General features: G+C 40.5%; 1 protein-coding gene and 2 long non-coding RNA genes across 3 annotated transcripts; 2 read left to right on the forward strand and 1 right to left on the reverse strand.

Moving 5' to 3' along the window:
• Positions 1-34259: 34259 nt before the first annotated feature.
• On the reverse strand, positions 34260-51508 carry LOC127415194 (uncharacterized). The gene is made up of 4 exons (XR_007892914.1): positions 51463-51508; positions 47202-47274; positions 46691-46942; positions 34260-34401 (listed from the first exon to the last, which is right to left on the reverse strand). It is a non-coding gene; the product is annotated as an uncharacterized LOC127415194 (long non-coding RNA).
• On the forward strand, positions 34386-46826 carry LOC127415193 (uncharacterized). The gene is made up of 4 exons (XR_007892913.1): positions 34386-36239; positions 36696-36772; positions 39768-39871; positions 46720-46826. It is a non-coding gene; the product is annotated as an uncharacterized LOC127415193 (long non-coding RNA).
• A 7907-nt stretch (positions 51509-59415) lies between the features above and the next one.
• LOC127415184 (doublesex- and mab-3-related transcription factor A1-like) lies at positions 59416-62452 on the forward strand. Its single transcript, XM_051653816.1, has 2 exons — positions 59416-59791; positions 60321-62452. Exons 1-2 carry the CDS (start codon positions 59416-59418, stop codon positions 61040-61042), a joined length of 1098 nt encoding a protein of 365 aa, XP_051509776.1. The 3' UTR covers positions 61043-62452.
• The last annotated feature ends 9637 nt before the right edge of the window (positions 62453-72089 follow it).

Genomic DNA, 72089 nt, shown 5'->3' on the forward strand with positions numbered 1-72089 from the left:
CAGGCTAGGGCACCCTTTACGAAGTGCCTGTATGCCTGCATGCCCCCAGAGATGCGCAGTCGGATCTGTGATTTCCTTCCTGCAGGAGAGGTTGGAAGGTCGGCTGTCCCCTTCCACCTTGAAGGTGTACGTTGCTGCTATAGCAGCACACCACGACATGGTGGACGGTAAGTCCTTAGGGAAGCACGACCTGATCATCAGGTTCCTGAGAGCTGCCAGGTGGCTGAACCCCTCCAGATCACACCTTGTTCCCTCACGGGACCTCTCTGTAGTTCTTCAGGGTCTACAGAGAGCCCCCTTTGAGCCTTTGCAGTCAGCTGAGCTTAAGGCACTCTCTTTGAAGACTGCCCTCCTGACTGCGCTCACTTCCACCAAGATGGTAGGAGAACTGCAAGCGTTCTCTATCAGCGAAACGTGCCTGGAGTTCGGTCCGGGCTACTCTCATGTGATCTTGAGACCCCGACCGGGCTATGTGCCCAAGGTTCCCACGACCCCTTTTAGGGATCAGGTGGTGAACCTGCGAGCGCTGCCCCAGGAGGAGGCAGACCCAGCCCTGTCGTTGCTGTGTCCGGTGCATGCTTTACGCATCTATTTGGATCACACGCAGAGCTTTAGTATCTCTGAGCAGCTCTTTGTCTGCTTAGGTGCACAGCGGAAAGGAAGCGCTGTCTCCAAGCAGAGGATCGCCCACTGGCTCATTGATGCCATAACTATGGCATATGATGCCCAGGACGTGCCGCCCCCAGTAGGGCTATGAGTCCATTCTACCAGGGGTGTAGCAGCCTCCTGGGCCCTGGCCAGGGGTGCCTCTCTAACAGACATTTGCAGAGCAGTGGGCTGGGCAACACCCAACACCTTTGCAAGGTTCTATAACCTCCGGGTGGAACCAGTTTCATCCCAGGTAGTGGCACGCAATACAAGCGGATAAGCCCGGGATAGCTGGCCGGGTTAATTGCTTGCACATAGCGCCTTTCACTTCCTCTGAGCTGAAGACGTGCGCCATTAATTCCTAGTAGTGTTCACAAACTATGTTCCCTGGTTGACTTCCTCTGAGCCCTGTGGCAGTCGAGTTTTTGGACAGACTCGCTGCCAGCACAGTACACGTGCTAACTAAGAGCCCTGTTCTGGGGTAGGTGCTCCATATGTGGCGGTTCCCTGTAAAGTAACCCCATGCGATGTATATCTTCTGCTAATTCATTTCCCTGTTGGCAAACTACATCTTCCTTGGGCAGAGCCCCCTCTGCCACAATCTCCATGTTTGTAGTAACCCCTCCCCCGTTGGGTAGGATCGACCATGAGACTTCTCCACATGGTCGGCAAGACCATGTGATGTATTTTCCACTTAAATATCCCCCCCTCTCTTTGGGCGAGGTGTGGCCTCCGTGGTGTCCTCCCCTTGGGAGGGACACCCCCCGACTAGACCTGGCGGCCCAGTCGGATAATCCCCCTTGTTTTTTAGGGACTGGAAAAAAAGAAAGGGAAAAGAGGCCATGACTGGGTTAGCCTGTCTCTATCTTTTGGGTAGTCGACTTGTCCCCAAAGGGCCGTTCAACACTCATAACTATGTTGGGGGAGGTTACGTGTAAGCCTGGTGCGCTGGCTACGAGGCACACAATTGTCTGCCCGTCACACACCGCCAGTTCACGTAACACAGTTCAGCCAGTTGCGGCGTTTTGTATAGGGACCCCTAGTGTCACTATATCGACACATCGTCGAGTGAATGACGGATAGGGAATGTCCTGGTTACTTGCGTAACCTCCATTCCCTGATGGAGGGAATGAGACGTTGTGTCCCTCCTGCCACAGCGCTGAACTACCCGCTGAAATGGCCAGACCTTGTCTCGGCTCCTCAGCATAAAACCTGAATGAGTGGTTGCATACCAGCTCCTTATACACCCGTATGTCCAGGGGAGTGGCATGCAAATACCACTCGCCAATTTTCATTGGCCTTTTATCAAAGACCAGAGGTGTCTCGGGCTCCCAAGAGTGACCCCTAGTGTCACTACATCGACACAACATCTCATTCCCTCCATCAGGGAACGGAGGTTACGCAAGTAACCAGGATGTTTTATCCTCCTCAACAGCTCAGCTGACATGTTTCAAATGTCTGCTCATTATATACAGAGAGTTCTGCACCTGAGTGTAACAGCCATGATTACAGTATCTCTATAAAACAAGAGGTTTATTCCAACACTGAATTCCTCAACAGCTGCAAAAACGACTCTTAACATGGAAGATTAAAGTTTTATTACATCAGTCAAAAAGCATCATAGAATTATGACTCATGTGCTATATGATGTCTTCTGAAATTAGAAGATACTTTTGTGAACAGAACAAATTTAATTACAAGAACATACTGTATACATTTCTTTGAAAATTGTATCCTTTTATTTTTTAGGGTTAGTTAGCACTTCTTTTATTTTTATTTTCTTCTAATCCTCTTTACAGCTCACAGAACACAGATATTTCAGTAGTTCACAAGTTAACTTTCCTGACACCCCCACTTTGGTGGAGGAATGGGGTAAATAACATAACCAAAATAAAAGGTTTACTGCTCATGAGTCCCTCTGACTACACACATAATCAAGGTATCTTTAGAAAGCTAACACTTGAGATTTTACTATGAAATCTTCAAAATTACTCAATCTGTTACTATAACATAGAGATAAAGAAGTGCAAACACAAAAGAAAAAAATCATATTTCACACTTATGACATAAATACACAATACTGTGGTATAGGCACCTAAAACACAACAGGCTAAAGCCCTAAGTCTTACCAAGCTAAGTTTAAAATTTGAAGGTGATACTAGTAAAACTGAGCTTTCTGGAAGCCTTTATCTAAGTGCTTGTCTGGGTGCCTTTCTGAAAAGGCCAGCATTGTCAAGGAGACTGAGCACGCGCGTTTGAATCTTCCAATGAGAAGTGCCCTCACTTATGAAATGACACGATAATTTATGCAAACTATCAACACCCACATATTGTTATATTCGTAATTTCATTGGTTGCATGTCCTCATAAATTACAACCCTGTAGAGTGCTATTGGTAAGTTTAGTCGCATGGCCTGAAAGACACCATAGATGTGGCACCTGGATAGCACATTGTGCTGCTTAGGGAGTGTAGCCAATAGTAAGCGTGATTAGATGTTAAACGTGGCGTCTGTGGATGCCTGTACATGATTGTTTGCTAGATTACATATCGGGAATATGTGAAGCAATGTCAGGAAACATGCTTGCGTGTGCATACATATGACATCATTTGAAGTTGGTTTGTCATGAAATTAGGAGGCACCTGAAACTAAGAACCCAGATAAATACCGTAGTCTGATGTTTATTTGGCTTAAGCATAATTTTGAAATCATTTGGAGTTTGTGCCTGAGAGTTGGATTTAATATATACCATATTGGTGCCATCTGCAGTAGTGTGATGAATAAAACAACTTGTTTATATTGATGACCTGTAATAGATTCTACAGAAAAACTACAATATTGGAGTATGAAGCAAAGTACAAAGCCAAATCATCCAGCTTCAATTTAAACCCGTTATTTTAAACTTGGGTGGAGCGTAAGATTATGACAGATTATTGAACGCTTTTAAAGTCATGCAGCAATTAGGTTCTATGGTCGAGCCTGTTAAGAGTTAGTAATCCAATCTAATGCACCTTGTACTGTATTCATAGACATTTGCATTGAGCTGGTCTCTGCTTCTCTACCTTATAACTTTGCACTCCATATATATATATATATATAAACAGTTGTGCTCAAAAGTTTGCATACCCTGGCAGAAATTGTGAAATTTTGGCATTGATTTTGAAAATATGACTGATCATGCAAATAACTGTCTTTTATTTAAGGATAGTGATCATAAGAAATCATAAGATTTATTATCACATAGTTGTTTGGCACATTTTTAAATCATAATGAAAACAGAAATCACCCAAATGGCCCTGATCAAAAGTTTACATACACTTGAATGTTTGGCCTTGTTACAGACACACAAGGTGACACACACAGGTTTAAATGGCAATTAAATGTTAATTTCCCACACCTGTTGCTTTTTAAATTACAATTAGTGTCTGTGTATAAATAGTCAATGAGTTTGTTAGCTTTCGTGTGGATGCACTGAGCAGGCAAGATACTGAGCCATGGGGAGCAGAAAAGAACTGTCAAAAGACCTGCGTAACAAGGTAATGGAACTTTTTAAAGATGGAAAAGGATATAAAAAGATATCCAAAGCCTTGAAAATGCCAGTCAGTTCTGTTTTTTCCAGAGCAGCCTGTATTTCTCCTGAGGTTACCTGTGGGTTTTTATTTGTATCCAGAACAATTCTTCTGGCAGTTGTGGCTGAAATCTTTCTAGGTCTACCTGACCTTGGCTTGGTATCAAGAGATCCCCACATTTTCCACTTCTTAAGTGATTGAACAGTACTGACTGGCATTTTCAAGGCTTTGGATATCTTTTTATATCCTTTTCCAATGCATTTCATGATTATTGGTGTTAGTGCAACTGGTCGGAAGTGGTTGGGTCCCGAGTAACGAGGGTTCTTAGGTACTGGTATAATGATAGATGTTTTGCAGAGTGTAGGTATTGAGGCTGTTCTGTATGATTCCGGGAAGATGGAGTAAAAAATGTGAGAGAGCTCCAACGCACAGAGCTTGAGCACTCTTGCTGGAATGCCATCTGGTCCTGGTGCCTTTCCAGATTTACACCGGCCCAGCTGTTGTCGGACATCCTCCAGTGTGAAGAAGGGGGGTTTGGGTTCTTGACAGGGGCAGGATCTCAGCAGATATTTACAGGCAGCAGAGTAGTCAAACCATGTAAAATAACTATTCAGGGAGTTAGCAAATGTGGCTAGGTCTGCTATTGAGGAGTGATCTTGTCTTGATTCATGTCCAGTGAGTATTTTTACTTTATTGAAGGCTTGTTTCATGTTCATGTTGCTAAACTCCTGTTCCAGTTTGTCCTTGTATCTTAGTTTGGCTGAAATAATGTCATTCTTAATCTGTTTATTGAGTGTTTTAAGGGAAGCCCAGTCCTTATGCCGGAATGCCTTGTGCTTCTCTTTCAGACTGTACTTAATGTGGGAGGTGATCCAAGGTTTGGAGTTTATGTATTTTATAAAAGACCTTGTGGGAATGGTGGTGTTAATGCAGAACTTGATATAGTCAGTGATTAGTGAAACTCTCTCATCCAGATCGCCTTGGAAGATGTCCCAATCAGTGCATGCCAGTGAGCCCTGTAGCCATGTGATGGCGTCCTCCAACCATTGGGTGGTGCAGTTGGTTTGCGGCTTGATGTGTTTCAATTTCGGTTTGTAGTATGGGAGCAGGAAAACAACATTGTGATCAGAGAAGCCAAGTGGAGGATGAGCCTGAGTGCTGAATGCCTCAGTTACGTTACCATAACATAAGTCCAGGGTGTTCTCTTTCCTTGTGGGGATGTCCACATACTGATAGAAAGAGGGTAGAACATCATCGAGTCTGCAGTTGTTGAAATCACCTAGAATAAATGCCGGGGCTTCTGTATATTTAGCCAGCATGGAATTAGCGCACTCAGCTACTAGCTCTGCTGCTAACTTGGTGTTAGCACTGGGTGGGATGTAAATACAGCTGATTATCACAGTAGGGAATTCCCTTGGGATGTAGAAAGGATGCAGAGACAGGGTCAGTATCTCCATGTCTGGTGTACAGACTCTGCTGTGGTTTTTGATGTTATTACACCACCTGTTGTTAATGTAGATGCAGACACCACTGCCACTCTCCTTGCCCGACTGGCTAGTCCTATCGGTCCTTATGATATAAAAATGTTCAAGACTGACCTCAGTGTCTGGGACGTCCTCGTTGAGCCAGATTTCAGTCAGGGTGATGACACAGGCGTCTTTGAAGGCCCTCTCCACTAGGCACTTGGAAAGCAATAAATCAACTTTATTCCGGAGGGAGTGGACATTCGGCAGTATAATGGAGGGAAGAGAGGGTCTAAAGGAACTCTTTCACAATCTGGTGCGTACACCTCCTCACCTACCTCTGTTCCTCGGTCAGATCTCTAATGGGAGTATAACTGCTGGCTTCTGACTGCAGAGGATAGAGGACTGTAGCTGTAGAAGATCCTCCCAGCTATAGGTAAGTGGTCTGTAGCCGCTAGCCTTTGGTTCAAGTGCCGAGCTGTTATCAATAATCCATAAGACTGTGAATGTGATCCCATGCACTTTGTATAGGTCAAGTCATTTTTATTTGTATAGTGCCTTTCACAACACACATCATTTCAAAGCAGCTTTACAGAAGATCATGCATTAAAAGAAAATGAAACTGTAATATCTATAATGTCTTAGAGTCATCATTGTGTAATTTGATAAAATACGATTGTGAATTGTGTTTAAAAATAAGTAATTAAATAATTGTATTTATAACCCCAGTGAGCAAGCCGAAGGCAACTGTGGCAAGGAACACAAAACTCCATAAGATATTGGTTAATGGAGAAAAATAACATTGGGAGAAACCAGGTTCACTGTGAGGGCCAGTTCCCCTTTGGCTAACATCATGAATATAATGCCAGTATTACTTATGTTTAGTGCAATTCATGGTTTAAAATTATTAAACTAAGTAAGTGTTAAGGGTCTGTGTTTAAACAAAGATTTTGTAAGAACTGTAAGATTAATGAATAATGTCTTTGAAGTCCATCCTGGATTAACTGCAGAAGTTCACATAGATGCAATTGTCCTTGTTAGTTGGCTGATGAAGGGTTTTGTTGTTTGTCTATGTATTCCATCTCAAGAGTGTAGTCCATCATTAGACCGAGGTGATGCAGACAGAGATCAATTAGGTGCATTGCAGTTCAACTGGCCAGTAATTTCGATGAGGTCTATCCTAAGTCCAAGGTTCAGGCAATATGAAGTATCCCATGTCTTATGGTTGGAGTTGGCATCAGTTCATCCTCTGAAGTCAATCTTAATAGACTGAAGTGATGTTTGGCTGGCACCGGCTGCTATTAGTCATCATCACTCAGCGACACGTAGCAGTGGAGTCCAACACAAAGCAGGAATGGAGCTGGATCCAGACGGTTCTGGTGACCTCAGGATAAGAGTCCCGAGGTTGAGACAGGGAAACAAATAGAATAATATTAGCATAGATGCTATTCAATTTATTGCAGAGTTATAGATCACGATCAAAGTTTCTGGTTTCTGGTTCCGGCAGACCTAACTAAAGCAGCCTAATTGTGAGTTGAAGGATAAATTAGGTGTATGCCTGGCTAAATAGATGAGTCTTTAGTCTAGACTTAAACTGAGTGAGTGTGTCTGCATCTCGAACAGTGTTAGGGAGACTATTCCATAGTTTAGGAGCCAAATATGAAAAGGATCTACCTCCTTTTGTGGATTTTGTTATTCTAGGATTATTATTAACTATTAACTATTAACAGGCCAAAATTTTGCGATCGTAATGAACGTGATGGAATATAGCATGGTAGAAGGTCACTTAAGTACTGTGGAGTTAGACCATTCAACGCTTTGTACATAGTTAACAGAATTTTTAAATTAATACGAAATATAACAGGTAGCTAATGTAACGATGATAAAATGGGGCTAATATGATCATATTTCTTGGTTCTAGTCAGCACTCTGGCTGCTGCATTTTGAACCAATTGAAGTTTATTTATTGATCTTGCTGGACATCCTCCCAGTAATGCATTACAATAATCTAGTCTTGTGGTCATGAACACAAGAATTAGCTTTTCGGCATCAGCAACAGAGAGCATGTGTCGTAATTTAGCAATATTTCTTAGGTGGAAGAATGCTGTTCTACAAACATTGGTAATTTGATTTTCAAAGGTATCAAATATAACACCTAAGTTCTTTGCTGTTGAAGATGATGTAACAGTACATTCATTGAGAATCAAATTAAATTTTAGCAGCTTGTTTTTAGAGGTTTTTGTCCAATAATTAGTTCCTCTGTTTTGACGGAATTGAGTAGAAGGACATTTCTGGCCATCCAATCTATTTATTTCATTGATACACTCTACTAATTTGGAGAATTGTGAAATCTCATCAGGTTTTGAAGAAATATAAAGTTGGGTATCGTCGGCATAACAATGGAAACTTATTCCACGATTCCTGATAATATCTCCCAGGGGAAGAATATACAAGGAGAAAAGCAAAGGCCATAAAACTGATCCCTGTGGCACTCCATACTTTTGTTTGGTTTGACAATTCCTCATTTACATAGACAAAGTGGTAGCGGTCTGCTAAATAGGACCTAAACCATACTAATACAACTCCACAAATGCCAACATAATTCTCTAGCCTTTTCAAGAGAATGTTGTGATCTATCGTGTCAAATGCAGCACTAAGATCTAAAAGTACTAGAAGTGAAATGCAGCCGCGATCAGATGATAAGATTATAAGAACAAGAAGTAATTTGTAACTCTGATAAGTGCAGTCTCTGTACTGTGATGGGGCCTAAATCCTGACTGAATTTGTTCATATATACTATTTCTCTGTAGAAATGAACAAATTTAGGAGGATACTACCTTTTCTAGTATTTTCGACATAAGTAGGAGATTTGAAATCGGTCTTTAATTAGCCAGTTCTCCAGGATCAAGTTGTGGCTTCTTAAGCAGTTTGATAACTGCCATTTTAAAGTTTCTTGGTACATGTCCTAAGGATAGGGAGGAGTTAATAATATTAAGAGGAGGTTCTGAGATTACAGGGAATACCACTTTTCAGCACATTGCACATGAGCAAAATTATGAGACACTGTTTTCTGAGGTACTGTGACAGATGATTGCATAATTCTGTAGGGCTTTACTGGTTGTTTAGATCAGTGTTACTATCAGAAATAATTAATAATTATTTCTTTAGTTATTAATTAATATTTAAATTAAATAATAGAATCTAACTCATTAAAACCTCATATGGGGCTCCAGTAAATGTAGTGCGCTATGTTCAGGAGTGGGTTTGGTTATTAGCAATAATTAACAATTATCAAATATAATTATTAATTATTAAAATCAATAGAACATTGTTTTGAATCAATGTTAGCTTTTTAAAATCCTTTAAATCAACAATTATCAAAGATAATTGTTAATTATTAACATCAATGAAACATTGATTAAAATTAACACTAGCTTATTGATCCTTCAAATTCAACAATCATCAAAGATCCGAGCACTGACATCCTGTCAGCATTTAACACAGGTGTACATGAGGTGACTTACAACTACAAACTAAACAGTGATATGATTAGATATGGTAACCAGAATAATCCTATAACACATGAGGAAGGTGTGTGTGTGTGTGTGTGTGTGTGTGTGTGTGTGTGTGTGTGTGTGTGAGAGAGAGAGAGAGAGAGAGAGAGAGAGAGAGAGAATGTGTGTGTGAGAGACAGAAAGTGTGTGTGTGTGTGTGTAAAGAGGGACGCGCACAAAATGGCGGACGTTACTCTTGTGGAGAGTATGTCACGCGAGATTTCCGGCCAGAGAATATGGCCGCGAATGTGGGCGGAGAGAAACTGGTCAATGGCGTCTGCCCGTTTACCGTGTCTCCGCTTGTACGATAACTTAGGGACAAAGCTGAGCTTTATCACGAAGTTATCTACTAGCCAAAAGTGTGTGCGAGAATGTTTGTGAGGGGTTGTGTGTGTGTGTGTGTGTGTGTGTGGTTAGTACGAGAGAGAGAGAGAATTAAGGGACGGCCCCAAAGCCGGTTTCCCGATCGTGGGAGAGAAAGCAGCTGTTAGTTTATCACTCAGAGATGCAGTGGACGGCTCATAAACCGTCCCGCAGTCTTTGATTCTTTAATGGATACTCGGTGTGCCGGACTCACCTGCGATGGCGGAAATACACAACAGACCAATGTGGTTGGACTACAACACAGCAGATCTCATTCGTGATAACAGTACATTACAGTAATACCTTGAGTATTATTAGCAGCAATGAGTGGACTCGGCGGTCCGTAAATTGTACAAGCAATATAATATTCTATCTCTGCCCAGACGTAACCCTCTAACTTGAATCGCATAAGGATGCAGCTAGAGTGTGTGTTCATCCGTCGTTTGACTCCGACTTGGTTCCTCGAGACTCGGGTGATGACGGGAGGCCGTTTCCTCACTCTGTCGGCAGGCGGTACGGCTGCTGATTCTCAGCGGGCTGGTGGAGAAATCAGCGACGTCAACTTGATTGATTTTTTTTTTCTCTTCACTTCTGCAGGCAAAGAAATGAAGATGCAGATTGCTCTGCGATATCCTTCGGATCCGTTAGAGTGTTCAGTGGAACACAGAGTAATCTCAACTCATCCAGCGAGATGGAGATTGTATGGCCACAGTTTCAAGTTGTACGTTACTTCCTTGTGCCACGAGGCTACACCTGAGAGCAGCGATGAGCTGCGTCTACGCACGGCGAGCAAAGTTGCTGGAAGCAAATCCTGGAAGGATTTCAGAGATATTTCTACTCCCGATGATGTCATGGTTGAGGGGCGTTCTGTTGTGTGCCTCATCCAATAGGATTTGAGAGTTCGATCCTTTAGTGAGCAAGGCTTCATGGGATTTGTAGTCTGTTTTGGACTCCCTTTGTTTGATTTTGAAGCGGTTTTTATCAGTAAGATTTATGACTTTGTATGTGGGCCTCAGTTAGGTTTTACGACTGTGTTAGGCCTGCCTTTGTCTTCTATCTGAATATATGAGGCCCAACAATTCCAATTTTATTTCTGATTATTTCAATTTTATCATTAAAGAAATTCATGAAGTCATTACCCTTGTGCGGTGACGGAATATCTGGTTCTGTTGAGGCTTTATTCCTAACCAATTTAGCTACAGTACTGAATAAACACCTAGGGTTGTTGTGGTTATTTTCTATGAGTTTGCTAAAATATGCTGACCTGGCAGCTTTTAGTGCCTGTCTGTAAATACAGACACCATCCTTCCATGCAACGCAAAATACCTCTAATTTTGCATTCTTCCACTTGCACTCCATTTTCCGAGCTGCTCTCTTGAGATCATGAGTGTGATCATTGTACCATGGTGCAGGGCTTTTTTCTTTAATTTTCTTTCATCAAAGGGGGGCGACACTCTCAAGAGAGCTAGAGAAGACTGTATTTATATTTTCTATTATTTCATCAAGTTCTTCTAGACTTTGGGGTTTACTGAGTGTATGAGATAGATCTGGAAGATTATTAGTGAAGCTATCTTTAGTGGTTGAAAGAATAGTTCTACCTGAATGATAGCTTGGTGTAGATTGAGTAACATTAGCTGATCGCAGCATACAAGAGACGAGGTAATGATCCAAGACGTCATCGCTCTGCGGCAGAATTTCTATAGTATCAACATCAACTCCATATGAAAGAATTAAATCTAGCGTATGATTATGGTGATGAGTTGGTCCTGTTACATCTTGTCTGACTCCAAGAGAGTTGAGAATGTCGATAAATGCTAATCCCAATGTGTCATTTTCATTATCTATGTGAATGTTGAAGTCAACAACAATTAAAGCTCTATCTACAGTAACTACAAGATCTGATAAAAAATTTGCAAATTCACCAAGGAAATCAGAATAAGGTCTGGGTGATCTGTATACTGTAGCAAGGGTAAAAGTTGACAGAGTTTCTTTTATTTATATCTGACGGTATCACATTAAGCATTATTAGTTCAAAAGACTTAAATTTATATCCTGAAACTTCACTGTAAATTGTAGCAACACCTCCTCCTCAACCCTTCAGACAAGGCTCATGTTTATAACAATAACCTGGGAGAGTAGATTCATTTAAACTAATATATTCATCCGGATTAAGCCAGGTTTCAGTCAAACAGAGTGCATCCAAACTATGATCTGTAATAATTTCATTTACAATTAGTGCTTTGGCAGAAAGAGATCTAATGTTTAGTAGCCCTACCTTCATATGATGTTTATCTTAAATGTTTTTTTTGTTTTGTTCAAGTTTGAACCTTAATCAAATTTTTTCTAAATTATTTAGTGAGTTTTGTGTTTGGTGGTTCGGGGAACAGACACAGTCTCTATGTGACATCTAGGTGATATAGTCTCTATGTGTTGTAGTTTATGTGACCTGTGTGACATCTCAAGGCATCAAGCAGACGTTTGGATTAACCAGTTTGTCTGCTTCCTGAGCCAAGTGTTTAAAATCAGATCACATGCCACAAAATCTATATTAGGGACGGAACCATTGGCTAATATGTAACTGAAATGTGTGCAAACCAAATAATCAGTAGGACAAAAGATATATGCAGGTGGTAAGTATAATTCAGAAAAAAAGAAATATAAAGACTATTTACATAAATTCATGAGGTGAATTTCAAAACACCATAAATATATACAAAAACCAGAGTCAATGAATTGCCAAAAAAAAAAAAAACCAAACAAACAAAAAAAAGATGAGATGGAAGGTTCAAATATACCACAGAAATAATCATAGTTCATTGAAATGAGTATAAAATGTCTTATCTAGTTTAGTTCACAGTGGAGATATAAAGTCCTGGTAACTGTAGATGAATGAAGATAAATCCTTAGATGGGGTAAACTGATGCAAGGTGAAATACTCCAACCAATATCCCACAAACATTGATTCCTAATCCTTGTGTTGGTACCTGAAGGTCACAGTCTTCAAGGGGTCCTTAGATTAAATAACTCTTTTCTTGGGAATCACCCTCTTTGGCATTAATTGTAAGAACAAAAAGAGTCCTTCTACAAACAAAAAAAACATAACCTAACATCGGTATACATAAGAATAAACATAAGCAATAAACAAACACCCATGAAACAAAGAAAAGAAACAGCATCTTACATTGATTGAGCATAAATCACCACGATTTCCAATCTGGACTCTGAGAGTGGCATGCAAATACCATGAACCATGCTGTTAGCAACAAACACATCTAATTTCTTCTATCACTCCCATGCTTATATACTGGAGCCAACAGAGTAATACTCTCCCTAGTGTAAGGTAGTAGCATTATATAAAAAAAAAAATACTGTGACAGGCCAAGACTGTTACAAAATACTATCATTATTAAGACTATGATCCAAATTACTAGAGAGGAGAGTGGCACCTTCCCTAGAGGGATGGAGTCTGTCTCTCTTTAGCAGGTCAGATCTACCCCAAAAACTCTTCCAATTGTCTATAAATCGTATTCTATTCTCCAGACACCACTCAGAAATCCAGCCATTCAGTGACGCTAATCTACTATAAACTGACTTCAGATTCAATGAACTGCTGCTTGTCTACAGATACTTTATATGGGCGTTTCCTGACTGGAACTTCATCAGTGGTAAGAACTCTGTGTTTGGAATGTTCTGTTTCATGGGTGCATACTGTGGGCCATTGCAACATTAACTTCTCCAATTTGGTTTTGAACTGAGCACTAGTATTAGCCTGTTGAGCCAGTTGTTGAATGGATAGACACATCTCGTTGGATACAGGAGGCATGGGTAAGGCTATATAGAAATGTACTGTTGGCAGAGTTCCATTTGGCAGGAAAGGAAAGGTTTCTTCAGTTCTTCCTTCTCTGACAGGTATGTTGTATTGAGATCTTTGGAAGTCTAAAGTCAACCCAGAATCCATCAGAAAATCTATTCCTAAGATGATTGGCATGGTCAAATCAGCATTACACAGTATGTATAACGTTAGCCCCATCTGACGTCCCTGGATCTCACAATTCCAAGTCACTCTTCCTATTGCAGTCTGTTGTTATCCATTGTTGAGGAGAAATACTTTACCACCACTGGGCTGATATGGCTCAATCTTGTTGATCTGTTTCTATAATGATTTTTGAATGAGAGAGAGTGGAGACTACCAGTGTCTACCATTGCTGAACAATATTGGTCTTGTAAGATAATGGGGATGGTGACAGTCTTGACTCCAGTCAGTGCGGAGTTATGGAAAGGCATGGCATTGGCATGAGGGGGTCTTGCTTGGAGATTATATGTCGACTGAAGATCCTTCTTCTGGTCAGCAGCACTAACCTGACTCCAATATTTCTTAGACTCCTCAAAATCCCTTTCGATTTGTGTGCCGATCCTTACTAGTTCCCCGACATCCTTCACTGTTCCTTTTAACAAACTTGCCAAACGAGGGTTGCAGTTTCTCAGGATAGCCTGGACAATGTCTCTCTCACTCATCTCACTCTTCCACTTCATACACGGAGCTCAATACTGGTAAGCAAAGTCCCAAATACATTCCTTCACTCCTTGTTTCCTTTCTTGCAATCTTCTAATCACTACGTCCTCGTAGTCTTCACTTAAGAAGGACTTCAAGAAGACTTCTCAAAACTGCTTCCAGCTCCTCAAATGTAGACGTTCTGCCAGCCACCAGTCCTTAGCGGTCCCTTTGAACACAGCAGTCAGAGCAGCCATAACTTCACTGTCACTGAGGGGCTGAACTGCAAAGTACTTTTTCACATCGCTCAATGAATTTTACAGGGGAACTCCAGTTTTACTGGAGGATTGTATTGTAAGGAAGAATGGCTTTCTGGAGACACTGAGGGACCATTGTAAGTTTGGTTTTGAGAAGATAAATATGGTGTGGAGAATTTGGGAGTAGTCTGTTTGGGATTAGATAAGCGAACACTGATAGATTTGAATTTTTGTTCAAGTTGGGCATCGCGACATTTCAAACAGTCTATCATGGATTGTCCTAAGTCCCTAATTGCTAGCTCCAACTGTTCCTTCATTCTCTCTCTCTCACGGTCAAAACGATAATTCATTTTTACTTCCAAGGGTTGGACCTTGGCTTCAAACGTCTTTGGAGAAACACACTCACTCACCCTCGGATTACTCTCTTCACAGCAGCCTTCAAGTAAAGTTAACCATTCCGATAGTTGCTCTACTGAGGTTGTTAGGAGTGTATCTGAGTTGTGATCGGTTTCAAGTTCAAGTGGTGGTGGTGGTAGTGGAAATTCTTCGTGCCCGTCATCCAAGCTCCTTTCATAATCTTCTCCTGAGTCAATATATAAGTCGCTGAAAGTGTTGATCATCTCTCCAAACAGGTCTCTATGAGTGGTGATGTTTCAGATGAGAAATCCAGTTCAGGTCCAGATCCATCCTCTCCCAGAACCACCTCACTTGCCATACTGAAATCTGAAATATACACTGAACACACAAATACAGATGCCTACGGTCCCGGTTTGGGCGCCAATATGTAACAGTGCCTAGTGTTTAAAACCAGATCACATGCCACAAAATCTATATTAGGGAGGGAACCACTGGCTAATATGTAACTGAAATGTGTGCAAACCAAATAATCAGTAGGACCAAAGTTCTCCATGCACCGAGCGGACAGAGTGAAAGACCTCTCAGATTAATGCAGAGGTGGTAGTGTATGTTTTATGATCAACAAATCCTGGTGTGATCAGAGGAACGTACATTCTAACAAGTCTTTCTGCTCTCCTGATCTGGAATTTCTCATGCTTCTGTGTCGACCATTCTGGCTACCAAGGGAATTCACAACAGTCATTATCACAGCTGTGTACATCCCCCCACAAGCCGACACACACTGGGCACTCAAGGAACTGTACGGGATTATAAGCAAGCAGGAAGCCGCGCACCCTGAGGACACGTTCATTGTGACCGGGGACTTTAAAAAAGCAAATTTTAAATCAATTGCACCAAAATACCACAAACACATCAGTTTTAACACACGAGGGGACCAGGTTTTGGACCATTGCTACTCTTCCTTCCGGGATGGCTACAAATCCCTCCTCCGCCCACCATTTGGCAAATCGGACCACTCTTCCATTCTGCTTCTGCCTGCTTACAGGCAGAAACTGAAACAGGAAGCACCCACCCTCAGAAAGATCCAGTGTTGGTTGGACCAGTCAGACTCTATGCTACAAGACTGTTTTGATCATGCAGACTGGGAGATGTTCCGGTCCGCCTCTGATGACGACATCGAGGTGTACGCTGATAGCATAACGTGTTTCATCAGAAAGTGCTTAGAGGATGTTGTTCCATCCAAAACAATACGGATCTGCCCGAACCAGAAACCTTGGATTAATAGCGATGTTCGCTCGGCACTTAATGCGCGGACCTCCGCTTTTAATTTCGGGAATGCGGAGGAGCATAAACAAGCCAGTTATGCACTCCAAAAAACTATCAGAGCACTAAAACGCCAGTACAGGAACAAGATTGAAGGAAAGTTTAACACCACCAACTCTAGAAGCATGTGGCAGGGAATTAATATCATCACGGACTTTAAAGGGAATAAAAACTCCACCGTGAACACCGCTGCCTCTCTCCCGGATGAGCTAAATACTTTTTATGCACGGTTCGAGGGAAATAACACAGCCCTCGCAGAAAGAGCTCTCGCGGCCGAACCTACAGAGGTTAGTTCACTCTCCGTCTCTGTAGCGGATGTAACCCGATCCTTCCGACGGGTGAATATCCGTAAAGCCGCGGGTCCAGACGGCATTCCGGGCCACGTCATCAGAGCATGCGCAAACCAACTGGCTGGTGTTTTTGCGGACATTTTCAACCTTTCCCTCTCTTTGTTTGTAGTCCCCACATGCTTTAAAATGTCCACCATTGTGCCTGTAACAAAGCAATCCAAAATCACTTGCTTAAATGACTGGCGCCCTGTTGCTCTGACCCCCATCATCAGCAAATGCTTTGAGAGACTAATCAGAGATTACATCTGCTCTGTGCTGCCTCCATCACTGGACCCATTGCAGTTTGCTTACCGCAACAACTGCTCCACTGATGATGCCATTGCATCTACAATATACACTGCTCTCTCCCACCTGGAAAAAAGGAACACTTATGTGAGAATTCTTTTTGTAGACTACAGCTCAGCATTCAACACCATAGTGCCCTCCAAGCTTGATGAGAATCTCCAGGCTCTGGGCTTAAACAGCTCGCTGTGCAGCTGGATCCTGGACTTCCTGTCTAGCAGACGCCAAGTGGTTAGAATGGGCAGTAACATTTCCTCATCACTGACCCTCAACACTGGAGCCCCACAGGGCTGTGTTCTTAGCCCACTCCTGTATTCCCTGAACACACATGACTGTGTGGCAACACATAGCTCCAATGCCATCATTAAGTTTACTGATGATACGATGGTGGTAGGTCTGATCACTGACAATGATGAAACAGCCTACAGAGAGGAGGTGCACACTCTGACACGCTGGTGTCAGGAGCACAACCTCTCCCTCAATGTCAGTAAGACAAAGGAGCTTGTGGTGGACTTCAGGAGAAGAGAAAGAGAACACAGCCCCATCACCATAAATGGAGCACCAGTGGAGAGAGTCAGCAGCTTCAAGTTCCTGGGTGTCCACATCACTGAGGAACTCATATGGTCCGTCCACACTGAGGCCGTTGTGAAGAAGGCTCATCAGCGCCTCTTCTTCCTGAGACAGCTGAGGAAGTTTGGAATGAACTGCCACATCCTCACACGGTTCTACACCTGCACTGTAGAGAGCATCCTGACTGGCTGCATCTCCACCTGGTATGGCAATAGCACCGCCCACAGCCACAAAGCCCTGTAAAGGGTGGTACGAACTGCCAGACACATCATCGGAGGTGAGCTTCCCTTCCTCCAGGACATATACACCAGGCGGTGTGTGAAAAAAGCTCGGAGGATCATCAGAGACTCCAGCCACCCGAGCCATGGGCTGCTCTCACTGCTACCATCAGGCAGGCGTTATCTCAGCATCAGGACCCGCACCAGCCAACTTCATGACAGCTTCTTCCCCCAAGCAACTCTTGAACTCTTGATCTCTCACGGTCAATATACATCAGCACTGCACTTTATTAATCTTATATTCTCATACTGGACTGTCATAAATTATATTCTCTTAACAACACACTGGCAACTGACTATCAACCGACAGCCTGAATGTCAATACAGTACCTACTGTACATTCTATATATACTATATATACTGTTTTTTATTGTATAATGTGTATTCTATATTGTGTGTATTGTATACTGTACATTGTATGTTATTATTTGTATATTGTGTTGTGTGTAATTATGTGTATATTAGATTTTAAATTGTGTTGTGTAAATTTGATGTTTATTGTAGATTGGTATATGTCTCATCACTGTCACAACTGCTATGTTGCTCGGAACTGCACCCAAGAATTTCAAACACTATTGCACTTGTGTTTATGGTTGTGTGACAATAAAAGTGATTTGATTTGATTTTTATTTGATTTGAATTGTCTATAAATCCTATTCTATTCTCCAGACACCACTCAGAAATCCAGCCATTCAGTGACACTAATCTACTACGAACCTCATCACCACGACAAGCAGGGAGGGGGCCAGAGCATATTACAGTGTCTGACATAGTTTTGCAAATTCACAAGCCTCTTTAACATTATCTCTAGTGATTTACGACTGGCAAAGCCAGACATCATTAGTGCCTACATGAATAACAATTTTAGAAAATCTACGTTTAGCATTAGCCAGCACTTGTAAATTTTATCTGATGTCAAATGCTCTGGCACCCAAAATACACTTAACAATATTGGCTGGAGTATCTATTTCCATGTTCCTTACAATAGAATCACCAATTATTAGGGCTCTTTCAACATGATTCTCAGTGGGTGCATCACTGAGTGGGGAGAATCGATTGCAAACCCTAACAGGAACGGGAGAGTAGTGTCGCTTTGCTGAGTGAGTATGCCGCCGAGACGTCACCCAAACGCCCTGCTGCGGGGGCTCTAGAGCCTGAACCAAAGTGTGTGTGTTGCTCTCTGTACTGCCCGCATCCGAAACAGTATCTACCGGCTTCTCTTTCTCAATGACCTCCACTAGCATTCGGATGCGTGTCTCTGACTCATTAACCTTCTCCGTTAGCCTGACTAATTCCTTACATTTATCACATGTGAATCCCTCACTGCTGACAGAAGAAGCTATTGTAAACATGTGACATGCACTGCAGGAAGAAATAACATGAGCGGATGCCATGACTTACTGCAGTTGATTGTTGTTGTTTTTGTTTGTTGTTCTTGAACGGTGAGGGTTTGAGATCGATGTGAATCCCTCACACAATTGTTTGTTGTTATGGTTGTTCTTGATAAGCAGTGCTTTTAGATTGATGCAATAATCCGTGTAACACAGAGGTGAAAAATGGGTGCGTGCTATAAAATGCACGCAGTTTAATTGAGATAAAAATAGAAAGCGGATGCACATGGAAAATGCACGCAGTTGAATCGCGATAAGAGAATAATGCGGGGGAAAACCCAATGCGCGCTGAAAAATGGCAGATATTAAGGATTAAAAGCTGAAAACATATAGATAAGCGATGCTAAAAAAGCCAGCAGGCTACAAACACAGACTCAAGCTAGACGCCAGCAGCAACAGGTAAAATACACATAGATGAAACAGTAGAAAAGTGGAAAAACCCAAAACGCGGTAAAATGACAAAGGATAAAACGACGAACATTTGAGAATAAAAATAAGCAATGCTAAGCAGGCTAGCAGGCCTGACGTCCAGCATTGTAGACATGAAGCTAAACAGTGGAATTGATAACAGACGATAAGAGACTCACATCAACTTACAAATATACTAAAAAGACAAACAGACAGGACGCTGACATTGACAGACTATGTTATTGCAGCAGAGCGTGCGGCGGAAATGCCCACAGAGTACTCAGAGGAGATCGCTGAGATAGAGGCTGCGTATAGCTGTACTGAGCTGTAGCCATACAGTCTATGGCTGTAGCATGGTCAGAGCGGGTGCTGCACAGCAGCGAGCTCACGCTAAAATGTCTGCATTGACTTGAAAAGATGTTGTAATTAGAGTAGCAGTCATTTGGAAGGAGTTTGGTTGTTGCATGATTGCCCCCGTGTTCTGATTGGATTAAATCACACTCCGAAAAGCGCTTTGAAGTGAGAACAATCGTGATAGTCATGTTGGAAGAAACAGAATTGTTGAATGGAGCACGCCCTAAACGAGCTGCACGGTGATGTAATGAGGCTGCCAGGAATCAGCTGTGTGGGAGAACCAGATTGAAATGCTGGGAAGCGTTGGAATGATGATTGAATTAAATTATTAATCTTTGTTTCCCTCACGTTCGAATAAAGCTGTAATAGAGCTCAAGTGGCATGAAGCTGGAGCAGCGGCGTTCGCGGAAGCAGCTTCATGTAACGGACCACTCTGGGTGGAAAGTTTGGATAAGAGAACATACGAACAGTCATAGGGAGCTGTTTCACATGTATACAGAATACGGAAGCAGCTTCGCGCAATAATCTGCTTCGGCGAATAGAGATTAGGAAGACAGACAGTAAAAGTAACACTTAAAGTGGTAGCCGTCAATGCTGTAAAAAACGAATGAGCAGCTGCGGCAGCTTCTATTGAAAAACGAGATGATTTAGACGGAAGAGCTGTTCTGACAAAGTTGAATGCTTTGCAGTGAAGTCACATTGGATGATCTGAGTCATGTGCATGGGTCTGTTCGTGAGCAATGGGCAGGGTTGAATGCCGGAATTATCGTCGCTGCCATGGGGGTAAGCAGCTGTTTATATATGCTTACTCTGGCGATGAGATTGGGCGGATTAAATTAACAAGCTCCTCCCGAACTTTGTTATGAAACCCCATTTTATTTTTTACCTCTACAGAATGAGATTAGATGTGAATATGAGGGTTTGAACCTGCATCATCTGGTGTGACTGATGTTCCAGTCATACTGCAGAAACGTCTTTATCTGTGATGGCTTGAAATATAAAGAGATGTTGAGAAAAGATGTTGAGATACTGCAGGAACGAAAGATGCGCCTTCTGCCAACAGATTGTGAGAGATATGACAGCAGAACTCTTAGTCTGTACTAGTCTTTAACTAGTGACCACAGAAGAGATAGTTAGTCTCACCGAGGGCAATTTTTAATCTAATGATAGATTAACAGATATATAACTCAAACACATTCACAGATATATCAAACTCCAGATATGAAACAGGATGTTAAGTTTTAGGACACTATTTGTAATTTAACCTAATATGCATCATTATGCCTAAACAAACAGAATGGTTTGCAAAAAATATATAATCTCGAACAAATTTACTCTAGAAGAACAAAAAATATTCCTAGAACTGTCAGTTATGTGTATTTCACATACACATATGTATTACATACATAAAATATGTTAAGTTTAACTTTATCTTCTTATATAGGATGTAAACGGGTAACTGGTTGATTCAAGCCAGGTTTAAATTGATGTAACGATTTGGGGATTAACTGTGTAAAACCTGACTCTCATCTAAAGAGCCTTAAAACACGCAGGGAGAAGGTGATTACATGGTAAATCATGATAAATCCACACTTCCACATCTTAATGAGCCATTATTGTTTAACTGCACCTCCTGTGGTCAGATTAAGATATAACACACAAGCAATCTTTCTTTAAAAGTGTGACCAGTGTAAACCACATGACTTTACCCCATCTGTGATAATATTATATGATCTTTGACTCTTTTGAGTTTTAAAGGAGCACTCAGTAATTTTTTCCTCATTAAAAAAGTGTAACTCCTAAAGACATGAATTGTAATTTTGCAATATATGTAGGAAATCATGAGCACTCACATATCAGTCACATAACACTCTAGTCATATCAGTAACCTTATAAAAGCTGTTTATTCTACATGGAGTAGGTCTGCACATGGGAGCTGCCATGTTGCAATCATATTACCAGCCGAATACTACTCACTTAATCTCAGTAATTGCCCTGTTTTTGGACACTTTAACAAGTGGATTAAATAAATTATGGATAACTGAGAGTACCACATTTCTATAATACAACTAACTGAAAACTATTGATTTTGAATGATGCTTCGTACACTTCGCCAGGTGTCAGTGAGTCCAAAACTATATAAACACAAAAATTACTGAGTGCACCTTTAAAAGTGCGTTCATGTCTTTGTGCACATATTTGAATGGGATTTGTGATTTCAATCAGAGCAACACATAGGGGCCTTTTTATTAACAATATTAAACAAACTGTGTGCATTGATGTTGTGATGAGCTCGGTTAGATGTGTAAAATACAACAGTAAGTAGAGATAAAGTTACTGTCAGAGGTCAAAGAGAAAAAAGCATGTTTCACACAATCTTTCAAGCATTTCACAGACTTAGAACAGGAAGATTTCTGATGCTGACTGGAAATCTCTGTTTATCTGAAATAATAACATGAATCATAAACTAATATTCACTAGGATCAATGTTTCCAACAACAGATAAAATGTAAGAATGCAGAGATTATTATTTTCATGTAAAATACATTAAATATTTCCATGATAATTTTCCTCAAAAGTTTCCAATAATTGTGTTTCCAGGCCTGGAAAAATCACAGAAAGGAATAAGATCTTAGAAAGTCACAGAAATGACATGCTACATTTACTTAGATATAATGTTGTTTGATTAAACATTTATAAATGAGATATTACTTGCTTTTAGGAAGATAAACAACACTCTCTTTTACATAATATGATTATTCATCTGTTTTATCCATTGCACGTTAATATTTGTACTGTACTACATATATCCCAAATTCAAGAGAAGGAACTTTTGTAACAAAGTGAGTTTTAAAGCTTTCTACTCCCAGACCAGCTGAATGAAGACACATGTGTGAATGAACGGCCCCTCCTGCAGCGAAGAGCTCAACACGGCTTTATTTACACGCTACACCTTCATTCATGAAAGAACTGAAGAAACTTCACTGTAACTGTGATTCAGATAATCATTAGTTGTGTTTAAGTCAAGCATAACTATTATTGTGATGTGATTTGATCAAACCTCTAACAGTACAGTGGCAAGAAAAAGTATGTGAACCTTTTAGAATTACCTGCATTTATGTATAAATTTGTCTTTGGTTTGATCTGGTTTGATCTTCATCTAAGTTACAATAATGAACACACACAATCAGTTTAAACCAATAACACACAAATGACTGTATTGTTCATATTCATATTGAATACATCAGGCTAATGATGTCAACAAAAGCTAATTAGAGTCAGGAGTTGGCAAACCTGGCATTCAGTTAATGAAATGTGATTGGAGGTGTGGGTTAGAGCTACTTTGACTTATAAAAAGCACTCAAACGTTTTGAGTTTGCTCATTTACAAGAAGCATCTGCTGAAGTGGACCATGCCTCGCAAAAAAAAGAGATTTCAAAAGACCTACGATCAAGAATTGTTGCTTTGCATAAAACTGGAAAGGGTTACAAAGTTATCTTAAAGAGCTTAGATATTCATCTATCTATAGTTAAACACATTTTCTATAAATGGAGATGATTTAGTACTGTGGGTACTCTCCCTAGAAGTGGCCATCCAGCCAAGATGCCTCAAAGGGCACACCGCAGAATGCTCAATGAGGTAAAAAAGAACTCTAGAGTGAAAGCTAAAGACTTGAAGGAATCATTGGAACTGGTTAACATCTCTGTTCATGAGTCTTCTATACAGAAAACATTAAACAGGCATGGTTTCCATGGCAGGACACCACGAAGGAAGCCGCTGCTTTCCAACAAAAACATTGCTGTGTGCCTGAAGTTTGTCAAAGATCACCTTGACACTCCATAACGGTACTGGGAAAATGTTTTGTGGACTGATGAAACTAATGTTGAATTGTTTGGAAAGAACAGGCAGCACTACATACGGCGTAAAAAGGGAAACATATACCAACATGAAATCATCATCCCAACAGTAAAACTATAAAAGTTAATATTTATTGTATCCAATATTACCTATATAGGACTCAATAACATGGCTTTAAAAATAACAACATGAATGGGTCGCATCTGATAAGATGAACAGATTTGAATTTGCAGTACATTTACTTTTTGATACTTAAGTATTTTTAAAACCAGGTACTTTTTACTTTTACTTAAGTAGTATTTTAATGGATAGCTTTTACATTGTCTTAAGTAATACATTTGTGTGGTATCTGTACTTTTACTTAAAGGTGCAGTATGTAAGATTCAGAAACCCTTGATATTAATGACACCTGTGGCAGTTAAGTGAACTGCAGCCAGCTACCTGCTGCTCGTGCTAGTGCTCGCGCACTCACTCCACAGGGACGTGAGCGAGCGAGCGTCGGCCAAAACAATGACGTAACATACAAAGACACTGAACGTGATTCACTGGCATCATGCTGACAGATGAGGTAGCATAATTAAAATTACACAGTTATTATTGTTTTACTACAAACTTTGAGACTAAATTAAAACTACTTATTGGCTAACATAGCATACTGATGCACGCATACAACTACGTACTACCGAACTATACCAGACACTTTACTGTTGCACTGCACTGTTATGTTGCACTATTGTATGTTTTATATGTCATATGTTGTACTACAATCAAGAAACCAGCGTACTTGCTTAAATTTATCCTGTATACCTGACTTTTAGTATAAAGAGAAGATCGCTGAAATTATTTGAAAGTTACGAAGCAAGGTAGCTTGCAATTCGTCAGCATTAGCAGGCAAGATCAAGTTAGCTAAAATTACACAGATCAATCCTTATGGCACTATTTTTCACATGCTTTGCAGTTATGTAAGCTTACCTGTCCATTAAGAAGAACGCCAATTCAGGGTCGGTTTTGATCCCCAAAACCAAACGAAGGTCCCACCACGAATCAAATGCCCTGCCGATGTTCACTCTAGTTTTTGCTCGATCATGATCACGTTCCTGTTTAGCCAGACGGGATTCAGTAGATGTTTTTTTTTTTTTTTTGGGTTACTCTGAGTTTGTGTAGGAGTCTGTGTTGTGCTGGGAGCTGGACGTTTGCTGGATTCCATCTCTAAGATAATGTTACCTAGTGTTGCAGACTGTCTGTTGACACAGAAGAGAAGCTATTACTGAGGCAAGGCTCTCAGGAGCGTGCATAAACGTCACATCCTTTGGATTTTCCCGGCAAAACTGACCCACTCCCTTCACATGAAAATCAGTCTACAGGCTTTAATAGGCAACCTAGGAAGTCAGGGAAGGGCTCATTTTTTAAGTAGTGTTACAAGCCGTTCACACATTGGCAAAAAATAAATAAATAAAAAGGTACATGTTGCACCTTTAAGTATGGAAATTGAGTACTTTATACACCACTGCACAGTAATGAGAAAATTGTCAGGCCATCTCAACATCATGGCAGAGAGTTTTTCACAAGTAATTATTTTTTGATCAAAGTAAAATCTAGTTTCTCTGTGTAATCTCTATAGAAATACAAAATACTGAGATATAATCATCCTGTCAGTTAACTAGCACAACTCTGATCACCGTGTCTATTTAGATTCATGTGGCCATTGATAACATCACAAACACTGAGTGATAAACTCATAAATTTGACTGTTAATGTTCAGATGAAGAGTTTAGATTAGAAACTTTAGTTACATCAGAGCTTTTAAGTGTCTGTTCACTCAAGTGTGTTAAACAAATGTTCATCAAACCTGTTTAATCCCGACAATTAAAGGAAACAAAAGCCACAGCAGCAGATATTCACCAAACCAAAGACAATAACAGAAAAAGTTATCTCGCTGTAATCTTGTCTTTTGTTCAGATACACATTTGTACTCTGTCATTATCTTTTAACCTTTCACCTCTCGCTGACCCTGCTGTGACCTGAGACAGTGTTAATAAGAGTCTAATAAAGCTAATGTGACTCTTTTGATTGAGACGTCTGATATTTCCTGAGTGATTCAGACTCGAGTTACAGTGACACTCACATACTTCAACACAAACCTGACAGTGTGTGTGTGTGTGTGTGTATTGAGTTTTTCCCTCTGAAAGCAAATGAAAACAAAAGGTGTTTAACACCTTGTGATTCTGCCCTGAGGACAGACACACACACACGCACACACACACGCACGTATGTTTTATGAGGACTCTCCATAGACATAATGGTTTTTATACTGTACAAACTTTACATTCTATCCCCTAACCCTACTCCTAAACCTAACCCTCACAGAAAACTGTTCTGCATTTTTACATTTTCAAAAAACATAATTTAGTATGATTTATAATCTGTTTTCCTCATGGGGACTGACTGATTGTCCCCACAATGTCAAAAAGTTCAGGTTTTACTATCCTTGTGGGGACATTTGGTCCCCACAATGTAGGGAATACCTGGGCACGCACACACATGCACACACACACACGCACACCTGGGCACACACACGCATGCACATGCAGGACCGTTTCTAGGCAAAGGCGAACTAGGCAGTCTCCTAAGGTGCCACCTACTGGGAGGGCGCCAAAGAGGAGGCCTATGCCTTACCTCTGCCAAGGCTGAATATCGCATGATTTTAGGAATATCGAATGCAAGAATTTTGCACAAGAGATTGATAAACTCTGTGCTTTTCCCCAATGGAAAAAGAAATTTAGCAGAAAAAGAGAAAGATAATTCTAAAGTGTGCCAGTTTAAATCTGTTTGGTGAATTACATCTCTTGATTTCTGTTAACCCTAAATTTGTTGTTGCAAGAGTAGATCTGGTGCAACTTTACCCACTCACAGGTACATGGATTAAAAAACAGGAATGAAGCAGACAAATCCTGCAACACTTGTGATTAAAAACTTTATGATAGGAGAAAATTCCAATTGCAAGTGATCATCCCTATGCCCTACTCACTCTGAATGACTAAGCTTTTGATTTGGGCACTCTGAAGGGAGCATGTCATGTACCCTTCACTAACAGTGTTTTGTTAAGGCCCTACATGAAAAAAAAAATCATTATCTTACTTTCGTTTGGAATGACATTCCTGCAGTGTCCTTCAAGAGTGCAAAAATGCAGTTTGGAAAACATCCTGGTTACTTTCGTAACCTCCGTTCCCTGATGGAGGGAACGAGACGTTGTGTCTATTTTGAGTATAAATATATCAAATGGTCTTACTGAGTCTTGTCGGAAGTATGTCATGTGGAGAAGTCCCATGGTAGGTCCTACCCAAAAGGGGGAGGAGCTCTACAATCACAGAAGAACATCTGGGCAGAGGAACATCTGCCCAAGGAAGATGCAGTTTACCGACAGGGAAACGATTTTGCGGAAGATATATCACATGGGGTCACCTATGGGGAACCAGTGCATGTGGAGCACCTACCCCAGTATAGGGCTTAATTAGCACATGTACTGGGTCGGCAGCAAGTTCCTCCGCAAACTCGTCTGCCACAGGGCTGAGGAGGAAAGTCATCCAGGGATCACAACTTGTGAACACGACTGGGAGTCAAAAGCACATGTCTTCACCTCAGGGGAGGTGAAAGGCGCTATGTGCAAGCGGTACACCCGGCCAGCTGTCCCAGAACTTACCTGCTCGTACCTAACAATACACGGGATGAGACCGGCTCTTCCCAGAGATTGTAAAACCTCGCAAAGGTGTTGGGTGTTGCCCAGCCCGCTGCTCTGCAGATGTCTGCCAAAGAGGCGCCATTGGTCAGGGCCCAGGTGGCCGCCACACTCCTAGTAGAGTGGGCTTGTAGCCCCACAGGGGGCGGCACATCCTGAGCGTGATATGCCATCACGATGGTATCAATGACCCAATGGGAGATCCTCTGTTTGGAGACAGTGCTCCCTTTCCGCTGTCCGCCAAAGCAGACAAAGAGCTGCTCGGAACTTCTAAAGCTCTGCGTGCGATCCAAATAGATGCGCTAAGCACACACCGGACACGTCAACACCAAGGCTGGGTCTGCCTCCTCCTGGGAAGCGCTTGCAGGTTCACCACCTGATCCCTAAACGGGGTCGTGGGAACCTTGGGCCCATAGTCCGGTCGAGGTCTCAGGATCATGTGAGAGTAGCCCAGACCGAACTCCAGGCACGTTTCGCTGACAGAGAATGCCTGCAGGTCCCCTACCCTCTTGATGGAAGTGAGCGCAGTCAGGAGGGCAGTCTTCAAAGAGAGTGCCTTAAGCTCAACTGACTCTAGGAGCTCGAAGAGAGCTCCCCATAGACCCTGAAGGACTACAGAGAGGTCCCATGAGGAGATGAGGCACGTTCTGGAGGGATTCAACCTCCTAGCGCCTCTCAGGAACCTGATGATCAAGTCGTGCTTCCCCAAATACTTACCATCTACTGTATCGTGATGTGCCGAAGTTGCGGCTACATACACCTTCAAGGTGGAGGGGGATAGCCGCCCCTCCAGCCTCTCCTGCAGGAAGAAAAGCACTAGATCCGACTGCGCATCTCTGGGGGTCTTCGCGTCGGGAAGAACACCACTTAGCGAACAGATGCCACTTCAAGGCATACAAGCGCCTCGTAGTGGGAGCCCTAGCCTGAGTGATCATGTCTACCACCACAGGTTCCAGAGATTCCAGAGGTCTGGTCATGGGTGCCACATGGTGCCCTGTCCCTGAGAAAGAAGTTCCTTTTTCAGGTGAATTCAATGGGGGGGGGCTGTCGCAAGGAGCGTGAGGTCCGAGAACCACGTCTGGGTGGGCCAGTAGGGTGCTACTAGGGCGACCTGCTCCTCGTCCTCCCTGACCTTGCACAGGGTCTGTGCAAGTAAGCTCACTGAGGGAAACGTGTATTTGCGTAGTCCCGGGGGCCAGCTGTGTGCCAGCACGTATATACTGAGGGGTGCCTCAGTCAGGGCATACCATAGAGGGCAGTGGGAAGATTCCCGGGAAGCAAACAGGTCTACCTGTGCTCGACTGAATCGACTCCAATCAGCTGGACCACCTGGGGGTGGAGACTCCACTCTCTCCTGAGTGTAACCTGTCATGACAGCGCGTCCACTGCGGTGTTGAGGTCACCCAGGATGTGAGTGACTCGCAGCTACTTAAGGCACTGCTGACTCCAGAGGAGACGGCGGGCGAGTTGTGACATGCAACAGGAGCATAAACTGCCTTGGTGGTTGATGTATGCTACCGTCCATTCGGACCAACACATGTTTGCCCTGGATCAACGGCCAGAGCCTCTGCAGGGCGAGCAGTACCTGTACCAACTGCAGCCATGGGCCAGTCCAAGAGCCGGCGACTGCGTGCCCGTTGCATACGGTGCCCCAGCCCGTCTTGGAGGTGTCCATCATAACCACGACGCACCTGGAGACCTGCTCTAGGGGAACCCCTGCCCGTAGAAATGCTAGGTCGGTCCAAGGGCTGAAGAGGCGGCAACAGATCGGCGTGACAACCACGCGATGTGTCCCGCGGCACAATGCCCATCTCAGGACTTGAGTCTGAAGCCAGTGCTGAAGTGGTCTCATATGCATCAACCCAAGCGGTGTGGCCACCACTAAGAATGCCATATGCCCCAGGAGTCTCTGAAAAAGTTTCAGTGGAACCACTGTCCTCCATCTGAACGCCTTCAGACAGTTCAGCACCGACCGTGTGCACTCGTTTGTGAGGCGTGCCGTCATCGAGACTGAGTCCAACTCCAAGCCAAGAAAAGAGATGTTCTGAACCGGGTAGAGCTTGCTCTTTTCCCAGTTGACCTGAAGCCCCAGCCGGCTGAGGTGCGTGAGCACCAGGTCCCTGTGCGCACACAACATATCCTGAGAGTTAGCTAGGATTAGCCAGTCGTCGAGATAGTTGAGGATGCGGATGCCCAATTTCTTTAGCGGGGTTGCCTCTGCAACCTTCGTGAAGACGCGAGGGGACAAGGACAGGCCGAAGGGGAGGACCTTGTACTGGTACGCCTGGCCCTCAAATGCAAACCGCAGGAAGGGTCTGTGTCAAGGTAAAACCGAGACGTGGAAGTACGCGTCCTTCAGGTCTACTGCCGTGAACCAATCTTGATGCCGGACGCTCGCTAGAATGTGTTTTTGCGTCAGCATCTTGAACGGGAGTCTATGCAAAGCCCGGTTTAGTACTCGCAGGTCCAAGATTGGCCACAACCCACCACCTTTCTTCGGTACAATGAAGTACGGGCTGTAAAACCCCTTCTTCACCTCAGCCGGAGGGACAAGCTCTATTGCACCCTACCGTAGAAGGGTAGCGATCTCCGCACGCAAGGTAGCGGCATTCTCTCCCTTCACCAAAGTGAAGTGGATGCTGCTGAACCTGGGCAGATGCCTGGCGAACTGAATCACGTAGCCGAGTCGGACGGTCCGGGTCAGCCATGGCGACGGGTTGGAGAGCGCAAGCCACGCATCCAAACTCCGGGCGAGGGGGACCAAGTGGACAATCACGTCAGACGTACCGGTGGGTGGGGCTTCATGGCGGGGTGGAGCCTGAGGTGCCATGTCGAGGGGGCTTGAGCTCAGTGGCTGTGCTGAGTCCAGGGACATCGAAGCACTTACCTGGCTCACCACTACAGTGGACAGCGGTCATGACGACCGCTCTTTTGTTTAACTTTTGGGTACCGCAGCCTCTTGGGCATGTGGCGAAATAAAATGAAAATGAAACAAAAGATTCTCCTCCCGGCCCTCCACCGGGGGATGGAGTGGTCTGTCCACCAGCTCCAGAATAGCGGGTCTCCTTGTCCCTGGGTCGCCCATCTCAGGGGCACTTCGAAGCCTTCCTCTGATTCTTGGCAGCTGGCCGTGAGACGGGTGACGTCTGCTTCCTGCGGTGGGCTCCACGCCGGGGCCGGGCTGCGGGGGCGGGCTGCGGCAGAGCCGGTGTTGTTGCTGCAGCAGGATGCCCTTGGCAACGAGCAGATGGGGTGTGGGGTCTTGAGCCGCACCGAGGTAGGATTTGTTGAATAGCCTCTATCTGCTGCTTCACCGCCGAGAACTGTGTCGCCGAACAGGTCAACCTGGGAAATGGGGGCGTCAAGTCAGCCTCTCTCATCTCGACCAGGTTGAGCCAAAGTTGGTGCTCCTGGACCACCAGGGTGGACATCGCCTGCCCGAGAGACCGCACCGTGACCTTCGTCACCCGGAGAGCGAGGTCGGTCGCCGAGCACAGTTCCTGCATCAATCCCGGGTCAGAACTACCCTCGTGCAGCTCTTTTAGTGCCTTGGCTTGGTGTACCTGCAGGAGAGCCATGGCGTGCAGGGCAGAGGCGGCTTGTCCAGCGGCACCGTAGGCCTTAGCTGTCAGAGATGATGTAAACCTACAGGCCCTGGACGGGAGCTTAGGGCGCCCGCACCAGGTGGGGGCGCTCTGCGGGCACAAGTGCCGCGAGCGCCTTATCCACCTGGGAGATCACCGAATACCCTCTGGCCGACCCACCATCGAGGGTAGTGAGAGCAGGAGAGCTGAAAGATGGGATTGGGTAGTAAAAGGTTCCCCCCAAGATCTCGTCAGCTCCTCATGCACCTTCGGGAAGAAAGGGACCGAGGCGGGGCGTGGCCGTGAGCGGCGCTCTGGGCCCAGGAACCAATCATCGAGCCGCGAGGCCAGCGGTCTCATCCGAGAGCGTGATCGAGGCAAGCGAGCGTGCTGAGAAATGGGAGGTCCGTGGGGGGTTACCCGGCAGAGGTGCTCCCAGTGAAGTCCCCAAATCGCCCCCAGTGCTAACTGATGCGGCCTCATACCCGTAGGTAGAAGGACCAAGGTGGGGAGCCGCTGGGGTGGCTTGCCCTCTTACGAAGGAAAGCCACGACCGCAACGTTGCCATAGTCATGTTCTCGCAATGAGGACATGACCCATCCACATACGACGTCTCCGCGTGGGCAGCGCCCAGACACGTAAGACAGCGATCATGGCCGTCAGAAGTGGAGAGATAATGACTGCAACCAGGAATAACACACAAACAGAAGGGCATCTTTTAAAATACATTCCATGAGTGCCACTCTTTTTAGAAAATATACTCTTTTTGTTCTGCCGAAGAGCCCAGGGGCGTTCTCTGCACTCCACTGGCGAAGAGGGGGAGAAGCCGCTGAAATGCGCCGTAGATCCAGCAGTTTGAGGTAAGTAGTAGCAAAGTTGAATTCAGTGCACTGAACGCAACTGCTCGGCTCCGAAGAGAAAATCTGAATGAGTGGTTGCGAGCCAGCTCCTTTTATTCCTGTATGTCTGGGGGGAGTGGCATTCAAATTCCACTCGCCAATTCCCAATGGCCTTTTTTCAAAATCAGAGGTGTTTGGGGCTCCCCAGAGTGACCCCTAGTGTCACTACATCGACACAACGTTGAGTGAGTGACAGATAGGGAACAGTCCTGATTTGAAATGTCCTAAATCAAGGTTACTTTCTGAATTTCTTTTGTCCTCTTGTTGTACACAACACTTTACAACCTGAACACAACATTCAACTTTGTGCAATAATATATGTTCTCTCTTTCTGTCTGTTTTTGTAAATGTACTTTTTAAATAAAGTAACGCGTTTCTTTTGTACACTTCTACAGTCCCCGTATTGCAAGAAATCAGGAGTAAAATTTTGCAAACTTCAGGGAGGAGATGTAGTGCATGATGGGCATTGTAATTCCACAGAGTGTGAGGCCAGAGACTATTTAGCAGAGACGAGTCACTTCTATTTAAATGAATGGGAGAAATTGGGACGCCCAATCAAGAAGCTCTAGCACCCAACAGTCAATGGATGTAGAAAGGAAGTCCCGCCTTGCAGGTAAAAGAGCCAATCACCTTTTAGATACAGACATCACCTGTCAATCAACTCGCTAACACGCATTTCATGTTTTTAGCGTGATATGAGGTCAACATTCGGTTGAGTGAAACGTGATTGATTCATGTGTTAATACACACTCCATTAAAAAAAATCAGTAAACATGTTTAGGCAGAGTGATTATAAGACTAGTCTTCCACTGGCCATGACATGATACACAGGGTGAAATAGTCGCTCAATTCACTAACGTATGCAGCTGAACTGCTCCGTGTTACAGCTCCCTGTAACTAGGAGAATGAGATGAGAATAGCTGACCTTGGATCAGTGACTCCGAGCAACGTTCTACATCGATTGTGTATGCAGAGAAAATGTCTTAGTTTCTAAAAATATTCTAAATTTTTGTTTTATAATAAACAAGTAGCTTGATTCATGAAACAAACCATTTGTATGACATTTTGGTAGCATTAAAAACGATTCCATTCAGGTTTAATCAAAATGTGCCTTTGAAGTTGTGGCGTCTGTACACACCGTGGATCAACTCAAAAAAACTGTGCACTGAGATGACAAGTGAAAAATGTTAATTTCTTCATCAAACTTATTCACTGAGCATGTTAGTCTGGCATTACTCACTGAATTTTATCCTGACTTCTGAAAACATCTTAAGTTGACTCTGACATTGGCACAGCACATGATGACATATATGATGCAGGTTCAAATGTTGGACTTTGCTGCTTTAGGTAAGACAGTTGTTATTCTTCATTATTCATTTTGGCTGCCATATTGATGGAAAAACAAATAATGCATATTCATGTTATTGAGTCTTTATTATAAATATGAAGTGAAGACTTACTTTCTAAATATCTGTTTGTTTACTATGTTGTTTTGACATGAGTGTTGTACAGTAGCTAGCATGACCTGTAATGTCACTTGTATGCAATGCATGGCTTATTTGTATGTAATGCATAGCATAGCAGAAGAGAAAGTGGCTGTGAGAAAAAAGGAACACAAAAGTAACACTTTACTTTCCATAAAAAATAACTTATTAATTAAGTTACTTTTTTAAGGAGTTATGCAATATTCTAACGAGTTACTTTTAAAAGTAACGATACCCAACACTGCTCATGATAAATTTTCATACCTTTTACATGTTATTTTCATGAAAAATAGGCTACATGCTGCAAAATTGTCAATAAAATAAGTGTTGAAGAAAAAACTTAAATGTTTAAAAAATGTTAGAAAATAGCAATAAATTAATTTATTTTTATAAATTAATTTTTGAGTTACAGTACTGTGCAAAAGTCTTAGGCACATAAGATGTTTCCCAAAAACATCTGTCTTAAGATGGTTATTTATATCTGCTACTTTAGTGTGTCCATAGGAAATATACATTTTATACTCCCAAACATTCCTTTTGCAAATAGAATAGAATAGAAGAACAGGGAGCCCTGCAACAGATGTCATGGCCCTCACAGAGCCCCCCACTGCACATCGGGTCAGTCTGGGATTACATGAAGAGACAGAAGTAATTGAGACAGCCTAAATAAATAAAAGAACTGTGGCGAATTCTCCAAGAAGCTTGGAACATCCTATCTGCCAACAACCAAGAAAAACTGTGTCCAGGTGTAAGTAGGAAAATTTGTGCTGTTTTGAAGGCAAAAGTGTTCACACCAAATATTGATTTAGCTTTTTGTTATGTTTACTCATCTTTGTATGATGTTAATTGATTAATTAAAACTATTTATGTCATTATTTTTTTAAGAAATCCTCACTTTGAAAGTTTTTCACAAGTGCCTAAACTTTTGCACAGTACTGTATTTTTATGTTCTTGCCCTTTTAAGGGTTAATGATCAGCATGCTTACCAAATATTTTATAAATACTTTTTCTGGAGTAATTAATGTGCATCAGTAAGAGAACAGGCAACATTTATTTCCATTGACATCTGTTTTTTGGTCTGCACCATGTAAGATTGCAAAGGTGTAAAATTGTGATCAATGATGAGAAAGACTTTATCATTCAGTGATGTGCTGTGATGTGGCTCTGTTGAGGAGTTCCTCCCTAAAGGTAAAAGAAAAGACATCAATCACAGTGAAACTGCATTTCAACAGTGGGTCATTCCATCATAAACTCAAGTCTTATGAATGTAAATTCTAGAATTATAAAGAAATAACAGGTTATTCTATTTTAACTTCATCCTACAGTATATCAAATATTATATTGAGATATTTGGCTCTACAATACAATATTCAAAAAGAATACCACTGTCTTCTGTATTTGAGCCTCTTTGGGGTGGATTTACTGCAAAGACAATCCCTTTCAACAATGCTTCAACAATGCAACACATTTTATTGTTTTATTGTCTAAAAAACTGGATGTCTCTCTGAAATAGAGAAATACATACACATGACATTATTAAACAGTATTATGGTAACACTTTACAATAAGGTTCTATTCGTTAACATTAGTTAATGAATAAGGTATCATGAACAAACAATTAACAATATGTTTGTTACATAATTTATTAATCTTTGTTAATATTAGTTAATAAAAATACTATTGTTCATTGTTAGTTCATGTTAGTTCATAGTGCATTAACTAGTGTTAACAAACAACTTTTGATTTAAAAAATCTATTACTGTTAGTGCTGTCGAAAGATTCGTTTAAAGCCACACATTTTCTTAACGCCAATGCGTAATATGGCCCTTTTAATAAACTGTAGTTTACGAGAAGCTAATCAGTTCACGCAAATGCCGCTAATGTCACATGCACTGACCGTTGGGAAAACAGATGGCAGGAGACATTATGCTGATACCTGCTTGAAGAATTTTATCAATGTAGCACAGCAGTAGAACATGCCTGCAAAGCACAGATAGAGCTCAGAACTTTGCAACATGATTGCAGTGGCAAGACAGCTGCCATTTGAACACCAGCCTTGCACTGCGAGGCACGTTCAGAAAGTTGCGAGCGCGAAGTGAAAGTGTGAGCGTGAGGCGATAGTCTGTGTACAGCAACTGCTACCGGGTCGTTAAATAACGTATAATGTGCCAGTAAAGGCAGCCGGTGGAGTTTCTGGTGCCCCCCTAGGGAGATGGTGCGCTACACAGACTGCGTAACGTGTATAGGGAGTGTAGGTACTGATTACCGGCTAACGGAAACACTGCTGCTGTCTCCAAGGTTCTGTCACATTGTCTCTGTTTGATAGTGCACTAGCCAATGCAGAAGTTGGAGACATTGCTGGAACCCTGCAGGTAATCAACTCATTTAATCCCACCAGTTACAATTGTGACTGGGGTCTAAAATTAGTTTTAATGTATTAATGTATATTGTAAATGACAGTGCAGACTTTTTTTGCATGTGTCAAAACAACATAAAAGAAGAAAATAAATCCTGTCATAATACACTTACAACTACCATATATATGATCATTTTCTGTTGTTCTAATCTGTTGGTGGGGTAGGTTTTGTGTGGATGACTGAAAAATATATCTGGATGAAGCATATTTTGTCCACTCATGTTTATAAAGATATTGCGATTAATCATGATTACAGTTGAAGTCAGAAGTTTACATACACCTTAGTCAAATACATTTAAACTCAGTTTTTCACAATTCCTGATATTTAATCATAGAAAACATTCCCTGTCTTAGGTCAGTTAGAATCACTACTTTATTTTAAGAATGTGAAATGTCAGAATAATGGTAGAGTGTAGAGATTGAACGATAATAGGTTTACGATATTTTTACAGATATTCACACCTTATTACATAATCGGTTATCGGTTTTGTAATATCGGTTTCATGGATCAATGGCGCCATCTTGTGGATCCCTTGTGAACAGCATGCAAGAGTGTCATTACAGCACTGCCAGCATTGGGAGACAGATACAATGTTGTTTAAAGGTAAAGTAATTGGCTTATGTAATTATTTATTGTTTGAGTAAATTATTAAATGTTATTCAATGTTACAAATATTCGTGCTCAAGTGAGATGTATTACGAATTGCTTGTGTTGTGAGAAATAGCTGAAGAGTAACTCGCATTGTGGCAAGCAAATTGTGCAAAGTCCACAAGCTATAACATTTTACTTTAATCAAAGACTGTTGGCTGAGTGTATGATGACAATAAAATGGGCTAATTTAATTATTCGTTGCCTATGCGCCTTGTTAATCTCGTAAACATCACATTCGGGCATGTTCAAACTAGCCACCGTACATAGCCCAGCCAGAGAAGTTTTGTTAAGCTTTGAAACTTAACAAGATCCTTTTGTTAAGATTCAACTCCCTAAATTGTATTTACAAACATTTCTTCACTGTTAATCATCGCATCCATGTATATTACTGTGTGTCTATTCTGTTAGGTGACACTAAGAGCGGAGATGTGTGTGTCATTTGCTACTGGACAGGTTGCAGACGTGCTGCTCATTGTAATAACATGGTAAATACTGCTCCGTCAGTAGGCTAGGTGTTGGCAGAAATATGATTAATTATTCCTATGCCATTTCAGATGAAATTTTTATATTTTGTTGTTTTAGAAGAAAAAGTTGTTTTGTTTAATAGTATGGGAGTAGTGAGTGAAAAAAATTAAAAATGTTTTTAATAAAGTAGTTTAAGTTCCAAGTTCCAAGTTTGTTATCACTGTGTAAAAAAAAAAAAAAAAAAAACAATCTGATAAAATTAAAAAAAAAAAAAAATGGTTCTACATATCGGTTCTCGGACACTTCAACAGAAAATATAATTGGTTTCGGTCTTGAAAAAACAAAATCGGTCAATCTCTAGTAGAGAGAATTATTTATTTCAGTTTTAATTTCTTTCATCACATTCCCAGTAGGTCAGAAGTTTACATACACTTTGTTAGTATTTGGTAGCATTGCCTTTAAATTGTTTAACTTGGGTAAAATGTTTTGGGTAGACTTCCACAAGCTTCTCACAATAAGTTGCTGGAATTTTGGCCCATTCCTCCAGACAGAACTGGTGTAACTGAGTCAGGTTTGTAGGCCACCTTTTTTATGGTGGTTTTGGAGCAGTGGCTTCTTCCTTGCTGAGCAGCCTTTCAGGTTAAGTCGATATAGGACTCGTATTACTGTGGATATAAATAATTGTCTATCTGTTTCCTCCAGAATTTTCACAAGGTCCTTTTGTTGATCCTGTTGTTCTGGGATTGATTTGCACTTTTCACACTAAACTACGTTCATCTCTAGAAGACAGAATGCGTCTCCTTCCTGAGCGGTATGATGGCTGTGTGATCCCATGGTGTTTATACTTGCATACTATTGTTTGTACAGATGAACGTGGTACCTTCAGGCATTTAGAAATTGCTCCCAAGGATGAACCAGACTTGTGGAGGTCCACCGTTATTTATTAATTTATTTATACATTTTTTAGGTCTTTCTTTTGATTTTTCCATGGTGTCAAGCAAAGAGGCACTGAGTTTGAAGGTAGGCCTTAAAATACATCCACAGGTACACCTCCAATTGACTCCAATTAGCCAATTAGCTTCTGATAGATTAATTGGCTAATTGGAGTTTAAGCCAGGCTAAAGGCTTGACATCATTTTCTGGAATTTTCCAAGCTGCTTAAAGGCACAGTTATCTGTGTATTTAAACTTCTGATCCACTGGAATTGTGATATAGTCAATTAAAAGTGAAACAATCTGTCTGTAAACAATTGTGGGAACAATTACTTGCGCCATGCACAAAGCAGATGTCCTAAACGACTTGCGAAAACTAGTTTGTTAATATGAAATCTGTGGAGTGGTTAAAAAAGGAGTTCTAATGACTTCATCCTAAGTGTACGTAAACTTCTGACTTCAACTGTAACTATAAAAATGTATGCAATTAATCGCGATTAAATATTTTAATCGTTTGACAGCCCTAATTACTATATGTTGAAATTAACATTAACTAAGATTAATAAATGCTTAATAAGTATTGTACACTGTTAGTTCATGTTAACTAATGTTGTTAACTAATGTTAACAAATGGAACCTTATTGTAAAGTGTTACCAGTATTATTAACAGTCCTACAACTAATCATCATCATAAAATCAGCATATTTAATCCTTTAGGTAAAACACAGATCACACCAACTGTTTCCCAGCACAATATATAGGTACAGCAGATGAAAATATATTTAAATGTATGTTATATTCTTTTGAAACACAATTTTAATATTATAAAGATAACTTGAGATGCTCATTTGGACCTCTATGAACATTAGTGCAGAAAATGCCACAAGGTTTGTCCCTAAAATTAAAAAACAGTCTTTGAGAAAGTAATACACCTTGTGTATTATTGACTCAGTATGACGTGGCTGAAGGCTTACGCGTGTCGAAGGACATTCACGAGCTTAAGACAGATAAATGAATAAACTAAAGTTAAAGTTTACAAAATATGAGTGAAATTGTTGAAGTTGACCATCTACAACAACTGAAATAAGTCCAACATGGTGAATTTCCTAAATTTACTTCAGTTACTGGCTGCCTCACAGAAAACTGGGCAGTGTGCAAATAGGGCATTTAATTACAAAATTACCAAGTGGGAATGTTTTTAAAACACTGAAGGATAAAACAGTTCAAATCTAAAGTGATATTCAACGATAGACTGACAAAACATTGTGTAAAATGATGAATTAAAGTACATTTATGCTTAGCTTTTTCTAGTGACACATCCACTGATGGTTGGCCCGATGTAGATTAAAAAACACGCATACGCAGAACTCCAATTTTTCTAACCAAGTTTCAACATAAAACAAGCTTTATGATTTCGACCAAATCGATCGGCGGTACATGTTGATGAATCAACCTAATTTCGATGTTGAATACATGTTCTTTTTTCGACCTAACAACGTTCTTATGTACAGACCAAATAGAGAATGTTGATTCAACATTGAAAATTGATCGACGACTGATCCCGATCTTTACAACTAAAAAAGACACTGAATCAATGTCAACTTGCTGTCTGGGTTTGCTCCTGAAATAATAGCATTTAAAGAGTATAAAGTATTAGCTAGAATTAGCATTATCTTTTTAGAAGCTGTCAATCGTTTTAGGGACTGTTATTCATTTTCCGTGTTTTAGACAGGTGTTTGGTGATCAGCTCAATTCTAGCAGCTGAAGCGGGAAATCCCCAACACCATGCCTGGATTATTTACATTCTTTCTTGATTATTCTTTTTGAAAACATTGTTAGTGCACTGTTAATGCCATTCAGTATAATTTTATTTATTTTTTTGCTCACATTTTCATAAAGAGTAAAAAAGTTTCAATTAAAATCACAAAATTTTTGTCATAATCTTTTTTTTTTTTCATATTGTCTTTGTTATTGTTTATGAAATAAAAATACACCTATACATTTTCGGCATTCTTTTCACTAATGAGATTAACACAGAATATGACTGTTTTCAAATAACAATAAATTTTTCATGCACACACAGTTTTGACAGCACTTCACAGGATGTACTGGATTGCTGGCAGGGGGTGCTCCAGCGGCTATGAGCAAAGTCAAACAAACAAAGAGCTTTTACCTGTTTAAAACAAGGTACGAGTGTTTATAGCCTGCTTAGCATTGCTTATTCTTATTCTCATATGTTCATTGTTTTATCCTTTGCCATTTTACCATGTGCTTCGGGTTTTTCCGCTTTTGTACTGTTTCATCTGTGTGTATTTTTCCTGTTGCTGCTGGTGCCTAGCTCAAGTCTGTGTTTGTAGCCTGCTAGCTTTTTTTTAGCATCGCTTAACTATCTGTTTTCAGCTTTTAATCCTTAATATCTGCCATTTTTTCACGATTCAACTGCGTGCATTTTCCGCGTGCATCCGCTTTCTATTTGTATCGCGATTAAACTGCATGCATTCTACAGCGCGCACCTGTTTTTCTCCTCTGTGTTACATGGATTATTGCATCAATCTCAAAGTACCACTTATCAAGAACAACCATAACAACAAACAGTTGCGTAAGGTATTTACATCAATCTCAAACCCTTGCACCTCAGGAACAACTAAGAACAACAAACAATTGCGGTAAGTCATGGCATCCACTCATGTTATTGCTTCCTGCATTGCATGTCACATGTTTACGATAGCTTCTTCTGTCAGCAGTGAGGGATTCACATGTGATAAATGTAAGGAATTAGTCAGGCTGACAGAGAAGGTAAATGAGTTAGAGACACGCAATCCGAACGCTAGTGGAGGTCAGTGAGAAAGAGAAGTTGGAAGATGCTGTTTTGGATGCGGGTAGTATAACAAGCATCACACACACTTTGGTTCCGGCTGAAGAGCCCCCACAGCAGGGCATTTGGGTTACGTCTCGGCGGCACACTCGCTCAGCAAATTGACAGCACTCTCCCATTCCTGTTAGGGTTTCCAATCGATTCTCCCCACTCAGTAATGCACCCACTGAGAATCATGTTGAAAGAGCCCTTGTTACTGGTGACTCTATTGAAAGGAATATGGAAATAGAGACTCCAGCCACCATTGTTAAATGCATTTCGGGGGCTCATTCCTCTGACATCAAATCAAATTTACAAGTGCTGGTGAATGCTAAATGTAGATTTTCTAAGATTGTTATTCATGTCGGCACTAATGATGTCTGGCTTCGCCAGTCATAGATCACTAAATATAATGTTAAAGAGGTGTGTAAACTTGCAAAAATGATGTCAGACACAGTACTATGCTTGGGCCACCTCCCAGCCTGTCGTGGTGATGAAGTTTATAGTAGATTAGTGTCACCGAACGGCTAGATGTCTGAGTGGTGTTTGGTGAATAGCATAGGATTTTAGACAGTTGGAAGAGTTTTTGGGATAGACCTGACCTGCTAAAGAGAGATGGACTCTATCCCTCCAGGGAAGGTGCCACTGTCCTCTCTAGTAATTTGGCTCATAGTCTTAATAGTGATAGTATTTGGCTAACTGGGGCCCAGGTCAGGAAGCAGAGAAACTGGTTAATTTGAATATCTGCTAGCTGCCTTGAGACGTTACACAGGTCACATAAACTACAACACATAGAGACTGTATCACCTAGATATCATATAGAGACTGTGTCTGTTCCCCGAACTACCAAACACAAACCCCTCACTAAATCATTTAGAAAAAATCTGAGGAAGGTCAAACTTGAACAAATAAATAAATTTGAAGATAAACATCATATAAAGGTAGGGCTACTAAATGTTAGATCTTTTTCAACCAAAGCACTAATTGTAAATGAAATTATTACAGATCATAGTTTGGATGTGATCTGTTTGACTGAAACCTGGCTTAAACCGGATGAATATATTAGCTTAAATTAATCTACTCTCCCAGATTATTGTTATAAATGTGAGCTTCGTCTGAACGGTCGAGGAGGAGGTTTGCTACAATTTACTCAGAGGACAGGATATAAGTTTAAGTCTTTTGAAGTAATAATGCTTAATGTGACACAGTCAGATATAAATGAAAAAACTCTTGTTGTCTTTTGCCCTTGCTACAGTATATAGATCACCCAGGCTGTATTCTGTTTTCCTTGGTGAATTTGCACATTTCTATCGGATCAAGTAGTTACTGTAGATAGAGCTTTAATTGTTGGTGACTTCAACATTCACACAGATAATGAAAATGACACATTGGGATTAGCATCTCTTGAGTCAGACAAAATGTGACAGGACCAACTCATCACCATAATCATACGCTAGATTTAATTCTGTCAAATGGAGTTGATGTTGATACTATAGAAATTCTACCGCAGAGCAATGACATTACAGATCATTACCTTGTCACTTGTATGCTGTGATCAGTTAATGTTACTTAATCTACACCACACTATCTTTTAGGTAGAACTATTCTTTCGACCACTAAAGATAGCTTTACTAATAATCTTCCAAATCTATCTCATACACTCAGTAAGCCCCAAAGTCTAGAAGAACTTGATGAAATAACAGAAAATATAAATACTGTCTTCTCTAGCACTCTTGATAGTGTTGCCCCCTTCGATTAAAGAAAATTAAAGAAAAAAGCCCCACACCATGGTACAATGATCACGCTCAAGGTCTCAAGAGATCAGCTCGGAAAATTGAGTGCAAGCAGAAAAATGCAAAATTAGAGGTATTTCACGGTGCATGGAAGGATAGTGTCTGTAGCTACAGACAGGCACTAAAAGCTGCCAGGTCAGCATATTTTAGCAAACTCATAGAAAATAACCACAACAGTCCTAGGTGTTTATTCAGTACAGTTGCTAAATTGGTGAGGAATAAAGCCTCAACTGAACCAGATATTCTGTCGCAGCACAATAGTAATGACTTCATGAATTCCTTTCCTGATAAAATTGAAATAATCAGAAATAAAATTGAAATTATGCAATCATCTGTCACAGTACTTCAGAAAACAGTGTCTCATAATTTTCCTCACATGCAACTTCAATCCTTCGCTGTCATGGGTCATGAAGAGCTAATAAAACTTATCGAAACTTCAAAAGCCACAACATGTATGTTAGATCCAATACCATCTAAGCTCTTAAAAGAGGTATCCCCCGTAATCTCAGAACCTCTTCTTACTATTATTAACTCCTCGCTATCCTTAGGACATGTCCCAAGAAGCTTTAAAATGGCAGTTATCAAACCGCTTATTAAGAAACTACAACTTGATCCTGGAGAATTGGCTAATTATAGACTGATTTCAAATCTCCCGTTTATGTCAAATATACTAGAAAAGGTATTATCTTCCCAACTATATTAATTTCTACAGAGAAATAGTATAATGAACAATTTCAGTCAGCATTTAGGCCCCACCACCATACAGAGACTTCATTTATCAGAGTTACAAATTACTTGCACTTATCATCTGATCGTGGCTGCATTTCTTTTCTAGTGCTTTTAGATCTTAGTGCTACCTTCGACATGATAGATCAAGACATTCTCTTGAATAGGCTGGAGAATTATGTTTGCATTTGTGGACTTGCATTAGCATGGTTTAGGTCCTATTTAGCAGACTGCTACCACTTTGTCTATGTAAATGAGGAATTGTCAAATAAAACAAAAGTTAAGTATGGAGTACCACAGTGATCAGTTTTAGAGCCTCTGCTTTACTCCTTATATATGCTTCCCCTGGTAGATATTATAAGGAATCTTCGAATAATTTTCCACTGTTATGCCGACGATAACCAACTTTATATTTCTAGCCTTGTGACCCTTTCCAAAAGCAGCAAGCACCATCTTAAGAGTGTCTGCCTCTTTAGGGGGCTGCGCACTACACCCAAAAGTGGTACAAAGTAGATGGTGCAGCTGTAAGTACCTGAAGAATTGAGATCTGGGAATCCCAAACTGCTGTATAATATTTTCAAAGGATCTCAATGCTCCATTTTCATACAGGTCACCCAGCGTAGTAACACCCTTCTCAATCCATTCTGTCCAGCAGAAAGGGGACTTGTTAATGCACGATTTAGGGTTAAACCAAATACTTGCGGCAACGTTCAGGTAAATGTCCGAATTGAACACGCAGGAAAATTTTGTCAATGCTAAATGCATGTGCGAGATAATGGGATGTGACTTTACTTCTCCGGGCAGCTTGGTAGAAAGACTTTGCAATGGCAAGATAGGGGCAAGGACCTCCTGTTCAATAAACAGCCAGGGAGGGGCTCTCTCAGGTGGAAGTGACCAATGCACCAAATGTCTGAGACCAAAAGCAGAATAGTAAAACAAAATCTTGGGGAGACCTAACCTACCTTTGTCAACTGGCCTGTGTAACTTGTTAAAATGCATCCGAGGATGTTTACCATTCCAGATAAAGGATTTAGCTATACTATTAAATTGTCTAAAATAAAAGAGGGGAACATCAATGGGGAGAGACTGTAGTAGGGAGTTGAATTTTGGAATGCAATTCATTTTAATAACATTAACCTTCCCAGTCATAGATAAATGTAGTGAACCCCACCCATCCACATTGCTTGAAAACCTTTTTATTAAAGGGTCAAAATTAACTCTGACTAAATCACACAAATTTGCTGGGAATAAAACAACCAAATACTTAATGCCCTGTTTGGGCCACTGAAAAGTGCCCAGCTGAAAAGCCGTTACCAGGCAGTACGCTGTCAGAGCCAAAGCTTCAGATTTAGACCAATTAACTCTATATCCCGAGAATTTAGAAAAGGAAATAATAATTCTGTGGTGGCAAGGCATAGATCTATTGGGGTCGGAGACAAATAATAAAATATCATTTGCATAAAGCAAAAGCTTATGCGCCACCCCTCCCGCCATCACCCCTGGAAAATTATTTTCCTTTCTTATCGTGGCTGCTAATGGTTCCAGGGCAAGACAGAACAATAATGGGGAAAGAGGGCAACCCTGCTGGGTGCCCATATCCAGAGTAAAATAATCTGAAATTAATCCATTTGTTTGTACGGCCACTACTGGGTGTCTATAAAGTAGCCTAATCCAGTCAATAAACATACTCCCGAACCCATACATTTCCAAAATCTTAAAAAGATAACCCCATTCTACCATATCAAATGCCTTTTCAGCATCAAGTGAGATGGCAGCGACTGGAGTCTGATCATTCGCCACTGACCACATGATATTGATGAAACGCCTAATGTTATCAGAAGAGCTGCGGCCCCGAATGAACCCCACCTGATCTATATGTATAAGAGATGTCATAACTGTACTTAATCGGTTAGCCAAAATGTTTGCCAAAATATTAATGTCTAGCCTTGGATCTTGGATCTTTATCCTTTTTAAGAATCAGACTGATCCAGGCTTGTGTCATTGTTGGTGGAAACTTTCCATTCTTTAATGATTCTGTATAAACTTCTAACAAAAGTGGAGCCAGCTCTATAGCATAAGATCTAAAAAATTCAGCGGCAAATCCATCTGGCCCCACAGCCTCACCTGCGGGCAAGGCCTTAATCAACTCGTCAACCTCCTCCAAGGTTATCTCAGAATCAAGAGAATTTTTTTGCTCAGTCGTCAGTTTAGGGAGATTTAGAGGTTCCACAAGTTTTTAATACCTTCATCAGTAGACGAAGATGTGGAACTATAAAGATCAAGATAGAATTCTTTAAAAGCATTATTAATTTCAATGGCCAAGGTAAAAATTTCACCACAAGCAGATTTCACTGAGGGAATGGTGGAAAAAGATTCTCTCTGCTTCATATATCTAGCCAAAAGCTTCCCTGCTCTGTCCCCTGACTCAAAGTATGACTGTCTTGCCCTGAATAGCCAAAACTCCACCTTACGCAATAAAATAGTATTATATCTGTATTTCAGTCAGGTCAATTCTCTGAGGCATCAGACAACATTCAGCACTTCAGTTCAGTCTTGGTACTTTTAATATTTTCTTCCAACTCCATGAGTTCTCGTGCTTTGGATTTTTTTGATGAATGAGGCATAATGTATCACCACTTTGTAAGGGGGAGGACACCCAGTGGCCCAAGGACGGTATCCAATGGCGGGTCTCCTGCACGTTCTGTCTTATTGTGCGCATTAAGTTTAAGTTATTTCGTTCCAAATAAATAACTATATTATTCGTTTTATGATCCCCGTTTATTTTTATCTAACTCCAATTATAACAGTTTCCAAGGATATATTAATGTGCCAGCCGTGTACGCGGAACTCACGGTCACAAATTAGTCAGTCCTGGTCATTAGATGGAGGTAATTGACTAAATACTAATTAGATGGCTGCTCATGCTTACCCTTTTATCTAAAAGTATTTTGTTTAGTCCCCTTAGATAGTAAACACTTAATCAGAGTAACATTATTTCTACCCAGAGGTCATGACCACTAAATTTTACAAAGATTGAAAAGGGTTATTGGCAGATCCCCTTGACACCAATGTCCTGTGAAAAAACAGCCTTCTCCACACCATTTGGATTACACCAATTTGTGACACTTCCATTCGGTTTGTTTGGAGCCCCGGCTACGTTTCAGCATCTCATGGACCGAATCCTCAGACTGCATTCAGCTAACGCCGCTGCTTATTTAGGTGACATCATCATTTACAGCAATGATTGGCAGCGGTACACGCAGCCTCTGAGGGCGGTTCTGAGATTGCTGTGACGAGCGGGACTCACAGCAAACCCCAAGAACTGCATGACTGGGAGGGTGGAGGTACAGTATCTGTGGTTCCACTTATGCCATGGGCAGGTACGTCCCCAAATTTACAAGACTGTGGTGATTGCGACCTGCACGAGGCCCAAGACCAAAAAGGGGGTGAGACAGTTCCTGTGGCTGGCTGGCTATTATTGGAGATTCGTGCCTAATTATTCGGATGTCTCCAGCCCGCTGACTGATCTCACTAAAAAGGGAGCTCCAGACCCGGTCCAGTGGACGGAGCAGTGTAAACAGGCATTCACGCAGGTTAAAGCCGCACATTGCGGGGGGCCGCTTTTACATTTACCTGATTTCTCTCTCCCTATTGTCTTGCAGACGCTTCAGACAGAGGGCTGGGGGCTGTACTCTCGCAGGTGGTGGAGGGGGAGGAGCGCCCCGTGCTGTACATTAGCCGCAAGCTCTCGCTGAGGTAGATTAAGTAAAGCACAGTAGAAAAGGAGTGTCTTGCCATCAAGTGTGCGGTCCTCACTCTCCGGTAAAACCTGTTGGGGTGGGCCTTCACCCTCTGCTTGGATCATGCCACACTCCAATGGCTCCACTGCATGAAAGATACCAACGCACGGATTACCCGTAGGCATATAAGCAGCCATACCACCAGCAGAGAGGAGAGAGAGTCTGGCACAAGGAAGGCCATGGTGCTCCTGAAGCTGTTGCATTTAATCTATTGTGTTTGTGAAGCTGATGTGTTTAAGTAACTACATGCCTGTGAAGCTGATGTGTTTGAGTGACTACGTGTCTGTGAAGCTGTTGAGTTTGTGAAGTTGAAAAGCACTCAAGTGGCCGATTAAAAGTCTTACCTGGACCTGGAAAACCCGCTTCCCTGTGTTCTCCTTCCCTTCTGCTGTGAAGCTGTGTTACAAACATAATCTACTAAAGACAATAAATTCAGAGTAAATCAGAATAAACTCAAATGTAACAATTTATTTACCAGGTAAAATAATACATTATCAATTCCAATTAGAAAATAATAAGTCAAATTTAAACGTTTATCAAAACATAAGAAATAAGAATTGTATACCTGGTAGAGAAAACGACACACAGCAATTGTGTGGGAGATCTGACTACAGATTCCCCAAGCTCCTTTGCCATCTCTCCTTAAGTACCAAATGATTATATTGTCATTTCAGATGTGTTTGTTTGATGTTATTCAGGATTTGGTTTACAATTTATGGGGTTGAAAGTAGACCTTTGAAACTTGTAATGGAGTAGGTTGTTTGATGTTTACAAAGAATACACCTAATCTGCATACAGCATACGGTTCCTGTGAGAAACCTGGGAGGGGCATGCCCCTGATAGAATACAGTATTTTATTAAGTTCATAAATCTTACTTGTGATTTGACCTTGCTGAAAGGGAATTAGACCGTGTTACCAGATGCACAGAGACCTCTTGGATCATACCAAACATGTATGATCAAAAAATCTTTTACATTACAGAACAGAATGAGTCATAACTTAATTTTTGTGACTCTAAATTGACCTGAGGTGAGGTATGGAAGAGAGGGGGCAGATGTGAGTGAGATTTGCGTTTTATGGTCCTTACTCAGTAGGGTGTGTTGTCTCAGGTGGAGATGCTTTTCTGTGTGAGAGTTTTATGAAGTTGATTCTTGCAGAGTTCTTTCACTTTTACCGGAAATGGCGCCTTTTGGGCATAGACATCCTGGTGCCAGCCTTACAATCCGATCCCTAAGAACCGCCTTAAGTGCCTCCCAAGCCACGCCCACAGAGGATACTGAGGACCAGTTGGTCTCCATATAAACATTGATTTCAGCCTTTAACATTTGTTGGAAATCAGGATTTTGCAAAAGAGATACATTAAAGTGGCAACTATATAATTTCTTTTTCTCCATATGTGGCAACGCCTCTAAACACACCAGGGTGTGATCTGAGACTAAGATATTTCCAATTGACCAATCAACAACAGAAGAAATGAGGGACTTCGATATATATATATATATATATATATATATATATATATATATATATATATAAAAATCTATTCTAGAATAAATCTTATGGACTGATGAAAAAAATTTATAGTCCCTCCCAGATGGATTCAAAAGTCTCCAAATATCTGTAAGACCAAGATTTTTACACATCCTGTGAAGTGTCAATGTTGCTCTAGGGGGCTTGCACACTTTTGCTTCACTATGATCAAGGACTGAATCCATCAAAAGATTAAAGTCTCCTCCCAGTATTATAACATGAGGGGTGCCAGTGGCTTGCAACATCCCTTCAAGATCTATAAAAAAGCCCTGATCATCAGTGTTAGGTGCGTAAATATTAGCCAAAATCAAACTTTGCCCCTGAATTTCTGCTAAAACAATAATGACTCTTCCTAATTTATCTTTAACCTGTTTGAGACATTTGAATTGTAGATGTTTACTTATCAGTGTAATGACTATCCTGCTCTTACTTGAGCCAGCACTAAAGAAAACACACCCACCCCATATCTTCCCAAATTTTTCAGCTTCCTGCGGGGAAGGATGTGTTTCTTGAAGAAACACTATATCATATTTCTTGCTTTTAAGAAAAGAAATAAGCTTCCTTCTTTTTATGGGATGCCCCCCCATTCACATTCCACATGGAGAGAGACAATCCACTCATATTAACTTTTGAGATTTTGGCACGACAGTGCCAACTGGCATCCATCCCTCTAAACTCAAACAGTCCATGTACGCCTATGAGAGTCCCCGCAACAACTTTGCCATCGGATTGTTCAAGTCCGGTGTTTCTATACAAATTTTGTGAGACAGAATTACATAACAGAAAATAATCTATAAATCAAACTCCAGCCAATAGGCAGAATAAACAAAAAGAACGTGTAGATTCATTCACAAAACTGTCTCGAAGGTTTATTCCTCCACAAAACAACTCCAGCCGCTAGCGTAACCAGCAATAAAAAAATTTAAAAAAAAGAAATAAAAAAAAGAAATATATATATATATATATATATATATATATATATATATATATATATATATATATATATATATATATATATATATTTTTTTTTTTTTTAAATGAATAAAAATAAATAAATACAAATAAAGCTGTTCAATTTCCTCAGACAGTCAAACAAATGTTCAGTGAGCCGGCTGTTCATGAGTGCAGGAGATGACCTAATCATTCCAATGTCCTGCAAAAAATACTCCACAAAACAAACTCCAGGCAGAACCAGCACAAAATGAAATAAGAAAGGCACCCAGCTTCCTCGGACGGTCAAGTGTATGTTCAGCGAAACAGGTCACTTGGAGGCATGTGAGAAACACGTCATGACGTCCTCAGTCCATCAATTTTATGAAAGACATCGCTTATTGTGGGCATGTAGATATTTCACAGCCATCCTTATTATCTATTCTCAATTTGGCCGGAAACTTCAGTGTAAAAGCAACCCTTTGTCGATGCAAAAGTTTCTTGAAGGAGTGTTATTCCACAAAACATACTCCAGCCGCTAGGCCGAACCAACACAAAAAGAAACTTCTTCCTCAGACATTCAAGTGTATGTACAGCGAGACAGCTCACTTGGGGGCCATATGAAAATCACCAAATGGTTTACACACCCCATTGTCTCTATGAAAGACAATGCTTTCTGTGGGCATGTAAATATTTTGTGGCCACCCTTAGTATCTGTTCTCAATTTGGCCGGAAACATCAGTGCAAAAGCGATCTTCCATTGATGTAAGAGTTTCTTGGATTCTTTGAATCGATTACGTTTCTCTCTTGTCGAATTCGCAAGGTCTGGGAACAAGAATATGTTGTGATTCTTCCAAGAAAGCTTTCCTTTGCTCCTCACCTCACATAACACTAGATCTTTATCGGATGATCTGAGAAATTTGGCCAGAATTGATTGGGGCCTGTCTCCCTCAGCGGATCTGCAAGCCAGGACTCTGTGAGCTCTCTCAATTTCCAGCTTTTGGCCTGTTATGTCGAGCAAAAGAGACTCGGAAAGAGCTCATCTAGGAATTTTACTATATCTCGGCCCTCCTCATGCTCAGGAATTCCAACAGTTTGGACGTTGTTTCACCTATTTTGATTCTCCAAATCTTATAGTTTTTCCCACACGCGTTCCAAATCAATCTTGGTCACTAGCGGATTAGCAGATAATTCCCTCTCTGATGACTCCAGATAATCGATCCGTCTCTCGACGTCCCCGATTCTTGTAACCAACTCAGAGAATTTCGTTTCCATCACAGTAATCGATCGACGTATTACAGCAAAATCTTCTAAGTCAGCAACAACTTTCGTCAGCATCACAGACATGTTCGGCAGTTGCCATTGAATTTCTCCTGCTGCACTGTCCAAACCGAGTCCCCGGTCTGCATGCCTGTCAGAGGTTTCAGCTTGAGCACATAAGTGTCTTTTAATATCTCCAGAGCCTGACGATTTTGAATTCTTTGCCATGTTGAATTCAAAGAACCGATATGTAGCAGGGTGTATTGAATCTCACCGGTTATGACATAAAAAATAATTAAAAATTAGCAAAGTGCGCAGAGCTCACCGTTTACATGTCCAACTCTCGCATGGCGTCACGTGACTGCCCCGAAACGTCTCCAACACTTACTTAGTTTAATAATTTTTATTTTTTTACAAATTTTGACTTTACAATTATCAGTTGTTTACCATAAAAATCATAGTAACAGAGTTGAAATTGTAAGTTTGTTCCTGACGAACACAAAATGTCTTCATTTTCCGCACTATATCTATTGTTTTAGCATTTTAAATCTAACAAACATCTTTGTCAAATGTTTTGTTTAAAATGTGTGCTTGTGCTATTGTTCTTAAAAAATGCTACTTAGTTTGTGTTTTTGTTATCTAATGTAATGGCATTCCTACAATTTACTGGTAAGTGAGAGTCAAGTAAACAAATATGTTGGTGACCACTGTATATACAGTATAGACAGAATAAAGGCACAATACTAGCTTTATTCACACATCGTAACAGTCATGATTTACATATACCTGTAAGAACGAGAAATTCAACGACAGTAAATAAGCAGGGTGTATTTAAATATTAGAAATATTAAATATAGAGTTAGTGTATATAAACAGCCGCTTACCTCTACATGGCGTCGAGTCTTCCGGCATCCCTCCACCTCCCCTTTCTCCTCCTATCTATTTATTAATATAACTAATCCAAGTCCGGTGGGGTATTCGAGCTCAGGTCAAGCCTTGAGCCCTTTGCCCAGGACAGCAAACCAAACGTTTATACTATCCTCTAAGAAGGATTACATTAACTTGCGAACTACTGAATTTTAGATGGTAGATTATTCAGGGACTGCAAATTTTACTGAGACTGTCGGTGAAATTATCCATAAGACAATGACTGTGGATGTAGCAGTGTGACAGAGAGTTCTGAAGCAATGCAACTTCAAAACTTGCTTTCAAAGCTTCCACATCATTTAGTGTTTCACAACTGCGATAAGATGTTTTTCTAGATTACAAAAGCACACAAAACCTCTTTATGAGGAACCTGTAACTGTTCCTGCCAGATATTCACACATGAAAGTTTGAAGGAATTAAAACAAGTTGAAAGATACAGAGAAAAAAATCAACAATACTATCAGATCAAACCAGGATGTCACTGAAGTTCATCTGAGTATCTCTCACAAGGTGTTATGGGAAAGAATCATGTGTCTCTCATATGCAAACAATAACAGCTCAGAAATAAAGACCCAGACAGTGATCTGATCTATTTATCAGACTGCTGGCAGCAGGATTAGATGAAAAACTCTTGCAAAAACAGGTTGAGATAAAGTCTGGACAATTTTGTTTGCCTGATTCTCAGAGTGACATAAGAATATGTTTCAATATGAACATTAAATCAAGATTAAAGATTTTTTTGTTTTCCAAGCAACTACACTAAGAGACATGACAGCAAGAGATGGTTTCTTCATCAGACCTTCATAGCCAGAAATCAGTCACCAACTCCCAAACATTCCAGTTAACAAGCTCATTCAGTTTGAAACTCACACTGCTGCGTGTTGTTGCATGTCAAACACCCCTTTCATTCACATTCAACTCAATTTGTGCTTTACCTGCTCTCCACTTAAACACAAGTGAGTTTTATCACCTTGTCAGTCAATATTTCAGGATTTCCCTATCAGAGGCCAGCAAGCGTCTTAGATCCGGACTCATGGCAGGTCTGTCCGTGGCCTGTCAAACTGGATACATGTTCTTTTGTTAAAGATCTCACCACAGTCGGCTGACTGTGAGGCAACACAGGAGTCGAAGTGTCTGAGAAGCAGCTCGTATCAGCGCGCTCATGCGAAACATGTTTTCTTTCAGCCAGGTAATGTAAACAATTCATTTAATCCCTGTGTCTTCCGTGAAATGTTTGCTGGGCTGATAGATCACTACAGTCATACTGCAAGTGAGAAAAATATGTGCTCTAATATACTGCATGTGGGTAACAAAGAATGAATCAGGTTTCACAAACTAAAAATCAGCTCAGAACAATAGAGTTATGTCATCTGATAATGAAGAATTGATATATAAGACATACATATGTGCAGAAGCTACAGAAAGAGATATCCCTTTTGTAAAATAAATACATTTCATTAGCTTGTGCAACATGGAGTTTGTAAAGTCGCCATTGAAGTCAAGCTGTCAACTGCTCTGATTCTACTAGACATTTCAGGAGCATTCAACACTGTGATTCACCACGTTCTCCCCTCCATTTTCAGTAAACTGTGTACTACAAGCTCTGAACTCACATGGTTGATGTCCTGCCTGCTGAACAAAACCTACAAGATATCATGTATATGATCCACTGCATCTCCAACAACCCACTGGAGTCCCACAAGGACCTCTTTCATTCTCTCTTAGTAAAGTCAGGGTTAGGGTAAGCCTCCCGTGGCTTCTTCTGTTATTTCAATGCAGATTATATTTAATGAATTCTCATAACCATCTGACCTACAGGTATCCATGTACACTGCGTGTTTGATAATCACCTGAAGCTGAATGTATGGAAAACTGAGCTGCTGATAATTACCTAGACAATCAACCTCACATTGAAAGTTTGTATTTTACTATAAACAGATGTCACCAAGTGGGAGCATATAAATAATAAACTGTAATGGTCCAAGGATTGAACCCCTGGGAACACCTTATGTGAGAGAAACAATGGCAAATTTATACTTCTGTATAATAATAAAATATTTTCTATCAGTGAGGTAAGCCAAGAGATAGATAAACCATTGATGCCAATTTCAGAGAGACAAGAGATAAGAACAGAGAGGCAAACAGTGTCATACTAGGCAATGACCTTGTTCTGCCCAAACAATGGTTAGAACCCAAACTCTGAACACAGACACAGAGAGAGAAAGTAAGAGAGAGTATGATCAAATATAATTTATTAGCAAACTGAGAATAAATGAAAGACGAACAGACAGGTGGTTGATCTGCCATTGGAAACTGAGGGCCAGGCAAGCATGAGGTAATAGTGGAGTGGAGCGAAGCGGTGAGCTGGATGGTCGAGTGGATCTGAAGATGACTGAAGAGGTAAGTGGTTCAATACAGGTTGGTGGGTTAGATGGTGAATCTAGAGCACAAAAAACAAATACTGAACGAGAAAAGCAGAAAACCTAGGCTCTAAGTTGGCCTTAGCATTAGTACCGCTCTAATAGACTGAACAAACTAGTGATGAATGACTGAGAACTCCAGGTTTAAGTAGAGCAGGCTGGTGATGAGATGATGACTTGCAGGTGAGAAGTAATCAGCGGTGAGAGCTGCCATGCCACTGGAACAGACCAACTCACAGACAAACAGGGGGAGACACAGACAGACAGAAAACACAGATGGTAGAAGCCAACATCATGACAGACCTGTCATTTGCACCCCAAATCCTCACCACAGTCAAGACACAGATTCCTCCTGCAGAGTCAGACTCAAGCTCCGTATACACATGCAGTGACTTTGTCACTGGGTATCGCTAGTCTTTGTACTATGAAGTCGCTAGTGGGTGTTCCTACTGCTGTCACTTTAACGTTATTGGTGGACTTCACATCTGGCCATATCTTTAGAGAATGTGATCACAGATGCGATATATTGCTGGTAAAACTATGATAGCATTCTAATATGACAAGGAATCAGTTCTATTGTCCCTAAAAATGAAAAAGATCTTATATAACCTGCAGCAGTGCTCAATGCATCATATCATGAACAAGATGAACAAACTGTCAATGTACATATCAAACTCACTCAGACTGCTGACAGTTTTTTTCTCCACGTATCACTATATTAAATCCTTACAGACAAATCATATGAAACTGTGAAATCACTCACAGAAACTTCTCCTCTGTCTTGCCTGCACTCGACTTCATTATATCAAAGGAGACGGATGACATGAGCTCCACTGAACACCGTCTTCACTCATATTGGTTGTTGCTCCCGAAAGTCACTCCTCATTTGCATGAAGTTAAACTTCTCAACTTTCTGCACATACCCACATCTAGTCACTAGAGGTTGTTGTCACCTGTGTCACTAGAAGTGTGTGTGTGTGTGTGTGTGTGTGTGTGTGTGTGTGTGTGTGTGACTCTAGCTGCTGCACATGTGTTTTCAAAGATTCAAGTGAAAAACTGACTGGGAACAAATATCAAACATAAGTGATACAGTTGTGCTCAAAAGTTTGCATACCCTGGCAGAAATTGTGAAATTTTGGCATTGATTTTGAAAATATGACTGATCATGCAAAAAAACTTTTATTTAAGGATAGTGATCATATGAAGCCATTTAATATCACATAGTTGTTTGGCTCATTTTTATATCATAATGATAACAGAAATCACCCAAATGGCCCTGATCAAAAGTTTACATACCCTTGAATGTTTGGCCTTGTTACAGCCACACAAGGTGACACACACAGGTTTAAATGGCAATTAAAGGTTAATTTCCCACACCTGTGGCTTTTTAAATTGCAATTAGTGTCTGTGTATAAATAGTCAATGAGTTTGTTAGCTCTCACGTGGATGCACTAAGCAGGCTAGATACTGAGCCATGGGGAGCAGAAAAGAACTGTCAAAAGACCTGCGTAACAAGGTAATGGAACTTTATAAAGATGGAAAAGGATATAAAAAGATATTCAAAGCCTTGAAAATGCCAGTCAGTACTGTTCAATCACTTATTAAGAAGTGCAAAATTCAGGGATCTCTTGATACCAAGCCAAGATCAGGTAGACCAAGAAAGATTTCAGCCACAACTGCCAGAAGAATTGTTCGGGATACAAAGAAAAACCCACAGGTAACCTCAGGAGAAATACAGGCTGTTCTTGAAAAAGATGGTGTGGTTGTTTCAAGGAGCACAATACGACGATACTTGAACAAAAATGAGCTGCATGGTCGAATTGCCAGAAAGAAGCCTTTACTGCACCAATGCCACAAAAAAGCTTGGTTACAATATGCCCGACAACACCTTGACACGCCTCACAGCTTCTGGCACACTGTAATTTGGAGTAACGAGACCAAAATAGAGCTTTATGGTCACAACCATAAGCACTATGTTTGGAGAGGGGTCAACAAGGCCTATAGTGAAAAGAATACCATCCCCGCTGTGAAGCATGGTGGTGGCTCACTGATGTTTTGGGGGTGTGTGAGCTCTAAAGGCATGGGAATCTTGTGCAAATTGATGGCAAAATGAATGCAGCATGTTATCAGATAATACTGTCAGACAATTTGCATTCTTCTGCGCGAAAGCTGCGCTTGGGACCCTCTTGGACTTTCCAGCACAACAATGACCCTAAGCACAAGGCCAAGTTGACCCTCCAGTGGTTACAGCAGAAAAAGGTGAAGGTTCTGGAGTGGCCATCACTGTCTCCTGACCTTAATATCATGCAGTTCATGCAAGACGACCAAAGACTTTGCGTAACCTGGAGGCATTTTGCCAAGACGAATGGGCAGCTATACCACCTGCAAATATTTGGGGCCTCATAGACAACTATTACAAAAGACTGCACGCTGTCATTGATGCTAAAGGGGGCAATACACAGTATTAAGAACTAAGGGTATGCAGACTTTTGAACAGGGGTCATTTCATTTTTTTCTTTGTTGCCATGTTTTGTTTTATGATTGTGCCATTCTGTTATAACCTACAGTTGAATATGAATCCCATAAGAAATAAAAGAAATGTGTTTTGCCTGCTCACTCATGTTTTCTTTAAAAATGGTACATATATTACCAATTCTCCAAGGGTATGCAAACTGCTGAGCACAACTGTATGCTGATTTATTCTGATAGCTTTCCCTCCTCTAAACATGAAATCAAAAAATTATGTTGCAAGCATCTGGGATCATGGGCTGAGATGAACAGAGAGATGTACATCATCCTTGAAGATGGTCTCTCTAACACACACACTTACGTCCTTGTTACTCCAATAACTTGTTATGAACAGCCCAACGGAGGCTTAGGTGCATTTTTTAAACTAGCAGTGGCAGATCCTGATTTGTGGCTTAACTTCTTTTTAAGTGTCTCTCTCTTTTTCTCCAACTCTTTTCTTTTCCGGTGGTCTTCAGGAGAGATAGAGATCATCAGGGACTCTCACGCATCTCCTGCATCAGTGAAAGCAAACAATCGAGAGAGAGAGACAGAGTGAGAGAGTGAGAGCGTCAGTCCGTGACTAAGTGAACATTTGTAAAAGCTTCTGGTCAAGTGGATCTCACGGTCAACATGACATTTAAAGAGTTTCATAAAGACAAAAGACTTTATATCCATACACACACTGCATAAAATTCTACTGTTAAACATAGAAAATGTTTTCTAGATCAGCATTTCACAAATGTTTTTGTCTCCACAGCCCCATCAGTAAAGCTCAAGAACCTCTTTGACACTAAACCACAAATGTGTTCTTAACTCATATTATGCTGCATATCAATTAGCATTATCACTATTAATAATTAAAGTAACCTTTATTACAATGATTCAGTTTTAAACAAAAAAACAAGTAATGTAGTGGTTGGAAAAACAGACTGAAGCTTCAATTCACTTTAATTGAGAAACTTGAGCCAGTTTCAACAATTTTAACAGTTCTGGGGGCAATCAATAATAAACGTTCTTTCACTGAGAATGACGAATTGGTCCGTTTATTTAGAAATGACATACATCTAAGTAAAATTTTTATAGGTTTATAACAGAACAAAAATAGAATATTTGCAAGCCCACCCTGGAACCTGTTTTAGTACCGCTTTATTTATTTCTGTGCAGGATCTCTCTTACACACACACACAGTACTTTTATTGTGTGGCTTTGTTAGGCATGCGTGTAGAAAGCAGCATGTGTTCAGATAAGAGTCACAAGCTCCGTGATAACACATAGATGCAGAAGAAATGATAAAGCATCCTTCTGTTCCTTTATTTTCTATCTCTCTCCCAGAAGTGCACGCGGGTGTCTAACCAACCAAATGAATGCAAATACCAGAAAGAAAGTTGCTGTGAATTTAGTGCGCGGGCCGATTAACTCTGCAGATTATTCCTGAAAATGAAAGACACGATAAACAAGAGAGATTATTAGTGGGAATAGGCTGGGATCTAGCTATTTGATATCAGGATCGAGATATAGAAATATTGTGATTTTTTACGTTTAGTGTATTGCAATATTTTCTCATTCATCTTCATTGGACTTCAATGGACATGTGCTGATTGTCCTGATTCATCAAAGATCCATAGAAGTAGTGTAGAGTAAAAAAAAATAATAGTTTGTAGGAAAAGCATGTCTTAGTTCCAGCATATTAATCATTATATGAAAACTCTATGTAGCTGTACAGAGAATAAACATAATTGAGTGTTTGTTAAAATGATGCAACACTAAGTTACAATGCAGTATCATGAGGTAATATAATGTGATACTTTGAAATATAAATGTTTTCCTCCACCTCTAAGACTAATAAACTAAACTCAAATGAACTGGAGGATTTATGTGAATCTGTGCAAGAGTTTTGCATTTATTTTCTTTGTATTTTTGGAGAGATTCTAGAAAAGTATGAACATCCAACAAAGTTGTGTGCAGGTGCAGAACAAATGCAGAAAACAGATTAAATGAGGTGCAGATTGTTCCTGAAGGTCAAAAGTTTGATTAAACATAAATGCACTGTAAATCTGAATAAAATGACATTTCATCTGCCAAATGCATAAATGAAAATGTATACAAACTGTGATTACATCTCCAAATGTCATTTCTAATTTGGTTTTGCCTGATAAAGAGTTTAAAACGTATTTGTCTAATTGTTTTTGCTTATGTTTCACAAGATACAATGTGTATTATTAAATTAATTTTAAGCTATCTTCTACTGAATGACAGTGGAATGACTTTTAAAGCTGTGTGATTTCAGGACAGTCAATTTAATGGTGAATGTGAGCAGAATTACAGATGGACTCATTTGACAAACACAAGACAGTTAATGACCATAATTAGAGCTGTTGTTTGAGTTTGTTTAGGACAGTCACACTAGATGGATAAAGCCTGTAGTTCTGTTTAATGAACTGTAACGGTGATGCAGATTAAGTTGATCTTGTCTACAGGTTCTCAGTGTGCTGTGGACTCAACCTGTAGTTTTACAGTATATGTACAGTGAAACCCTCTGTATTTTAGAATTATGTGTTACTGTGTTTTCATTTTGACAGATATATTTCTGTATACGATGTATTGTAGTGTTATGTACTGTCAGTTCAAACACTTTCAGACTGAGCTTCAGAATGATTCCTGATTAATTACAGTTTGTGCAAAAGATTGTATTTGAATGTATCTCAATGGTGTCCCCTGTGTGTCATTTAAAAACAAAGTTTGGTTTTGAAGAAAGAGTATTAATGAAGAAAATTAATGTTTGAGGAAATTGTGAATTATTTGACAACACTGTAATATGTAGCTATGTACTATGATAATTACACCTATAGTCAAACTCATGAGAGGAAAGGGAGTGTGTATGTGTGAAGGGTGTGTCGGGTGTCGTGTTTCTCTATTGTCACCTGCAGCATTAAATCTTCAGTTCATTCACCTTAAGCAGTAGAAACTGTCTCACACACACTGATGGAGTCGAGCAGCGGCCGCTTCGCTCTTCTCTCCCCGCACCCGGCGCTCTTTCTCCGGCCGGAGGACCGCAGTTACCCGCGCAGCCCCAAATGCGCCCGCTGCAGGAATCACGGGGTGGTTTCGGCTCTCAAGGGCCACAAGCGCTTCTGCCGCTGGCGGGACTGTGCGTGCGTCAAATGCGCGTTGATCGCAGAACGGCAGCGCGTCATGGCCGCTCAGGTCGCCCTACGGAGGCAACAGGCGCAGGAGGAGTTGCAGATGATTTACCCCGCGGCAGAAATGACCAAGGGCGGCATGAGACTCTCCAGAACCCCGCTGAACTCCGCCGCTCCGCCCACGTTTGACGCCCTCAGTCCGGACGCGTTCAAAGACGGTACGAGCGTCAATCACTGAACTCCTTCATACGCGTGTTAATTTGTTTTATTTCAAAAGTGTATTCATACGTCATTTGCGGATTTTTCTTCATAGACATTGTTTATCTGTGAACCGATCGAATCAGACCATCCAAGTAGATTCTCTTTTTAATTAATTCTAATTAATTAATTTATAATTATAGAAAACTAATGTAATGTTTATTCTTTATGGAGCTGCATTTATTGAAGTTAAATATTCTTAATAGGTTAAGTAATTATTTTGAATTTGAAAACAAATTATCTTCAATGAAACAAAATATTATCATTTGTTTTGTTATCAGTAATAATCATAAAACACATTAATTAGTAGCCTATTAATATAGTATTGAACTGAATTCCAAAATACAACAGTGAGTGGAAAGTGATTAAATCAAATAGATATCTGAAAATCTTAAAGTGGAGTGAGTTCGGTTCAAGTGTAACATCATTTACATTTACAGTTCTTCTATGAATAAAAAGACTTGACGTTATTTTTCATTACTTCTGCAGATAATAATGGCAGTGTATTCGATGGATTCATGAATTGGGGTTTGTTTGCACCGCACATGCCTGCCGCAAACTTTCCATCAGGAAAGAGTGACCCGTCACACGGCAGCATTTATCCTGGACCGGATCAGCTGTCAGATCACGCTGCGAGTCCGTGCTCTCAGAACGCCTCAGAACTCAGTGAATCACCCAAAGACCCGCCACTTGAAACCGGTCATCGAGACCCAGCCAAGGTGCTGATGAAGATCTTCCCTCACGTGAAACAAGGCGTTCTTGATTCTGCTCTGAAGAGCTGCTCAGGAGACGTGGTAAAGGCCATAGAACTGCTGCTCGGTTCTCGAGAGGGTCACAACTCACATGGAGATGTCATGCCACTGTCGGAGAGTCTCCCCATCTCACGATCACCTGCCATCCATCTCACAGATGCTCCGCTGAGACGCTTCAGCTCCAAATCAGCTTTCTCGCCTCTCCAGACGTCCTCCACTAACTGTGTCAGCGGCGATGCTCTGTTGGGTTTTAACCCTCGGTTTGCGATTGGTTCGCTGCGACTCGCATATTCAACACCAAACTTTATTCCGCAGTATCTGGCATCTGGATTTCTTCCGCAGATGTCACTGCGACCGCCAACAGAATATCCATTTCATGGGGCGTTGTGGGACTTTCCTTACTCCAAAAACACTTTCAACACGGCTGGTCTGTTCTCAACGCTCAGCCCCGACAAATAACCACAAACACAATCACTTACTTTCTCATATAACTATGTATAATTTGCACATCTTGTGCATATATGAAATTAGTCTTTTTGGCCAATGTCTACAATCTGTATGTCATTATGTTAAATAGTTAGTAAAACATGTATATGTGATTATGCATATTTGAATCACTTTTTGTCAATAAAACTTACGTCAAACATCATTTCATGTTAAATAAAAGCAAAATCTATTTCATCTTAAGTTAATTATCTGTACAAAACTTTGCTGTGCATGTGTTATTATATAAACGATTTTAATGCATTAACAAGTTTAACATTAAGGCATTAAAATGGGTGTTCAAGGGGAATCTCTGGGTTGGAATCAGTAATACAGGGCTGATGAACACTGGTGTCTCTTCCATGTTTCCTGTAGCGCTTCACAGTTGATTTAAAGACAGCATTGCATGACTTATGCTGTTGTGTTTTGTGATGTGGCGGTTAATCCCAGCCCTGAGACTATATTTGCATCTGGAGGTCATTTGAACAGAGGTGTAAAACTCTTGCAATGTCTCATTATGGAGGACAGCAGAGTAGACGCATTAATCTAGAATGGCAAATACTCTATTCTGATTGGCTGGAATTTGTGCGTTTCAAACCTTTGAATGCACAGGTAGTTCTGGTCAGTTTTAATCACCGTTCGATATTAATGTGTTGCTTGTAACCCTAGCAATATAACATTACAGGTCAAGCAGAGTGAGCTGTAGCAATTGAAAACATTTCCTTACCACTTTCATCATCATAGCTAATATAACGGAATTCAGCTTGTTTTGCACGGAGGGCGAGAGAAGGAATTGAGGACCTATTAAATGTGTCTTTTGCTGTGCAGTAAGGTGATGCAAGATGATTTAAACTATAATGTGTTGTGTATGTTATGTTGCTGTGCTGAAGTGCCACCTATAGCCACTAGAGGCCCCAGCGCTCACACATCTCTGACTCAAACGCTGAAGGAGAAGCGCTGTTTGTTTGCATTTTACGGTGAAGCGCTACTGTCCAAGGACAAATTGCGATTTCATTCTTAATTCATTCAGTCTTGCAGCCTTGATGGATACCATACTGATGTCTCAGAGGTCAAAAACGGAAGAAGTGTTTTGAATTGTTTTCCCCTATGATACAGTAAGTGCTACTGTCACTGCCACATTTGTAACATACATTTTTCCACATTAATGTGAAAATGACAATGAATACAAATTAAATAGTAAATTTCTCTGGAGTGAAAACCCCTCTATGTTCTGTGAATATTATTATTTCTGGATTGTGCATTTAAATTCACAGTTTGACCAATTGTGTGGTTGCACTACTTTTTCTCTGTGTCTGATTTAGATCAGGCGGAGCTCTAGATCTAATGGGCCTTAGATAAAATTAACTGTTTTTTTTTATTTTTTATTTTATTTATACTTCCAGTCAAAATTTGCATCGCAAAAAAATCTATAACAGCTGTAACTGTGACCATGATATAAACGGGATAATCCACGGCTAGGTGTGCATTAAACAATTTAAAAATGCACTTCCATGTTGTGCATTTAAAATCATTTAACGCACATCTAGCTGCGAATTATCCCTTACTTATTTATTACATTTTAAGCATTTGCATTTACAATTTTTTTGATATGGCATTCATGTGATTTTCATCTGCCTCTCATTCATCCTGAGTAATTTCCTCCTCAGGTACATCAGACTCGTGGGAATGCACTTCATTAGCTTCAAACAGAATGTCAGGTATGTTTCCTTAGCACAAGTTGGACCATTTTAGGCTGTTTCTCCATTCTCATTTCAGGTAGGTTTTTCTTTTCAGAGCTCACTCCAGATAAGTTATCTTCTTCTTGTACTTTTCCTTCTCAAGTAAGTACTCTGTTGGTTGTATGTCTTCTCCAGGTAGGTTTTCGGAATTGACATTTCCAGAAACATCTTCAGAGATAGCTCCTAGATGGAGAGGGATTGGTTCAACAGGACTAATGAATGTAATTCATTTGGATGTTTCACCACATCATACTCATAATCGAACCTTGTGGTGTTTGATGTTGGGAGTTCTCCAGGAATATGGGTTAACCATTTGTAATTATCATCATTGCTCAGGTAAACTCTTGATCTTCTTGGCTGTCAACATCAGGATTTTGTTGTGTTGCTGGTCATTTCCTTGTTTTGGACACAGCTTGACTCTCTTCAACAGGAGCTGACAAAAACCCACAAATTAGAAAGAGTTCTCTATGTAATGTTCATAGAGGACCAACTTTGCGGTCGATCCGACACCCGTATGGTCCTTTTTTTCTAAAATTATGCTGGATATGTAAAAAATTGTGACACTGTACATGTTGCTGCGACATTGTCTTAACCTGCTTGATCGGCCCCTTATAGTAATGATCTACAGATAGGTTCAGAATTCATCATGCCATACAAAATTAATGGTTTTAAATCACAGGTTAAATGTTTAATCTAATATTGTTTAAAAAGATTTGTTAAACAATATTTAAAAATAAGTGCTGCAACACAACTCAAATTAAACTAAAACTTGGATCAACAAACCCTGGATTAGCTCTAAACTCTGCTTAATTTAATCCTTATTGGTGCAACCCACCTTTAATATCACAATATCACATCTTATTTGATTAGTGACCTAGAAATTGTGTAGAATCTGAAATATTTCTTATATATTTTATGTAATACATTTTCCAGTTAGGGTTTGGGACTGTGGCACAACATTAAAATACTGGACTGACTCAGGCACAGATACTGTGCATAAATCAGTTTCCCCTGTGGAAGAAAAAAATAATTAAAGAAAGAATAAACATTCAAATGAAAACCCTTAAAAATAACATTTAAAATAGTTGTAAAAATGGGGTTGCAAATCATAGGGGTAACAAAGAAAATAAAAGGTACAAATCACACACCAAGTAAATAATCATCTCACACAAATTACATACAGTATGTTCAAATGAATTATTAATCCTCAATAGAAATGTAATTACTGGAATCAACCACTAGATGGCCCCCAACCCCCGAGTCCATGTAAAGTCAGTATAAAGGTGTCTAGTGATTCCACTAATCATCCTCCAGACACAAGTATATTTAACCATACGTTATGAAAAATTACAAATCATCCAGACCCTTTGGATAAACTGTATTCAATGCTTTAATCCATTTCTTTCCGCTCCCTGTCTTTGGACCCTGGACCAGACGGCTTCTAATCCTGCAATATGTATGTAAGTTGTATGTCTGGTGCATTCTAAAATGATTGTAAAGTACTGTATTCATAATCCTTTTCAAAATGTGATACAAATGTTAAGTCTAGATTGTAATGTGTTCTCTTTTTTTTTTTTTTTTTTTTTGTCATAAGCTCTACACTGGAGAAACAACCTCAAATGTGGTCTTTGCTGAATGTGTTTGCTCATTCTATATTTTGTGTAATTGGTTCCCCTGTCCTGTATTCATATTCATTGTAAATTTAAATGTACAGAAGTACTTTTATGAAACTGACTCGTTTTGTTTTGACTCGTGTCGTTTTGTTGTTGAACACAACAGAAAATTCCTCAAGTTTGTGTGTCTCTTAAAGACCAAGATCATCCTGTGACCAGAGGGGGGTAGTAATGCATTACATTTACTCCGTTACATTTACCTGAGTAACTTTTTGGAAAAAATTTACTTTTATGTGTATGTTTAATTGTGGGTACTTTTCACTCTTACTCATGTCAATTTCTAATGAAAATATTTTACTTTTACTTCATTATAATGGGCGATGTTCCTGTCATTACATTACTGGTTTTAATTTAATCAGTGTTATTAAATGTGTAATTTATTGAGTTTTTTGATTGGGACTTATATGACAGTGGAACTTACAGCGGCGCTCTGTCACTCGAGTCAAGCTCATCACTCCTAGAGCAAGCGCTCAAAACAAACACTTTCTTTCGACATGCAGTGCCTTCATTTTACACCAAGACAAGTGGATATTTCAAGATTAAAATTACAGCTCCAATTTAAGAAAACTCGTTGCGGTAAGTTTTGGCAATTTTGTGATAACGTAAGCTTGTCTGTATCATGGTGATAGTCATTTTCAGGGTGATTCTGTATCTATGAGCTCTTAGGACCTTAGTTTATAATTATACATTTTTATATCAGTGCTGCAATGCATCTGTGTCTGTATCCATGTAAACATCTGCGTTAAGTGTAAATGCCTTTTGCTCTGCCCATCACGTGCAGACAGCATTTCTTAATTTAACAGACGTGGCACATTTTTCTAATGGACAACAGAGAACAAGCTTTGAACTTAAATAAGCCTAACACACTTCCAAACACAGAGATAAGGTGCAGTTTACCCTTAGTGTACAGAACTAATGATCTAAATTCTTTCAATGAAATACTGTAACTACACTGAACTAAGAATCCATGCAGGACTTTAAAAAGCTGTGAAGTAGCAACATTAGGCATTAATAAAGCATGATCTTGCTTCGTTTTATTTAGAATTATATAAAATTGGGCCTGTGGAACATTGTTCACGTTTTTTCACTGTAATAATTACTAGAAAGAGTTCCAAACTTCTCTTCTAACTGACAGATTCATCCAAATCTGACAAGCATCCATAAAGTGATAGTTTAACCATACTGTAAATTAATATTCTGTCATCATTTTCCCACCTTCATGTTGTTCCAAACCCATGTGACCTTGTGTATTTTGTGGAACCCAAAAGATGTTAGACAGAATGTTAGAGACTGACAGTCTCAGTCACCATTCCATTTCAAAATATGGAGGAATAAAACACACAGTGAAATTAAACTATGACTATAAGGCTAACATTCTGTCTAACATCTCCTTGATTGTGGTGCATGGAAGAAAGTCATATAGTTTGGAACAACATGATGGTGAATAATGACAGAATTTCCAATATAATAATAATAGTAGTAATAATAATAATTACTTAAATTATGTTAAATGTGTATTATGTAATGGAATATTGGGGAGTAAATGCCTATTATGTTTTATGTGGAAATAACTAGTTACTCATTATTCAATTGGATACTTTCTTACTCTTACTCAAGTAATTATTAACATTAGTACTTTTACTTCTACTTGAGTAATTATTTTGTCTACTCTACCCACCTCTTCCTGTGACCTCTCTGGTCTGCATCTAGAGATGCAAGGGTGCGCCTTATGCAATTTAAGATTTTACATAGATTCTATTGGACCCCTCTAGATTGTATAGGCTTGATATTAAAGACACACCCGCCTGCTGGCAATGGCAATCAGAAGATGGAGACACAACCCATGTTTTTTGAGGGTGTGTTGAATTTTGGTTGAAGGTTCAGAGTTGTATTTGTGACATTTTGGGCACACAAATTTGACTTTGCCCCAAACTCTGTATTTTGGGTGATGGGGCGGTCATAAATTTGGGGGATAAACCCATAAAAAATTGGGTCCTGACCAGTCTCATGATTGGCAGGCAAATTATTTTAAGAGGATGGAAGTCAGATGGAGTGCCCTCATTTCCAGAGTGGTGTGCGGAGATGGGGAGGGTGGAAGCTTTCGAAGAGGTGGAAAGTAGAAGGCTGGGGTTTTGGGAATTGTTTAATAAGAAATGGGGCAATTATTTAGCATTTTGGGGGGACTCTCGGGGAGGGGATGTGGAGAGAGAAGTTTAGTTTAATTATGTATGTTTATTATATACATATACAGTTGTGCTCAAAAGTTTGTATACCCTGGCAGAAATTGTGAAATTTTGGCATTGATTTTGAAAATATGACTGATCATGCAAAAAAATATCTTTTATTTAAGGATAGTGATCATATGAAGCCATTTATTATCACATAGTTGTTTTGCTCCTTTATAAATCATAATGATAACAGAAATCACCCAAATGGCCCTGATCAAAAGTTTACATACCCTTGAATGTTTGGCCTTATTACAGCCACACAAGGTGACACACACAGGTTTAAATGGCATTTAAAGGTTAATTTCCCACACCTGTGGCTTTTTAAATTGCAATTAGTGTCTGTGTATAAATAGTCAATGCGTTTGTTAGCTCTCACATGGATGCACTGAGCAGGCTAGATACTGAGCCATGGGGAGCAGAAAAGAACTGTCAAAAGACCTGAGTAACAAGGTAATGGAACTTTATAAAGATGGAAAAGGATATAAAAAGATATCCAAAGCCTTGAAAATGCCAGTTAGTACTGTTCAATCACTTATTAAGAAGTGGAAAATTCGGGGATCTCTTGATACCAAGCCAAGGTCAGGTAGACCAAGAAAGATTTCAGCCACAACTGCCAGAAGAATTGTTCGGGATACAAAGAAAAACCCACAGGTAACCTCAGGAGAAATACAGGCTGCTCTGGATAAAGAAGGTGTGGTTGTTTCAAGGAGAACATACGATGATACTTGAACAAAAATGAGCTGCATGGTCGAGTTGCCAGAAAGAAGCCTTTACTGCGCCAATGCCACAAAAAAGCCCGGTTACAAGATGCCCGACAACACTTGACACATCTCACAGCTTCTGGCACACTGTAATTTGGAGTGATGAGACCAAAATAGAGCTTTATGGTCACAACCATAAGCACTATGTTTGGAGAGGGGTCAACAAGGCCTATAGTGAAAAGAATACCATCCCCACTGTGAAGCATGGTGGTGGCTCACTGATGTTTTGGGGGTGTGTGAGCTCTAAAGGGGAATCTTGTGAAAATTGTTGGCAAGATGAATGCAGCATGTTATCAGAAAATACTGGCAGACAATTTGCATTCTTCTGCGCAAAAGCTGTGCATGGGACGCTCTTGGACTTTCCAGCATGACAATGACCATAACACAAGGCCAAGTTGACCCTCCAGTGGTTACAGCAGAAAAAGGTGAAGGTTCCGGAGTGGCCATCACAGTCTCCTGACCTTAATATCATCGAGCCACTCTGGGGAGATCTCAAACGTGTGGTTCATGCAAGACGACCAAAGACTTTGCATGACCTGGAGGCATTTTGCTAAGACGAATGGGCAGCTATACCACCTGCAAGAATTTGGGGCCACATAGACAACTATTACAAAAGACTGCACACTGTCATTGATGCTAAAGGGGGCAATACACAGTATTAAGAACTAAGGGTATGCAGACTTTTGAATTGGGGTCATTTCATTTTTTTCTTTGTTGCCATGTTTTGTTTTATGATTGTGCCATTCTGTTATAATCTACAGTTGAATATGAATCCCATAAGAAATAAAAGAAATGTGTTTTGCCTGCTCATTCATGTTTTCTTTAAAAATGGTACATATATTACAAATTCTCCAAGGGTATGCAAACTTATACATATTTTTTTTTTGTGTGTGTATGTGTATTATTATACGTGACCACAGGGGTGTTTGTTGGGGGTCAGGGTGGTGATTGGGATATTTGTGGGGTTAAATGTTAAATGTTGATTCGCTGTATATGTGTTGTGTCAAAGTGTACACTTTGTTGTGTATACATGAATCAATAAAAAATGTTAATTGGAAAAAAAGTCTCCTCCCAATATTATATCATGAGGGGTGCCTCAAGATCTATAAAAAAGCCCTGATCATCAACATTAGGTGAATATATATTGGCCAAAATAAGAATTTGTCCCTGAATTTCAGCTAAACAATAATGGCTCTTCCTAATTTATCTTTAATCTTTTTGAGACTTTTGAATTGTGGATATTTACATATCAGTATAATGACTCCCCTGCTCTTACTCGTGCCAGCACTATAGACAATTCAAGTCAAGTCATTTTTATTAGTATAGCGCCTTTCACAACACACATCGTTTCAAAGCAGTTTTACAGAAGATCAGGCATTATCAGACGATAAAACTGTAATATCTATAATGTCTTAGAGTCATCATTATAGAAAAAATGCCCACCCCATATCTTCCCAAATTTTTCAGCTTCCTGTGGAGAAAGATGCGTTTCTTGAAGAAATACTATATCATATTTCTTACGCTTAAGAAGAGAAATAACCTTCCTTCTTTTATGGGGTGCCCCAACCCATTCACATTCCACATGGAGAGAGACAATCCACTCATATTAACATATCACCATATTAACATTTTGATATATAAGAAATAATAAATTGTGTGTCAAAAACAAGATTATAAAGACCACATTCCAACATTAGTATGGCAATCAAAACCCGAACATCCCCCAGAACAAAACAAACAAAATAAGCACAAAGAACATGTAGATTCATCCATAAAACTGTCCTGAAGGTCTGTTACTCTACAAAATAAACTCCAGCCACTAGGTGGAACCAGCACAAAAAGAGCGTGCAGATTCCTCAAACAGTCAAGCGAATGTTCAGTGTGCCGGTCCACTCAGGCTTGCAACATGAGTGCCAACAAATTACTTACTCCAATGACTTTGCAAGAAATACTCCACAAAAAAAAACCCCAGCCAATAGGCGGAATAAACACAGAGAGCGTGTAAATTCATCCACAAAACTGTCCTGAAGGTGTGTTACTCTACAAAATAAACTCCAGCTGCTAGGTGGAACAGCACAAAAAGAGCATGCAGATTCCTCAAACTGTCAAGCGAATGTTCAGTGAGCTGATCCACTCAGGCTTGCAACATGAGTGCCAACAAATGACTTACTCCAATGACTTCGCAAGAAATACTCCACAAAACAAACTCCAGCCAACAGGCGGAATAAGCTCAAAGATTGTGTAAATTCATCCACAAAACTGTCCTGAAGGTGTGATACTGTACAAAATAAACTCCAGCCGTTAGGTGGAACCAGCACAAAAAGAGCATGCAGATTCCTCAAACAGTCAAGCGAATGTTCAGTGAACCAGCCCACTCAGGCTTGCAAGATGAGTATAACAAGATGACTTATTCACTCCATCGACTTTATGAAGGACATCGCTTGTTGTGGGCATGTGAATGTTTTACAGCCATCCCTAGCATCTATTCTCAATTTGGCCGGGAATATCAGTGCAAAAGCGACCTTCCGTTGATGTAAACGTTTCTTGCAATCCTTGAATTGATCGCGTTTCTCTTTTGTCAAATTTGCAAAGTCTGGGAACAAGAAAATGCTGTGGGTCTTCCAAGAAAGCCTTCCTTTACTCCTCGCCTCGTGTAACACAAGATCTTTATTGGAAGATCTCAGAAATTTGGCCAGAATTGATTGGGACATGTCTCCCTCCGTGGATCGTCAAGCAGGAACCCTGTGAGCTTGCTCGATTTCAAGCTTATGGACTGCTATTTCGAGCAGATTCGAAAAGAGCCCATACAGGAATTTCACCATATCCTGTCCCTCTTTTCTTTCAGGGACTCCGACGATACAGACATTATTCCACTGGCTACGGTTTTAAATGTCCTCCAACTTCTCCCAGACACGCTCCAAATCCATCTTGGTCACTAGCGGATTAGCAGATAATTCCCTCTCCAATGACTCCAGGTAATCGAGCCATTTCTCAACATCCCCTACTCTTGTAACCACATCAGAGAACTTTGCCTCCATGGCAGTGATCGATTGACGTATCACAGCAAGATCCTCCAAGTCAGCAACGACCTTCTTCAGCATTGCCGACATGTTCAGCATCTCTTGCTGCATTTCCCGCACCTCCCCGACTAAGTCAACTCCCAGGCTTGCGGTCTGCTTGGGGGTGTCAACTTGAGCACGTAAGTGTCTTTTAATGTCTCCAGAGCCCGAGGATTTTGAATTCTTTGACATATTGTCCTCCTAGAACAGTTATGGAACAGAGTGTATCGAATCTCACCGGTTTATGTCATTAAAAGTATTAAAACTAGCAAAGTGCGCAGAGCTCGCCATTCACACATCCAATCTCCTCTATTTGTACCTATTTAATCATTTATGGGCTGTCAGGCTGGATGCAAACTCTCGAAGCAGGGACACACAACATTTTCTCTTCTCTGACTGAGTGCAGACGATTAAAGCACCCAATACTCTATGGATTTGGGGTCTAAGTAAATTATTTACCATTGTGATGTGAATGTGGTACTACTCATATGCTTTAATGAAGACCAAATTTGTTATAGTTATGATAGTTGGATAGTTTAGTGAACACATATGGAAAGCAGAAGTTAAAGCTCTGTAAAGGTTTAGGGCTGTACATCATTAATGGCAGAACCAGGGATGATTCTCTTGGTAGATTCACTTATTGATCGAGATCAGGAGCCAGTGTGGTCCATTATTCAAATACAGATATTGATCTAACTTTAATAATGCTTTTCACCAGTAAAGGAGGTTAAATCAAAATACCTTTCTAAATCAATTGCAGAAAATACTAATAGACCCAAAGTACTGTTTCATACAATTGACTGTTTTGAACTCTACAACTAATGCCTATTCTGATGATTTACTAGAGACCTGTGAGAAATTTTGTGGTGAAATAATTTATCCACATAAATAGAACAGTACTGGTGCTCCTTTAATTTCCCCCTCACAGCTGTCTGACTCACTTTCAATCAGTTTCTGCATCCCGGCTTTTGGAGAGAGTCGTCTACTCGCAGATCTATTCTTACCTAAACACCTTTAACATTTTAGATATGTTTCAGTCTGGTTTTAGACCCTTACATAGTACTGAATTTGCTTTGCTGAAGGACACTAATGACATTCTGCTCTCCTTGGATTCAGGCTTCTGCGCTGTAGTAGTTTTATGTGCTTATGGGCTTATGTTTTGAGTGCTTTTAGAGCAGTTCACATGCATTGTGAAAGGAAAGTGCTTCATGTTCAAGCATTTGCACAATTCTCAGCATAAGTCACCAGTAACTGCTAAACGTAATTATGCAAATCTACAAATGTGGCACAGTATAACAGAAATGTAGATGAGAATGCATCTTTCACCAGATGGAACATTGTAAACTGTCACACACTATCTGCATTTTCAGTGTCAAAATAAAAGCCCCAGGTGAAGAAAATAGGGCACAAAATATATTACTTGTATACAAATATATATAATCCTCTAAACAATATTGATAATTCAGTATTATATTAGAATAACAAACATGACTGGGTCCCACAGTAAAGTTTAGTATTATGCAATGTTCTACTTGGTTTCAAAAATTAAGTGAAGTCATTTTT

The sequence above is a fragment of the Myxocyprinus asiaticus genome, chromosome 24, assembly GCF_019703515.2.
Source record: "Myxocyprinus asiaticus isolate MX2 ecotype Aquarium Trade chromosome 24, UBuf_Myxa_2, whole genome shotgun sequence".
Classification (NCBI taxonomy): Eukaryota; Metazoa; Chordata; class Actinopteri; order Cypriniformes; family Catostomidae; genus Myxocyprinus; species Myxocyprinus asiaticus.

Bases quoted from the DNA above. Each gene is read 5' to 3' on its own strand.
- LOC127415184 (XM_051653816.1), top strand. From the start codon at position 59,416: ATGGAGTCGAGCAGCGGCCGCTTCGCTCTTCTCTCCCCGCACCCGGCG. The intron at 59,792-60,320 runs GTACGAGCGTCA...TTACTTCTGCAG, and splicing joins TCCGGACGCGTTCAAAGACG to ATAATAATGGCAGTGTATTC.